The 66,945-nt window shown below is 42.3% G+C and overlaps 1 protein-coding gene across 1 annotated transcript; it reads right to left on the reverse strand.

Annotated features, from left to right (window-relative positions):
* Positions 1–12,774: 12,774 nt before the first annotated feature.
* On the reverse strand, positions 12,775–43,147 carry LOC126158635 (uncharacterized). The gene is made up of 3 exons (XM_049916458.1): positions 42,935–43,147; positions 14,271–14,861; positions 12,775–12,804 (listed from the first exon to the last, which is right to left on the reverse strand). The coding sequence occupies exons 1-3, from the start codon at positions 43,145–43,147 to the stop codon at positions 12,775–12,777; spliced, it is 834 nt and encodes a 277-aa protein (XP_049772415.1).
* Between the last annotated feature and the right edge of the window lie 23,798 nt (positions 43,148–66,945).

The raw sequence follows: 66,945 nt of genomic DNA on the forward strand, positions 1-66,945 counted from the left end.
ACAATTGTGCAATGGTATCACTGGTGCGGTTCCAGGCAGTCGTGGATGAAGGTGGTTGTCACACAGAGCAACGTTTGTAACCTGGAACGTGAGCATGGTACACTAACAAATGTTACCCCCCAAATTGAAATTAAAATGTTTCTTTGAATGGTTTATTCGTTGTTTCTCTTCCGCATGTCCTTAAAAATCTTTCCACAAAGTTTTACTGTCTTGCGATCACTGGTTTTTCATGGGAGCCTTCTCAAGTAGCGACAGTTTAAGTGTAACCATCCTGTGTTTTAACACTCTCGGTGACCAAGTACTACTCTTCCTTCGACATCTTCATGAAGAGTTTTCTTTGTACACGCCGGTTCTCCTAGATTAGAACACCCGTGTTCACTGGACTGCAAACACATGTTCCTGGCTCGAATAACTTTCCGACATGCTATCAAATTTGGACTGGCTTGTTAAATCACCCAATCTTCATCTTATTCATATCGGTGCAATTACATTGAGTTGTGAGTGAAAAATAGCATTTTTTTATTGTTATTTCATGCCCCCACGCTCCATATGGGCAAGACGTAGCCTTCCAGCGCTATAAGTAACCCGCTCTTTGGCCAACTTACATTAAAACTTAAATGAGATGAAAAAGAAACAAACAGGGGAGACATGTACATTGTATTTAAAACTATTTCGAAACGAAAAATAAAATGGAAGTTTTTAGATGTACGAGAGATATGAGCTCTTCCACTAGTAGTTGAAAACAATAATAATAAAAAGTAGAACGAAATGCAATAAGCGCAGATTCAAAAACATTTACAACTTGATGCCGAAACATTGATACCTAAAAGATGCACTTTTCTGTCACTAAGAACAGGAAGGACCTGCTCTGGGATAGGAAGTCTGTTGATGAAACACTGGTAGCAGTTACTTCTGTAAAATATCTGGGAGTATGTGTGCGGAACGATTTGAAGTGGAATGATCATATAAAATTAATTGTTGGTAAGGCGGGTACCAGGTTGAGATTCATTGGGAGAGTCCTTAGAAAATGTAGTCCATCAACAAAGGAGGTGGCTTACAAAACACTCGTTCGACCTATACTTGAGTATTGCTCATCAGTGTGGGATCCGTACCAGATCGGGTTGACGGAGGAGATAGAGAAGATCCAAAGAAGAGCGGCGCGTTTCGTCACAGGGTTATTTGGTAACCGTGATAGCGTTACGGAGATGTTTAACAAACTCAAGTGGCAGACTCTGCAAGAGAGGCGCTCTGCATCGCGGTGTAGCTTGCTCGCCAGGTTTCGAGAGGGTGCGTTTCTGGATGAGGTATCGAATATATCGCTTCCCCCTACTTATACCTCCCGAGGAGATCACGAATGTAAAATTAGAGAGATTAGAGCGCGCACAGAGGTTTTCAGACAGTCGTTCTTCCCGCGAACCATACGCGACTGGAACAGGAAAGGGAGATAATGACAGTGGCACGTAAAGTGCCCTCCGCCACACACCGTTGGGTGGCTTGCGGAGTATAAATGTAGATGTAGATGTAGATGAAGGGGGGAGATTGGCCGGTGGGGAAGATAGGATTGTGGTGGTATAAGGATGGGGGATGCTGCGTTGGGGTAGGAGTGAGAAGGAGCGTAGAAGTGGCAGGAACTGGTGACACTGACAGTTGTTGGAGAAAGGAGAATGGTGAGAGAAAGGCAGACGGGGAAAAAGTGGGCTAAGGAAATGTGGGGGGAGGGGGGAGAGGAAGCCTTCACGAGGTGCAATTGGTGACGTGGACTTATAGGTGGTAGGATAGGTAAACGTCAGGCTGGAGTTCATGATCTGTGAGGGGGAGATGGTTGAAATTTCTTTGGGAGAATATGTGGAGGGTGTGTAGGTGTACAGTTGGTAGAACGTGCTGGTAGAAGTGCAGTATATGAGGATTGGAAAGCAGAGGCGAAAACGATGGGACTATTGCAGTCGAGTTTGAGGATGGTAGAACGCAGCAATCAGCGTCCCCACAGTTTAGTATGTGTTTGGGATTAAATCACCAATGAGTGGCTACAGCTGAGTATGGCACACTTGAATAATATGTGTGGTGTCTGTTCTTTTGGACATGTCTGAAAGAACATGTTCCAAAGAACAGACACCACGCATTCATTAAACTGATTCACCGTGATGGGCAATGATTACACCACCTTCATTGCGGATGCACATTTACGTTGGATCTCCCTTGAGAATTTCAAAATTGCTAGCATGGAGGACACGGACAGGGATAGTGGGTAAGTGGTGCTGGGTGGAAATGTCAGTTAGCCACGGAGCGTGCCGAGTCTGCGCATTTGCGATAAACAATAAGTCTGGATGGCGCAATGGTTAACGCAACTGCCTAGAAAGCAGAATATCTTGGGTTCGCAGGCTAGCACACATTTTCATTCGTAGCTGTTGATTCCACATAAAGACCTGATGCAGCCGACATCCATAGTTCCCTCCCTTTCCTTTCAAAATGGTTCAAATGGCTCTGAGCACTATGGGACTTAACTTCTGTGGTCATCAGTTCCCTAGAACTTAGAACTACTTAAACCTAACTAACCTAAGGACATCACACACATCCATGCCCGAGGAAGGATTCGAACCTGCGACCGTAGCGGTCGCGCGGTTCCAGACTGTAGCGCCTAGAACTGCTCGGCCACTCTGGCCGGCCTCCTTTCCTTTCCTTTCGCCCTCTGTCTCCCAATTTACATAACCTGAGATATACTGATAGTAGCAAAAAAAGCCTCTTTGTACTTCAAAATACTTCCTCTACATATAGTAGTGTGTAAGTTCCTATCTTCGGGACATTAGGAAAGCTGAATATAAGTTTCGTCGTGAATCTTTTGTGCCAAATTAGAAGAAGAAAGAAGATTAGGAGTTTAACGTCCCGTCGACATCAATGCCATTACAGACGGAGCACAAGCTCGGATTGTTTGAGGAATGGGGAAGCGAACCGGCGGCGCCCTTTCAAAGGAAACAAGCATGTGCCTGCATCGATTTAGAGAAATCACGGAAAACATAAATGTAGAGGGCTGAACTTGGGTTCAAACCGTCATCCTTCCTTTGCAGATGACATGCTGTCAGGCTACAAAGGCACATCTTCACTACTACTGTACAGGTGAGCTATAAAAGAAGCAAGCATTATAGTTTTACGCCTAAAATATGAAATCAACTACGACCTCAGTATAATATTTTTACAGAAATAAATTCTAACCTGCTGAAGAGGACACAATGGTGTAGAAACGTGTTTTCATAGAGAACAGAAAAAATAAATACATTGTTTTTCGCAGAAGGCAGAGTTTTAAAAACTCAAAATCAAAAATAGCGTTTGCCTGATAAATTTTCCATATTCCATCCCCCGTCTCGTAGTTCACAAATTGTGTAGTATACCTGTCATACTGCTACTGCCATGGTATGCAAATACACAGCAGCACGTGTATTGGTGCTGAAGTCGGGAATATTTGTTCGGCATCCTGGTACTCTAAGAAATTATTATCAGTTTAATTTGGCAATAAGTAAAGGGTATATGACTGTAGTTCCTGACAGATGGCGCGCAGTTGTCTTGGGTTACATTCTAGACTTCTCTAGAAGGCCAAGGTCATGAGGCACATCTGATTGTGAACACCTCGCCACACAAGTGCGTAAAACGTGACCATCCCTCTGGTTTCGCTTAACAACAGAAGTACGCGCTATGCTACTGAGCGTCCTCTCTCTAGTCTCTCGCCAGCGATGGTAACACAATACTACGCTACAGATTCACTGTTTGCAAACATTTACACTGAAGAGTTACCCTGGATATAAAATTCATACCTCAAGGAAAAAAGATGTCAGTATGGTTAACAGAGAAAACTTTTTGCAGTGTGTGGCTAGGCCAATCTTTGGAATCACTCAGCCAATTGCACTACATAGTGTTACTTTCTAAGACAAGTATTTCCATGAGACATCACATGATGAAGAGTTATCTGGCGACAGCCTAAAGCAAATTTCAAAACTGTCTGTTTCACACTGTAAGGCAGCCAGTAATGGCTTGACAGACTGCAGATTTGCTTCAGACTTGGTGAGCTGTCTTCGAACTGCTCTGCTGGAAGTCGAAAGTATGGTACAACAAGAGAGACATAATATTTCAATGCAGGTTTAAAAACTGAAAACTCCTGTTAATAACCATTCTTTTGTTTTGCAGATTTATGCTGCCTAAATTTGTGTAAAATAAAAGAAAAAAATTTCATCACTTTATTCTCTAAGAACACAATATTCGCATTCACTTTAATACACAACCATGCACAGTTTATCTGAGTGTTAAGGATTTCATCAGACTTTACCAGGAAGTCGTTAGTCCTAAATAAGGACCAACCCGACAGTCATGTGAAACAATTTATAGGATCTGTTTTGCGCAGCTAGAAGTAAGTTTAAGCTAAGTGAATAAAGTCATATGTTTACGAGTATGAAGACAGCTTTATATAATGACCAAACCATTTGTAATACGAGGGTCACCCCAAAAGAAATGCACACTATTTTTTAAAAAATACAGTTTTCATTCTGCATGTGTGAAAGATTTACAGTCTGTAGATACATTCTTCCCGCTTGTTTTCAAACTTAGTTCAACCTGTTCCCGTGAGTGGCGCCGTCACAGCATGTCTTCAAGATGGCGCTACACTTGACGTTCGTCAGAAGTAACGTGCTGCCATAGAACTCCTGTACTGTGAAAAAGAGACAGTAGGAAACATACACAAGAAGTTGAAAAAGGTGTATGGAGATGCTGCTGTCGATCGCACTACAGTTAGTCGGTGGGCGCGCAGGTTATGTGATGAAAGCGAGCATGGCAATATTGAGGATTGTCCTCGCAGCGGCAGGCCTCATACTGCACACTCTCCAGACAATGTGCAGAGAGTTAACGAATTGGTGACGTCTGACAGATGCATTGTAGTGAACGAATTGTCACGCTACGTTGGGATAGGGGAAGGAAGTGTTTGCAGAATACTGAATGTGTTGGCGTTAAAAAAGGTTTGTGTCCGGTGGGTACCCAGGATGTTGACAGTGGCTCACGAAGAAACAAGAAAAACGGTATGCAGCGAACTTTTGGAACAGTGCGAGAATGGTGGAGACGAATTTCTTGGAAGAATTGTGACAGGTGATGAAACATAGCTCCATCATTTTTCACCAGATACGAAGAGGCAATCAATGGAGTGGCATCATGCAAATTCACCCAAGAAAAAAATTCAAAACCACACCTTCTGCTGGAAACGTTATGGCTACGGTGTTTTTTGTTTCCGAAGAACTCTTGCTTGTGGACATCATGCCAAGTGGAACCACCATAATTTCTGATGCATATGTGACGACACTGAAGAAACTTCAAGCTCAACTGAGTCGTGTTCGACCACATCCGCCAAAGCAGGATGTTTTGCTGTTGCACGACAATTCACGGCCACATGTCAGTCAAAAAACCATGGAAGCCATCACAAAACTCAGATGGACAACACTGAAACACCTGCCTTACAGCCGGCCGTAGTGACCGAGCGGTTAAAGGCGCTACAGTCTGGAACCGCACGACCGCTACAATCGCAGGTTCGAATCCTGCCTCGGGCATGGATGTGTGTGATGTCCTTAGGTTAGTTAGGTTTAAGTAGTTCTAAGTTCTAGGGGACTTATGACCACAGCAGTTGAGTCCCATAGTGCTCAGAGCCATTTGAACCATTTTTGAACCTGCCTTACAGTGCTGACCTGGCTACATGTGTCTATCATCTCTTTGGGGAACTGAAAGACTCTCTTTGTGGAACAAGGTTTGAAGATGATGACTCCCTTGTGTACACTGTCAAACAGTGGCTCCAACAGGTTGGTCCAGAATTTTACCGTGCACATATACAGGTGCTGGTTCCAAGATGGTTTAAGGCAGTGGAGAGGGATGGAAATTATGTGGAGAAATGAAAATATTGTTCCTAAACGATGTATCTACACACTGTAAATCTTTCAAACATGTAGAATAAAAGATGGATTAAAAAAATTGTACATTTCTTTAGGAGTGACCCTCGTAACAATAATATACACTCCTGGAAATGGAAAAAAGAACACATTGACACCGGTGTGTCAGACCCACCATACTTGCTCCAGACACTGCGAGAGGGCTGTACAAGCAATGATCACACGCACGGCACAGCGGACACACCAGGAACCGCGGTGTTGGCCGTCGAATGGCGCTAGCTGCGCAGCATTTGTGCACCGCCGCCGTCAGTGTCAGCCAGTTTGCCGTGGCATACGGAGCTCCATCGCAGTCTTTAACACTGGTAGCATGCCGCGACAGCGTGGACGTGAACCGTATGTGCAGTTGACGGACTTTGAGCGAGGGCGTATAGTAGGCATGCGGGAGGCCGGGTGGACGTACCGCCGAATTGCTCAACACGTGGGGCGTGAGGTCTCCACAGTACATCGATGTTGTCGCCAGTGGTCGGCGGAAGGTGCACGTGCCCGTCGACCTGGGACCGGACCGCAGCGACGCACGGATGCACGCCAAGACCGTAGGATCCTACGCAGTGCCGTAGGGGACCGCACCGCCACTTCCCAGCAAATTAGGGACACTGTTGCTCCTGGGGTATCGGCGAGGACCATTCGCAACCGTCTCCATGAAGCTGGGCTACGGTCCCGCACACCGTTAGGCCGTCTTCCGCTCACGCCCCATCATCGTGCAGCCCGCCTCCAGTGGTGTCGCGACAGGCGTGAATGGTGGGACGAATGGAGACGTGTCGTCTTCAGCGATGAGAGTCGCTTCTGCCTTGGTGCCAATGATGGTCGTATGCGTGTTTGGCGCCGTGCAGGTGAGCGCCACAATCAGGACTGCATACGACCGAGGCACACAGCGCCAACACCCGGCATCATGGTGTGGGGAGCGATCTCCTACACTGGCCGTACACCACCGGTGATCGTCGAGGGGACACTGAATAGTGCACGGTACATCCAAACCGTCATCGAACCCATCGTTCTACCATTCCTAGACCGGCAAGGGAACTTGCTGTTCCAACAGGACAATGCACGTCCGCATGTATCCCGTGCCACCCAACGTGCTCTAGAAGGTGTAAGTCAACTACCCTGGCCAGCAAGATCTCCGGATCTGTCCCCCATTGAGCATGTTTGGGACTGGATGAAGCGTCGTCTCACGCGGTCTGCACGTCCAGCACGAACGCTGGTCCAACTGAGGCGCCAGGTGGAAATGGCATGGCAAGCCGTTCCACAGGACTACATCCAGCATCTCTACGATCGTCTCCATGGGAGAATAGCAGCCTGCATTGCTGCGAAAGGTGGATATACACTGTACTAGTGCCGACATTGTGCATGCTCTGTTGCCTGTGTCTATGTGCCTGTGGTTCTGTCAGTGTGATCATGTGATGTATCTGACCCCAGGAATGTGTCAATAAAGTTTCCCCTTCCTGGGACAATGAATTCACGGTGTTCTTATTTCAATTTCCAGGAGTGTAGGTATTTATTTGAAGGTTTAGTGTAATCAAAATGTTGTATTCATTCATAATATCTATTGCATGAGAATCTTACTAATTTTGTAGCACAATTTAGCTTAACTGCATTAATAATGAACTGTAAGTAGACCTAAATTACATTAAAGTCATGTGTAAATTACAAAAATAAGAACTAGTAGTTGTTGCAAAGTTTTTTAAATATGTTAACCTTTTCCATTACATGAAAAGAGGAAAGAAGAGTGTGGTTTAATGTGCCAGCAAAAATGATGTTATTACAAATGGAGCAAGGACCAGGGCATCTAATGGACATGAAATCAGCCGTATATTCTTCAAAGGAATCATTCCAGCATTCACCTTAACCAGTCTAGAGAAATCACAGAAAACGTAAACCGTGACTTCAAGATGAATATGTGAAACCTCCTTCTCCTAAACGAGAGTCCAGTGAGCTCGGCGAGAGACTTTTCAACTATTGTAATGTAGTGTACATAATTATGTGAAAAACCTTATGATTGAAACTTATCTTATCATGATTATTTAACGACTTATAAATAATTGAACAACAGTGAAGTTGAACCTAACATCTGAGAAAGAGCGTGTCTGATGCTGATCATGTATGACAAGTTCAACTGTGTCCCAGGCTTGGATCGAACAAGAGTGTGTGCCTTAAGCATGTAGTACACCACCAATTACGAAAGAAATCTTTCGCAGCAGCAATCCTGATGTTGTTGATAAGATAGAGTTCCGAAGCGCATTCTTACTCTTAGGTTATAGTCCCACTGCGTCAGGGGGGAACCTCTGTAATACGAATGTTTATTTAATAACAGGTAGACTATAAAAATATTTCATTAATGTTAACACTAATCATGTATACATATCCTGTAAACTGACACGCTCCACACCATTTCGATAAAAGAATCGTTCAAATGATCTATAGAACATTAGAACATATAACTGACTAATTAACTAATATTTTCATTGCTGAACGTAATCGAGAAACAGATGCAGTATCTTTTATCAAGTGTGATATACACACATCAAAAAAAGTTTTGTATCGCCCCGGTTCCCAGAACTACTGAAGACAGACGTTGACTGTGGATATTGTATCACAGGCACAGTCCCTCTGACTGTTCAGAGATGTCACTAAACCCGCCCAAAGATATAAACAATCATGCATGAGCAGCGCCTTTTAGACGGAGGGGGTCAAACAGCCGATCGGTTCCAGTCATTCCACCAGGAAAGAGGTACATGGCTTGTGTTGTCTGTAGTTCAACCATGCCTAGACGGTAAATACCGCATCCGTATTGTTACTTTGTGCCAGGAAGGGCTCTCAACAAGGGAAGTGTCCAGGCGTCTCGGACTGAACGAAAGCGATAATATTAGGAAATGGAGGAGATACAGAGAGGCAGGAATTGCCTATGACATGCCTCGCTTAGGCCGCCCAATGGCTACTATTGCAGTGGATGACCGCTACCTACGGATTATGGCTCGGAGGAACCCTGACAGCAACGTCACCATGTTGAATTATGCTTTTCGTGCAGCCATAGGACGTTGTGTTACGACTGAGACAGTGCGCAATAGGCTGCATGATGCGCAATTTCACTCCTGACGTCCATGACGAGCTCCATCTTTCCAACCACGACACCACGCAGCGCGGTACAGATGGGCCCAACAACATGCCGAGTGGACTGCTCAGGATTGGCATCACGTTCTCTTCATCGATGAGTGTCGCATATGCCTTCAACCAGACAATGGCCGGAGACGTGTTTGGAGGCAACCCGGTCTGGCTTAGACACACTGTCCAGCGAGTGCAGCAAGGTGGAGGTTCCCTGCTGTTTTGGGGTGACATTATGTGGGTACGCTCCTGGTGGTCATGGAAGACGCCGTAACCGCTGTACGATACGTGAATGCCATCCTCCGACAGATAGTACAACCATATTGGCAGCATGTTGGCGAGGCATTCGTCTTCATGGTCGACAATTCGCGCCCCCCATCGTGCACGTCTTGTGAATGACCTCCTTCAGGTTAACGACATCGATCGACTAGAGTGGACAGCATGTTCTACAAACATGAACCCTATCGACACATGCCTGGGATGGATTGAAAAAGGATGTTTATGGACGACTTGATCCACCAACCTTTCTGAGGGATCTACGTCGAATCGCCGTTGAGGAGTGGGACAATCTGAACCAATAGTGCCTTGATGAACTTGTGTATAGTATGCGACAACAAATACAGGCATTCACACAATGCAAGAGGACGTGCTACTGGGCATTAGAGGTACCGGTGTGTACAGCAGTCTGGACCACCGCCTCTAAAGCTCTCGCTGTATGGTGGTACAACATGCAATGTGTGGTTTTCATGAGCAATAAAATGAGCGGAAATGATGTTTATGTTGATCTCTATTCCAGTTTTCTGTACAGGTTCCGGAACTCTCGGAACCGAGGTGATGCAAAACTTCTTTATGTGTGTATATGGGCACTTACAGCATTTCGTAACTACAGTTAAGATACGGCCACAAGTAGGAAAGAAGAACCAATAATGCAATCACGGACCAATCAGTGGGTCCACTCAAATGTGTAAAGTGACTATTGTTGTTCGTCTGGATAGATATCAAGCATAAAAATTATATATTGGTAAATATAGCTGTAGGAAGGGCAAGTAACAGACGGAGATACATTGGGAAATTACCAAGGAAGGGTAATTCATTCATTAAGGATGTTCCTTATCAGAACTTTTATTCAATCAGTTGTGTCTAGAATCCTTACTACGTAAAATTCGAACTAATAAGAGGGATACAAACTGCAAAGAAGAGTTTTCTAATGTGGTATAGGTGTTTAGTCACCACAAAAACACAGATTTGTTCAGTAATCATCAATGAAATATGCTGGAACGAGTGTGTTGCACTTCTTCTAAAGTTTTTTTCATGAAATTTCAAAAAATCATTCAAATGGCTCTGAGCACTATGGGACTCAACATCTGACGTCATCAGTCCCCTAGAACTTAGAACTACTTAAACGTCACTAACCTAAGGACATTACACACATCCATGCACGAGGAAGGATTCGAACCAGCGACCGTAGCGGTCGCGCGGTTCCAGACGGAAGAAATTTCAGAAATGTGCTTTCCAAGTTATGTTAAGAAACGTAATACTTTTTACCATACTCAGTTCTACAAGTTGACTTTTTGATGAGTATGCAAACGTCGCCTACAGAATGTACAGTTAATTTCCAGACGAAAAAATACTGTTCCTTTTTCTTTTTAAGTTCAGACATTAATTAACGTCAGAGTTTTTTCTTAATAGAAATGACCTTCAAAGGCCACCAGTACTGCAAGAGGCAACCATAGGCAGATTTTGGAACAAACAAGTGTGTGGCAGACATCTTGGTTCATTACTCATCTGACATTACTTTCTCAAGAGGCTGCAGTTACTGTGTAACTGCTATGGATCTGAAGAAGTTCCACATTTGAATAAAACCGGGAACCATTACAAAAACAAATGCGAAACAGACTGCAATGGAAGATATAGAGAAATAATCAGCTGTCACAGATATATCCCTACTTGACAGGAGAGTAATAAGATGAAAAACAGCCGACCAGTTGCAACTGGTCGGCTGTTTTTCATCTTATTACGTGGAACCGTTGCTGTTACGCAGCTATGTTTAAAATAATGACAGGAGAGTGTTTGACGTTCTGGTGGAACACTTGGGGACCACATTCTGGCTCTGTGGTACCCAGAGGGCACTGGCCTGGGTCTCGATTAGCAGCCATATTCTCTGGATCTGAACACACGCGACTCTTTTTTATGGGGCTATATTAAAGACAAGATGTACAGAAATGCCCCAAAACCATTGCTGAGTTGAAAACAGCCATTCAAGAGGTCGTCGACAGCATCAATGTCAGCAGGTCATGCAGAATTTCGCTATTCGTCTGCGCCACATCATCGACAAGGATGGCAGGCATATCGAACATGTCATAACCTAAATCCGAATATCTGTAGTGTCGTTTACATGTTGTGTGTACACGTCGTAGTTTTATGTTTTATTGCATGTAGTTCAATAATTGTCACCCTGTACAAACAAATTTGTGCCACATTTTGACCAGTACCTGTACCAAGTATCGTTGTTGGCCAAACTCTGAAGAAGTATAATTTTTCCAAAGTTATAACCATCCTCCATTTTGTTCTCTACTGGAAATTTTCATGCATTTTTGTGACCAATCTACTTCATTTAAACGGATAAATCGAATGAAATCTTTACAATATCATGACTTTGCGTATGAATCAGTTAGTTTTGTAACTGATAAAGTCATTTTTGGGAGGACTTTACTCCAAAATCTTAAGTTGTCCGAAACGAAGGAAAACATTCTTTGGGTGACTATGAAATGTAACACGACTGACTTTCCAATGTTTAAAGAACAGAATAAAATGGCGAGTTTGCCATTGCTGCAGTTGCTAAGTCTAAAAACTTGGAAGAAGGTCCTTTTCTTGAGAAAATAATTCACTTGCATGGCCAAGTTAAGCTTTTAGTTGTGTTTTAAGTTGTTTCTTTCTTAACTCTAATCAAAATACATACAAAATGGTTTCATTGATCACCATCTGCAGCAGCAGCAGCAGTGTTACATACAGACCATTTCATCAAATTATCATATAAATCCCTATATCCGTGCTGAGTATAACCAAATAAACGTTGCAGATTTCGCATTTTGTTGCTATTAATAGCCACTGGTCCAGTGTAAGCCTTTCAACTTAAAAACAACAGGACACTTCAAGAAATGAAAGGTCGAATTATGCCATAACTCATGGCTGTAAATGAGTATCTTCCTGGCATTTTGGAACATGCCTATGTTTGGATTCGTTGGACAACAGTCCTTTTTATAGTATGGTGACCACCACTTAGAGAAGTTGTGCGCATTTTTAGTATCTGTTAGCTTTATGGAGAGCTTACGATGTTTGGATGCCCTTGCAATGATTTCCCAATATTATTTCACCATGTTCATTTTATGAGCTCTTCTAGTTACCCATTTCACCATGGAACATTTCCCATCACATATGTTATATAAATGTCGACGAATAGGAAAACACTATTCCACTTTATCGAAAAGTTTAGCTTTCGCCAAAGATGGACATATTAGAATCTTACAATGATTCTTATTTTTCCCAACGCAATCGTCGGAAAACAAACCTAGTTCTTCGACATTTTCTGGTGCACGTTCTTTTATGTAATCAAATCAGAAGGAGTACACTTCATTTGCTCCTTTCTTTGCAATGCCTTCATGGTATACATGCATTACAGGCTCATCATTTTTCATGTTATGCATACGATTTAGCGATATCGTTCAACATATGACTTGAACTACGAAAAGCAAAAAGCATAGTGAATCAGGTTCTCAATTAGACGGTACGCGAAGATGATCACCATTGAACGAGTATTACTCCAGGAGAAAAGTCCTTTCAAAACTGACATCGCTGTAACGAAGTCGCGAAAACACATTTACAATATCTGGAATAAAGCCCTTTTCATGGAGAAAGGTTTATGTATGTGTATAGAATCTGGTAGTGTTCTTAACATATTTTCTTAATATTTGGATTAAGACTCATTCAAAAAAGACTATTAATTGCCTGGAAAAGGCAAAGTAGTGATAGCTTCATAAGTGTTAGATTTCATTTTCTTCTATTCCTTTGAACATTATCTGTACATTTCTAAATTTCAATGCACAGCTGCATAATTATCATACTGGTAATATTAGAGGAATTTGGGATTTTGTATCAAGAACTATTTTCCATGCACAGCATCTGTGAATGGAATAGAGAAGTCATAAGTCGTCAGATGTATGTCGTTGTTGTGGTCTTCAGCCCTCCATGCTACTCTATCCTGTGCAAGCTTCTTCATCTCCGAGTAACTACTGTAACCTACGTCCTTCCGAATCTACTTAGTGTATTCATCTCTTGGTCTCCCTCTACGATTTTTACCCTCCACTATTCCCTCCAGTACTAAATTGGTGATCCCTTGATGCCTTAGAATGTCTCCTACCAACCGATCCCATTTTCTAGTCAAGTTGCGCCACAAATTCCTCTTCTCCCCAGTTCTGTTCAGTACCTCCTCATTAGTTATGTGATCTACCCATGTAATCTTCAGCATTCTTCTGTAGCACCAAATTTCGAAAGCTTCTATTCTCTTCTTGTCTAAACTATTTATCGTCCATGTTTCACTTCCATACATGGCTACACTCCATACAAATACTTTCAGAAACGACTTCCTGACACTTAAATCTATACTCGATGTTAACAAATTCCTCTTCTTCAGAAACGCTTTCCTTGCCATAGCCAGTCTACATTTTCTATCCTCTCTTCCTCGATCACCATCAGTTATTTTGCTCTCGAAATGGCAAAACTCATCTCCTACTTTAAGTGTCTCATTTCCTAATATAATTCCCTCAGCATCACCTGATTTAATCCGACTACATTCCAACTACCTTGTTTTGCCTTTGTTGATATATGCTTTTACATCCTTGCATTTGTCCTGTAGCCATCCCTGCTTAGCCATTTTGCACTTCCTGTCGATCTCATTTCTGAGACATTTGTATTCCTCCTCGCCTGCTTCGTTTACTGCGTTTTTATACTTTCTCCTTTCATCAATTAAATTCAAGATGTATATGAAGATCTAAACAGAATGCATAATATGTATGTGTCACGTGAGGAATTGTTAACTTATGCAAAGAAAATTTTATGTATGTCTCGCATCTGGCATAGGTGAACAAGACATAAGGGAGACTATGAGCACACAGAATGGACATGTTACTGAATAGTCAACACACATACCTGAAAATCTACGAAGCGTACATCAACAACCTCCCCTGATGAGTACTTGAACATCATGTTGTTCTTCCAGCAGTCACCATGAACCAGCACCTTGAGTTTAGTATCTTGAACTTTCTTCTTCAATGCCTTTCTCATTAGTGGCAACAAGGTATCTGCGAGTCCCAAATACTTGGCGGCGTAGTGTTCATAGTTGGGAACTCTCGTCACGAAATCGGCGAGAGCAGAAAACATACACTGCGCAATCGACCGCAGCATAAACTCCGCGTTGTCGGCGGTGAAGTAATCCATATCGAGTTGGACGCCGTAGTCGGGGCGCTTGCTGAGCGCGTAGGCAGTGCCGGCGTGGAGGCGCGCGTACGCTCGCATCACCACCTCGCAGTGCTGGTAGTCGAGAGGTCGCTCGGAGTCCGCCAATCGATAGCCGGCAGCTACGAGGTCGTCCAGCACGAGGAAGGCCCTGGGTGTGGCGCCGTGGTGCAGGCACGTGGCCGTCAGTGGCCGGAAAGACGCGCCCTCCACCCGTTTCAGAGCCTCGTGCGCTGTGGGCATCACCTCGGCCAGCACCAGCGCCTCCGTCTTGAACACGTACCACTGTGCAACAATATTATTTTTGAATCTGTCGGAACTGTCTGAGGCTTTCGTATATATAGTCTACTCAAGCTAGTAGTATGACAGCTCAAGGACTGGTGCATTTTTTCTAATTTACGATCTCGATTCTTGACCCCAATAAGAAGTAGAACTTTTTTTAACAGTGTTCTTCTGTAACTGGGTTCTTACGTAATTGCTCTCTCTGTCTCAGCCCTCTCTGTAACTCCCTGTCTCCCCACCTCCTCAAATGCTTGTTGCTCATTGCGCTCTTCGGTTCATGGGTGCTTGAGTTTAGTACTCCAACGTCGCCAAGTGCAGTGCCTGATCCTACTGTCAATTGGGTGATCAGTATCAGCCCCAGTTGTCCTCCAGCAACAGCAACACTAGCACAATACGAGCAAAAACGGACATTCTGAGTAGCAGCAGGCAGCCAGTATGTATTTCCAAATGTTACCCTTTGTCACATGCCAATGGCCTTACCACAGTGGTAACACTGGTTCCCGTCAGATCACCAAAGTTAGCCACTGTCAGGCTTGGCTAGCACTTGGATCGGTCACTGTCCAGTCCACCAAGCGCTGCTGGGGTGCACTCAGCCCTTGTGACACCAATTGAGGAGCTACTTGACTGAGAAGTAGTGGCACCGGTCATGAAAACTGAAAACGGCAGGGAGAGTGGTAGGTTGACCACATGCCCCTCTGTATCCACTTCCGGTAACGCCTGACGGCTGAGGACGACACGGAGGCCGGTCGGTACCGTTGGGCCTTCAAGGTCTTCAAGGCAGCCAGTATGTATTTCCAAATGTTACCCTTTGTCACATGCCAATGGCCTTACCACAGTGGTAACACTGGTTCCCGTCAGATCACCAAAGTTAGCCACTGTCAGGCTTGGCTAGCACTTGGATCGGTCACTGTCCAGTCCACCAAGCGCTGCTGGGGTGCACTCAGCCCTTGTGACACCAATTGAGGAGCTACTTGACTGAGAAGTAGTGGCACCGGTCATGCAAACTGACCACGGCAGGGAGAGTGGTAGGTTGACCACATGCCCCTCTGTATCCACTTCCGGTAACGCCTGACGGCTGAGGACGACACGGAGGCCGGTCGGTACCGTTGGGCCTTCAAGGTCTGTTCGGACAGAGAGTGTTTTTTTTTTTTTCATTTTTTCAGTTTGTCTAATACTGATATTGGCAAGCATACAGTAAGTATTTGTCAATTACGTTTGTGATATTATTCCTATTATAATTCTTCTTAAGCAATGAAACACTGATAGTGTTGTTTTTAGACTTGTTTATAATTGCTTTTCAGCACCCACTTGCAATGTTGCTTCCAGTAGCGCAACATTAGAGTGTGAAGCAGCGGCAATATAACCGAGCTAGTACTGAGCAACATTGCCTGCTCACCAGGATATGTCGGATGTCTGTCAACTAACTTTTGTGCCAGCACGCAGTGGTATGGATAGGTATTTGAAAGTCTTAATTAATACCTCCATATGTCAGTCTACATCTTGTGATGTGGTGAGAGCAGCATAACCGTCAATACAAAATGGTGTGCACCTGTCGTGATGCAACGTTAACAGTAGCAGTGTCAATATGGTGTGGGTAGTTGAGAAAACAGTTCAAAGTCTGTGGTGAGGTAAAGGATTGATAACGAAACGCAACTGCAGTGGCAGCAGCATTATTACTCGTATTTGGTCTGCTCCACTGGAACTATGTCAGGTTGCATACTAGCCACGAATTAACAAGTGTTACTGTGTGGAGAGATATGGGCATTTCTTTAAGAACCTCAAATACCTCCTCCTCCATTCTTAGAAAGATCGATTAACCAGTACTGCAGCTCATTATTGTACCGAAATATGCCAATAAACGAGAGCCACAGCGTCAAAAAACAGTATATAAGCAATGTACCAAATATGCACTTGCTCTGTCCCCCCTGGACTACTAGGGAGTAACATCATGACAGCGGGTCACAGAATCATCTACAGATACTGGCTACCCCTAGCTGCCCCACACCACTGCTCTGGCTACCGCTACACCGGAGCGTGGCTGCAAGCCCTGCTGTACTCGTCAGTGCACCACTGCCTCTCCTCGCCATACTATAAAGTAGGAAATGCACTTAACTTATCTAAAAAATACATGTGTCACAGTCCTCAGCGTCTGCACACGCCCGACTGGCAGGCTAGCTGGACAAAGAAAGACTGGCGCGCCAGAGGTGCAGTCTTCGGTCGATAATCCCCCACTCTCCACAACCCCAACAGTGGAATGATAAGCAGGCGGACGGTTTCATGAAGCAACGAGCATGCGTGCTAATCTCTTTTTACAAAAAAAGTCCCCATTTATTAAGCATGTTTCCACAAAATGAAACAGTAATAACACTTTACTGCTGATAGCAAAGCCGTCCCATATTGTAAAGTAGTTGAAATTCGAAGGCATCCGCTGAAGCGTATCACAGAATATGCATCAACCTTCTTGATTTGGAAACGTAAATTGCTAATCATAATAAGCACACTTGTGTCCGGCCAGAAATTTGATCTGTGATTTCTAATTACAGACCACAGAAGCTTCTTGTTGACCGTCCCGTAATCCTCAGGATAGCGGATAAGTACTCGGTAAAGAATGATCTGTCTAATAAATGTTTCGTAAGCCACTTCTCTCCCCTATAACGAACTGCATTCCTCCAAGTGAATCTGAATCTGTAAGATGCATCATACAAACCACATTACAGTAGAAATAAAACATATAGAGGTAAGTGGACACAGCACATGTCAGAGAGTTATTATTATTCCCCGTAAACCCCCATGTTCAGAAGTGGCAGTGTAGCCAGCGACTGGTTGTCCACCAGCATAGGTCCCCATAGTTATTTATACTTGGGAACAGAATGCGCTGTGAGTTCGACCCTGTCCGAGACTGTTCAAATGAATTAGACACTGAAAGTACTATTTACAACGTACGGAACAGCTGCTGTGCGTTAAGAACTAGTCAGAGTGCTGCTATATTAGTTGTTTAGAGTATAAAAGGAGACTAGACAGCCACAACTGAATAGTCTTTTGCGGTAGTGGAAAGTGTTAACACGGATTCCTCACAAATACTGAACATCCCTCAGCTATTAGGAGGAAGACAAGACCAATGGACGAACGCTTTGGCTTGTAATTATTACTGGAGAACCTGGACAATCGTGTTGCTAACATTAAGGACGTAAATTGTTGGGATTTTAATCAAAATGGAGATGTGTCACTACGTTACATCAAACAACGGCTTCTGGGTGGAAGGAATTAGTCAGGGACATATCAGTGGGACTATGGACAATGATAAAATAGTTGAGGCTGATAGTTTGATGGGGTTAAGCCCCAACTATAGAGGTAAGATACAACAGACTCATAGGTCTTTTTGGCAGTTGCATCCATGTCATGTCAGTTAACGAATATTTTACAGAAAAGCTGCTGCATGGTGTTTAACAACGTTCTGCAGTACAAGTGGGATAAAAAGAATGCACGAAAACTGACTGGCATACAAACAAGTCTGCCAGACAATCAAGCCACAGAGAAGTTTATAAACTATGTTCTGTCTTCATACAGTTTTAATAATATATCTGTAAACTATTTGGAGATACTTCACATCTCCTCCAACAAAGACAATATATGTTTTACACGGAAGTGCTATATTAAAGTGGGGGGGGGGGGAGGCACATCTCTTTCAATCCAGGACATAATACCATAAATATAAACATTGGAAGATTAGGCCTGGTCCCCACAAACAGTGTTATTCTACAACTACTAAGAAAAAGAACCAGTATGACGAACAGACTTAAGCCATTCCACATTAAAGGTATTAGCATGAACTGTAGATAGCAATGGAAAGTGACAGTATGTTGGCGTCCGGGCCGTAAATGAGGGTTGGAGCATGTTTACAGTGTTAAAGCACACATTCTTTATAAAACTCCATTCCCAACCTGTGTCTGCTTAAAAAGGATATTATATTATACAGAAATGCGATGGAGTTAATGTCGTACATCTCACGAGAGAACAACCATTTGCAGAGCTTAAAAGCAGCGTAATAAGAACCTCTAATGGTAATTTGTATCCAAAAATTCTAAACTTAAAGTTGTATACGGAATTTGCGCAAGAATTTGCAGTAGAATAGTTGTTAGCTTGCATCCAGGCAGATGTGGAGTGTTATAACAATATCGCTATGCAGGAAATAAGGGGAAATATTAAACTCCCAGAATGCTCTTGGCTAGAAGATTTGTGGGAAGGAACGGGACTAATTATTAAAGCCATAACACAGGTAACTTACATGGAAAAAATTACATACGTCTTGGATTCGAGAATACACCTTCTTTGTACTTGTCAACTACTAGCTCAAGAAAGAATTGAAAGGTTCCAATGTGGATTTAAATTATAAGTTAAAAATTAAGCTGGATGTTATTAAAACTACACAGAGTACAAATAGAGAAAATGTGTACATTGAATTTAATAAACATCCTCTGCTAGCTTATATATTTTTCGTAATCTCCAGCCCTGCCAAAAATATTAAAAAGATATCCTATTCATGTTCATGACGATCTACATGTATGAGAAGGACGGAGCTACAGAATAAAACTGCACAGGCAAAGTTTAAATATTGCTTTGAACAGAGGGAGGTATTGACATTTGTACTGTAAATAGCAATCAGTGGTTTGTAGCCATACGATGGAGCACTAGTGGTAAATGTTAGAACTGAGACTTTTTACCACATTAATGGAATTATAATGCCCCAGTCACATCTGGACGTGCTTAGATGCTGTACACCTAACAACAAACAAGTTTTTGTAGAGTTTAAAACCAATTCCGAATGCTGTGGTGATCTTTAGACAGATACTCTTTGCATTCCTCGAATTATTTATTTGTCCTCAGTCTAAACACTAGCCGCACGGTCTAGGGCGTCTTGTCACGGTCCGTGCGGTTCCCCCCGTCGGAGGTTCGAGTCCTCCCTCGGGCATGTGTGTGTGTGTGTGTGTGTGTGTGTGTGTGTGTGTGTGTGTGTGTTGTCCCTAGCGTAAGTTTGTTTAAGTTAGATTAAGTAGTGCGTAAGCTTAGGGACCGATGACCTCAGCAGTTTGGTCCCATAAGACCTTACCAAAAATTTCGAATTTTTCTTCTTAACACTAACGAAGAAATCTGCTGTTTAGGTGATACCATTGTCAACCTTAGTAACCTCAAATAGCTGTACATCGGAGTACTGGTCAAAAATTTTGGAATCGACGTTGTTTACTGGATTAAGATAACACGAAAAAAAAGGTTTTATAAAGTTCCATTCACAAATTTACCTGCTTTAAAAAGTCATGGTCACATTGGGTCTAAGATGTGGCGCACTAGGTGTTGTCTTACACGCCTAGGCCTATGTATAGATGCAGTGGTTTTACCAAACGAATGGATCCATACCAGCTTACGCCAAAATAGAATCTTATAGCTGGGAAGAGAATGGATCGTGTGTTTGACCATGTAAAAAGATCAGCAACCAGTATTTACAATTGTACTCTCGATTTTGTCCCTATTCTTAACACTGGTAAAGGAAACCCTCTGAGAAGATGGTGCTTTTGCGTCTTCTTAACAGCAAATAGCCATCAATGGAGACCTGTTCGGAAAAATATCGGAATAGAGATCGTCTACTGCATTAAGGGATACGCTGGGAAAAATGACTATGCATCTAAATGTGACGATAATCTTATAGCGGGGAGCAGAATCGATCGACTGTTTGGCCCGTATGCAAAGACCAACAACCAGTATTTATAACTGTACTGTTTGGTAGTCACTTCCACGTCCGAGGAGCGTTCAGTAAGTAGTACAACATATTTTTTTCTGAAATCAAGTTGGTTTTATTCTGGAATTCCAGTACACCAGCCTATTCCGCACTCTTTGGCTACAAAACGCTATTTTTGTACATAGTCTCTGTTCAATGCGACGGCCTTACGCCATCTCACTGGGAGGGCCTGTATTCGCACATGGTACTAGTCTACAGGTCGACATCGGAGCCAGCTTCTAGCTGCATCAGTAACGCCTCCATCATCCATGTACTGCGTCCCGCAATATGAATCCTTCGTTGGGCCAAACAGATGGAAGTAAGAAGGAGCTTGATTCGGGCTGTACGGTGGTTCAGGAAGAAATGTGTAACGAAGCTTTGTGAGCTCCTCTCGGGTGCTCTGATTTGGGTGAGGCCCTGTGAGCTCGTGGAAAAGGAGAAGTTCGTTTGCGACAGCTTGCACAAGTCGTCTGCAAACTCCAGCACTGCAGGAGTCACATTTCATTGCAGACGCCGCTTTGAAGGCTACGAATAGCGCCGCCACCTATCGGAACTCCATGAAACTATGGGGTCTGAACAGGGAATATTTCACGATATCCCTACATCAAATTCCGCATTTTTTTTTTCAACGAAAATTAGCCGAAAACGTGTTGCATTTCTTATTGAACGCCCCTCGTCGTAATGATTAAAGAATAACTTGCGGAACGGCTACTACGTGGTGTTTAACAGTGTTCTGCAGTGTATCCACTGAGGTAATAAGCTCGTATTACGCCAAAAGTATTCCAGTTGAGAACAAAGTGGATCTTGTGATCGACCCTGTGGTAAGACCAACAAAGGCCGTTTACTGCCTTAAGGGATACACGTGAAAAAAATTTGTGCATCTAAATCTGACGAAAATCTTATACCTGGGAGCGGGTTGCTACCCCTGTTTAAAGACCAACAAACAGTAGTTATAACTGTACTCCGTGCCAGTCACTTCCACGCGGTTTCAGTTATGGAATAACTCAACAGCACAGCTATTGTGTGGTGTTTTAACAATGCTCTGCACTTTGTCTACTGAGGTAATAAGCCCTAAGCACGGTTAATGTGTCATATATACGAACACAAAGTTAAAGAAAACTGGCCAAGGAGGACATCGAAGTTAAGAAATTAATAAACTAGGGTCTATGATTTAGACAGCTGCCATAAAGGAAGAATATAAAAACTACAATTGGACGGAAAAGAAGAAGCTGCTGCAAAATATGTGCAAGCAAGGTTTACATACTGCTTTAAGCGCAGGGAGATTTAGAGTAAAATAGCAATAGCATGCAGACATACATCGGTATATTGGCAGAAAAAATGAAGGGATCGAGACGTCGCACACCTAGCAAGGTAACGACTTAACTAAGTAGGCTCCTGCGGCCGGTGTCATGATGACGCACCGCATCATTATATAAAATACTTTAATTGTAAACTTAAAAACAACGTTCCGACCGTATTACAATGGCCAATTTGAGAGCAAAACTGGTTTTGCTGGACGAAAGATGGCTCTATTTATTGTAGACGATATGTGTTAATATATCTTGTTTTTTAAAACTTTGTTCGCCCCAGTATACGCGGGTTGGGACTTAAATAGTGGAAACTACTTATTTACAACCGATACAAAAGAGTTACATGTTTGCACCTGTTACTGACCTTCAGAGTAGTCACCAGCGTTGTGTAGAACCCGTTGTCAGTGATGTGGAAGGCGTAGTATACCTTTAACAGAGCCTGTTCTGTTGATGGTGCAAATGGAGCGGTCTACTGCCTGTCGAATCTCTGGAACAGTTCTGAAACGAATGCCACGAAGTGGTTCCTTCATCTTCGGAATCAAATCAAAGTCACAATGACTTACGTCCAGGGAATATGGTGGATGGTACAGTACTTCCCAGTCCCATCGACCGAACAGAGCAGCCACAGCTTGCGCATTGTCGTGCAAAATGATGGGTGGGTTGCTCAGAAAGTGTCGCCGCTTCTTTCGCAAAGCTGGTCGGAGGTGGTGCTACAAAAACGAACAGTAATACGACATAAGTCCTTGTGACTTTGATTTGAATCCGAAGATGACGGAACCACTTCGTGGCATTCGCTTCAGAACTGTTCCAGATATTCGACAGGCAGTAGACCGCTCCATTCGCACCATCAACAGAACAGGCTCTGTTAAAGGTATACTACGCCTTCCACATCACTGACAACGGGTTCTATACAACGCTGGTGACTACTTTGAAGGACAGTAACAGGTGCAAACATTTAACTCTTGAATAAATAGTTGCCACTATTTAAGTTCCAACCCTCGTATAACAAGCTAGTAATGACGGACGGGGGAGAGTAGGAAAGAAGCTACGGACGCGACAGCCTAAACAAACCACTGTAGGGAAACTGCCATTGCATTTTCGCGCACACCAGGATGAAAACGTGTCCACCAGAAGCCAAGATCTCATTTACAGACTGTCGTCAGTAACTGACAATCCGGCTAGCTCACGAATAGCTTCCTTCGTATCCTCCCCCGTCCGTCATGAATAGTCTATTACATTCTAGTGACAAAGTTTCAAAAATACGACGTATTGACACTGATCGTCTGCAATAAATAGAGCCAACTTTCCTCCAAGAAAACCAGTCTTGTCCTGAGGAAGGCCTTTATAATACGGTCGAAAAATTGGTTTGAAGTTTAAAATTAAAATATTTTATACAATGAGGCACTACAACACCCAGAAGAATTTTAATCATCAAGACAACGTTCGTTTTGCAGAGTATAAAGCAGCTCTTAAAGGTAATGCGTTTGTAATAATTGTTAACTTAAGGTTCTACAAGCAGGCTCTTTACGACGTGAGTGAGCAGAGCAGTCAACTGTGTAGACTCATATTGATGTCTATATAGTTTTGAGCACAGCGCAGAATATATGAAAGTTAATTATGAGCTCTGTACGGAAAGAGATTGTCGAATGACTGTCCGCGCTGGTGTAAAGCACTGCGGCAGCCCTGACCGACTGCCGGATGAGAGTTGCCGAGTCGTCTCCGTACATTAAGTAACGGAGACATTAATTGATACTTGAGAACTTTTAAAATTGCAGCGCGTCAGCAATCGTTAATAATTTAATGATTATAAAGAATCCGCCTCGATTGCAAATAGAAACCGGATGTTGACCTAGGTTTCAGCGCGGATAACCACGCCTTCTTCGGAACACACTAAAACTACAAACTGCCTAAAGAGGCATGGTCCAGCATTAATACAGAATGCCCAAAAGGGCAAAAGACTCGCATAAAATGTAAAATAAACGGTACGTGTGTACCATGCCAATAGCTGTACTTAGTTCAAACGTCAGAAGCGTGCTACCACACTCCAGCCAACGTTCGGTGGGCCACGGGCTCTCAGGTAAACTTAGGGGCGCCAGCAGCTAGGTTGTGATCATGTCGGAAAGGAAGGCGCAGAAATCGTCTTCTTCCATGTGATTGGCATAAAATGTGTTACGGAATTGATCCGATGACCGGGTAGGAGGCTCAGGAAGTTAATGCGTGTATATGTATAATGTCCTAGCTCGAGGACGATTTTATAGAACTATAGAACGTGGATAGGCTGAACTATATATGTGGGATAGCAAATTCCACGGATGGTCAAAACGCATGCATGCAGGCCATACAAAATACCATCAGCTAGAAGCAGGCTAAAAATATGGAGGATGAATAACCCATTTTTCAATTACTTGGGGTCGGCGACAGAATTTGATGACTACGCTTGGATAAGCGTGTAAAGTTACTATATTAAATTCTAAGCGCTATTGACCAGAAAAGGGTCAAATTAAGAAATGGAGATTTTTAAACATCTATGGTATGACAAAGAGTGCTGAAGATTAGGTGGTTAGATCAAGTAACTAATAAAGAGGTACTGAACGTAGTTAGGGAGAAAAGAAATTTTTTGCACAGCTTGACTGGAAGAAGAGTCTAGGTGGTTAGATCAAGTAACTAATAAAGAGGTACTGAACGTAGTTAGGGAGAAAAGAAATTTTTTGCACAGCTTGACTGGAAGAAGAGTCTAGGTGGTTAGATCAAGTAACTAATAAAGAGGTACTGAACGGAGTTAGGGAGAAAAGAAATTTTTTGTGCAACCTGACTGGAAGAAGAGTCGGTTGCTACGACACATTCTGAGACATCAAGGGATCACCGTTTATTATTGGAGGGAAGTATGAGGAGCAAATATCGTAGAGGGAGACCAAGAGATGAATACAGTAAGCAGATACATATGAGGAGCAAATATCGTAGAGGGAGACCAAGAGATGAATACAGTAAGCAGATACAGAAGGATGTAGGTTGCAGTAGTTATTCGAAAGTCAAGAGGCTTGCACAGGATGGAGCAGCATTGAGAGCTGCATCAAAATAGTCTGCAGAATGAAGACTACAACAACAGCAACAGCATTAGAGAAACATCTAACACAAATCGAAAACATCACGAAACAACCAAGCACGATGTACAGCTTTTTTAATCCATAGTGTCAATACGTATTCCAATTTCTTTTTAGGAGTCATAAGCTGAAGTGACGTCATGATCACGTGACGAACTAATATATACATACCGGTTTGTAAGGCTACATATAGAGTTATAAGCACCAATCAATAATCTTCCAACTGAGTCGTCATCTTGTCCTTAAACTGTTTGAACTCTCTCTCTCCCTATTGATTTTTTCACCATACGAGAGACTCACGAAATCCTTCCCTTCCCTCCATAGAGAAATTACACTTTTAATTGGTAAATGGTTATTTGTTGCACGTTCTTGATCAAAGCACTTGAAAATTCTAATTATTTCTCGAACCGTTGCGTGCAAATGAAAAGTAATTAAGGATTAGATCGACAAAGATAGGTAACAAAAAAAATGGTTCAAATGGTTATGAGCACTATGCGACTTAACTTCTGAGGTCATCAGTCGCCTAGAACTTAGAACTAATGAAACCTAACTAGCCTAAGGACGTCACACACATCCATGCCAGAGGCAGGATTCGAACCTGCGACCGTAGCGGTCGCTCGGCTCCAGACTGTAGATAGGTAACATATTCTTATGGTGGTTTATTATCAATAGTAGTGTAGTGGGATTGGAGCACATACTGTTATGTGTTTTCAGGTAAGCAATTTGTAACAATAAGTCAACTGTCTAGATATGTATCTTTGCTCGTCTTCGCATTCCACATCCTTTGCCTGTACTACAATAAAATTATCAGGTTTAAAGCGCCGGACAGCAACATTTACAGTGTATCCTCTTTTCCTGTTTCTCGTCTTTCTTGTTAGCATCGTTAGAGCAGTAACAATACTGACGTACGTTTTAAAGATGTCACCACGAACCAACCAGCCAATTATGTAACGTATTTTTCTGTCGGTAGTGCAATATATATATTAATTTTAGGAGTCACGAAAGGAAGCGGTGTCATGATCAAGTGATCAACTTACAAGAATGTATTACTTCCCAATAGACAAATTGCGAACTACATACATATGATTTAACAGGCAGTAACGTAAGTCTGCTCGACAGATTGGTTCCCTTAGATATGAGGAAGACGAAATTTGTTCCATATTTTTGCCAGCATGACTGTCGGGGCTCCTCTTTATTACAGATAATCTCCTATTTACTAGCATGAAGACAATGACTCTCACTAACTTTTTTTCAAATTCTTAGCATTAGCAGAAACCGCTGGGAAGGTGGAGCTTTTGCAGACATATTTGTGAGTGCTTAACCGCAAATAATAAACATGTTTCCCAGTATCATCATCTTACCCGATCTTGATTCTATAGCAAATATCCGAACCCAGTAACTAGGCTGACGAATGGATTTCAATGGAGACAAATAGCCAGTTATCCACTCCATCTAGCCATTAATGAATGTCCTATTAAATCTAAATTCTTGCAATGCGTCCCTTACTGATTTTGAAATGGAATTTGATTACGACGAATAGACGCTTATCCACATGTACAACACAGAATTCCACCAACATACAGTCTACAACACAAGTGTCAGGATCGTTATTTGACAGTTTGTGTAATCGAGTTCTACGTTACATAGCTAAAACTATAGACACACGGAGCATATTTTTATAACCCATCATCGCTGCTGATTACGTGGAGCTTTGTACTTCCACACAAATCATCTTCAACCTGTAAGTGTTTGCTTTAATTCTCCAAAAGGTACTGGTTCCCACGCCTGTCTTAGTGTAAGTGTATGTGTAGGACAAACACTGGAATGCGTTTTAGATACCAATATGATCAACCTTTGCTAACATCAAATGATTTTTGTTGATGATGATTCTTCATAACAGGAGCAAAAACCTGTGCATAAAGACTAAGATGACAACACTTCATGTCACGTGACCTTCCGGTCACAACTTCTAAATCCACTTGTAAACTCCTAGCCCAATTACACTATGTTGTGTGGGCTGTAACGTGGATACCTCATGGGTAAGGTGCTGGAGTGGATTAATGGAAGAATACTTAGCCATAGGGGAGCAGGCCACTTACTAGGAAGGCTGACTACCAGGAATGACTAGAAAGAAGCACCAGTATAATCTTTTATCGAAAGTAACAGCAGCGAGAAACACAGAAAATAACTAAGGTACAATGTTTATCCAGGTAATGCAGATCTGTTGCTTAATGAAATACATACAGCAATTTATGTTGTGTTAAGTGCTTGTACATGGAATAAGAGCTACTGATGATGATCTCTACTCAACGTCAAAGACATATGGTAACTGTAGAATCACCCTACGGTAATAAGGAAAGTCATGTACAGCATAGTGTATCGTAAGTGGATTAAATTTCGAAGGGTAAGTAGCAAACTCTGTGTAAAGGCGTGGTATATTTATGAGATTTAATTTTGGTAGCAAAGAATGTAAAGAAGGTTGGTTATTAAATATTGTTTACACTGAAGGACTGTTTAGGATAAAATGGTTCATGGTCATAAGTGGCCGAAGTTAGGGAAAATATTACCCGAGAAATATGTCCTCAGCAAGCATTTTTATCTAGCATTACTATCGACTGAGATGCATGCAAGGATGGCTAATGCTGACCGACCAACTTCAGAGTGTAGTACTTTTTAGGGGTGATGTAGCAGCACTGTTGTAATGTAAAAGGCACAAGAATATGCTGCTTGCGAATAATTATGTATCTTAAACGTAAAAAAAAAAGACTTCAGTTCTAGGCTATAATGAGCACACGTCAGAATTATAGCCGACGAAAGCAGATGGTCTCGAAATTTGTTTAACCGTGATTAGGTTTCTTCCTGGACGTTAGTAGAGACTGTTTTAGTGCCGACCTACTTTAATGTGTAAGTGGAGGACACAAGTTCTGTTTATTGTACTATCTGTAATACTAGATCGCTTATATAAGAAACAGAGGGAATGACCTCAATGTTACACTGGTTGAGGCCATGGGTCCTCTTCCTATGTAAGTAACAGTACGAGAATTATAAGGGAAAAATAATGATCTAATCGCAATGTTCATTGAAAACATGAGTGCTGTTTCTATCCAAAGACTATAATATAAAACAAATGCAAAATTATGAGCTTTTGCTCATCAGTGTTGGTAATAAATCGAATACTGTTGCTGCTACTAATTAGTGGATAATCAAAAGCTAGTTAAGTAACATGGGCAAGTGAGTAGTGCAACATGTAATGATGGTAACTGTAAGGTTGTTATGAAAAAAAACATAGTGATTTTCAATTTAAAGAATGTGCCATAAAACAACTGACACACTTATGCTGAGTCGGTTAAGTTCAGAGACAGAACTTGATGAGTGAATACATTGGTGATACCACTTGGATGGTGTCCAGGGGTAATTTACTTAGAAGAAAGGTAGTGACTAATAGCAAGCATAAAATTGTGCCACAACCATATATCGAACCGCTGGAGGGGGAAGGAGATTATGTGTTGATATTCATGAGGAAATATAGCACATCCTGGATGTCATCACTATCGTCCTTCAGTGCCGCAGTTCCATGAACAGTTTGTAACAAGTAAACTGCGTATATGGTACCTACGTTAAAGATAGTATAGTTAAGTTATGTTGGTCATGAATAAACAAACGCCTGTTTGTAATGTGTACGGTATGTTGAAAATTGTTTATACTGTGCGCTGTTGTTCATTGTGTTACACTGATTCGGGGACGCTGGAGCAACGGTGACGGACTTGCTACAGTAAGGTATGTCGTCGTTAGAAGCTGGTTACCGTACTCGTCAAACTGATGGTCATGCCAAGTTGGAAGATGTCGTCGTTGATACACCGGCCTTTCATCATCATTAAAACGATGTTGATGTGTACTGTAAAAAAACGGAAACGTTTTGTACTATTTCAAATCTGTATCAGTTAATTGCCTGATTGTCGCCATTGCATTAATTTGAAACTAATACTGTAAGAGGTCCATGACTAAGGAATTTATTGCTAACGCACTCGAGCAGATGTAATTTCGATGCATTGCTCACGCGCTGCCTGCGATATGTAAGCTATAAGAGAATCTCAAACCAGAGAGCAGTAGTAGTTGTAGCTCCGTCAGTAGGAGTAAGTAGTAGCTAGCAGTTGGGTGTATGGAGTTGGCGGGGCCAGTCGTGGGGACAGATGGCGGTGCCTGAGCAATGTATTGAAAGGTTGTATGTGAGCCACAATTTTATTGAGAGATTAGTCACATTGTATTATTGGTAGGTTACGGAATTTATCTGCGGCGAGGTTACACTAAAATGTGAATGTTATAACTATTTCTACTGTTGTGACATTACACTTGGCGACACTGCCAGGATCGTAATTGTTTTTATGAATTTCTGAGAAGTAGTCAGTCATATATCTGCTCTTATTTACCTAATAATAAACGTAGTTTGTAGCTGGCGCAATGCATTTATTAATTTGTCACTCCTTCGTTCACAGATCATCGGCAATTTATTGTGTTGTGTTTGGAATCTTATGGGACTTAACTGCTAAGGTCACCGCACAGTCCATGACTGTAGCACCTTAGACCGCTTGGCTAATCCCGTGCAGCTGGCAATTTATTGCTCTTTGTTGTTATTGTGTTTGTTCCATTTTTGCTTTGTCTTTGATTTTGTGCCAACCATTGACTTGTGAAAATGCCGCAAAAAACTGCCAACAGTACATCGTGATGCATAATCAGTGAAAAAGCCGACTTGAATAACTTGACTGATAATATTAGCGACACTCAGTTTCATAATGATAATCCTCGAATTACAGATAATAAGTGTGGGCCGACCACCAGTAATTATTCTAATCTACATGATGAGCAAACAAATTTATTTATGTCCACAGTAAATTTAACGACAATTGATGACGCGCACGTTCCGTTACAATGAACGCTGCCCAAATTGACACACCTGACTTGCAAAATTTACACAGTGAACAGATAAATGTTTCTAACGAAGATGAACAATGTAGTCAAAATATGTCAGATTTATTTGATTCCGATGTAGTGACCAACAGTGCACATCCAATTATCAAACCTTTTCGTGAATCAGGGAATGACCAAATGATTACACAAAACGTGACAAATGCAGATACGCCATCACACAGCATAGAAAATTAGAGTCGCTCATTTTGGTATGGATCAAGTTGTGGCAGTATTGCTACAACTTAATGAAAATCTCAAACAGTAGAATGAAAAACAAGACGACAATTATAAACAACTTAATGAAAATCTCAAACAGTTGAATAAAAATACGACAACCTTAATGAATCGAACAAAAAACTTAATGAAAGTTTGAAACAGTTGATTGAAAAACACGACAGGTCGTTTAAACAAATTAATGAAAAACTTCACACCTCTATTGAACAGCTTACAGATTACAGCCGTTGCGGATCAATGTAATGAAACTAAAAAACAATTGCGTGAGAAAATAAAGGCCAGTGTCAGGAATAGTAGTGAAGAGATACGCAATACACATGCAGCCACAACAAAATTACTTAGAGATGAAATTAGTGCAGTTGCTAAACTATGTTCAGAAAACGCAACAAAGTTACGCGACGAGTTTAAATTAATGTCAGGAGACCTTTCACGCAGTCTGGATGCGAAAGTCGACAGGAAATTTGAACAACAAAACAGCCAAATTGACGAACGTTTTAATCACCACCTACAAAACAGTGAAATGCGTTACCGTAAATTGATACAGGAACAGAACAAAGTAAAGAAACAAGTCATGGAAACAATTACTGCACAGAGAGAGGAAGACAAGTGTAAGTTGTTTACGAAAGCAAAAACATACGTAGACAACAACATGGCTACAGTATCAGACGAAATCAATACTATCAAACAGTTGAACACTGAATTGCACGATAAAATATCCGATCTTGAAACAAAAATAGACTTTTAGACAGTGACCAGCAGACTTGAACAACTGGAATTAATACAGGATCCCGATGTCATTAAAGCAGACGTTAAGAAATTAAACAAAACCACACGTAGAATGCATAAACAAATTAATGCTTGTGACACTAAAAATGACGATCAGATAAAAGCACTGACTGAAAAATATGATGAATTGGCCAGTCGTATTGACGTTATCGAAAATAACAATGACACCATATCAGACGATACGTCACCAATTTCGTTCAATCAAACACCTTAACTCCAAAATTTACAGCAGACAATCAGTGAGATAGGTTCATCCAACAATACACTGCGTAGATAATTGTCATCTTTACAGCAAGAAGTGACAGAAATGAAAAATGTTTCAGCCTCTAACACGTCACAGCATATGCCACATCCTGAACATTTGTCACACTCACACAGCCAGTATAATTTAGGTAATTTACAGAGAGTACGTGACTTAGATTCCAAACAGACACAGACAAATAGATTCTCATGCGATCATGAATCTGCTCAGACATTCAGAGACGATAATTTTGATTACAAGCACTTTCTATCACTTAGAAAATTTAAGGTATTTAAGAATGACAGAACACAGATTCACCCTTTGGATTGTATGCAACAATTTAGCTTTGCTTTTCCACCAACTTGGCCCGTAACACACAAACTTGAATTTATTTGCAGTTTTTTGGAAGGCGAACCGGCAACTCGTGTGAGACCGATTGCGAGGCAATGTTATTCGGTAGAAGAATTTCAGAATGTTTTTCTGCCAGCGTATTGGTCGAAGATGACACAGCGCAGAATCATGGATCAGTTAATTAGCTTACCGAATTACGAGAGCTCAAATTTTCCCATGGACCACAATTTCGATCTGCGATATGGACACGTATGTTACGAGCTAGAAACATTTCTCCGATCTATATATCCAGGTATCATGCTTCTTCGAACCCTTCTGAACGACTGATGAAAGAAATTGGTAAACTATGTAGAATATACTGCCGTAAAAGACATATTGGTTGGGACACACACATACTCTCATTCCAGGATGTAATTAACTCCATACCAAATGAATCTACTATGCTATCTCCGACTGTTATATTGAAAAATGTTGAACTACCCAACAAAACTAAAGAGTTAGTATCTTTTCCTACATCTCGTCGACTACGCCACCGTGAAATAATTGACATTGCGCTCAACAACATCAAACGTGCCGCAGAGCGCCGGAGAAGACAGCAAAAACAGGTTTGTACACGCCGTGACTTTCACATAGGACAGATGATATTAGTACGCACACATTATTTATCCAACAGAGGAAAGAGTAGATGCAGTAAATTTGAGCTTCTATATGCAGGTTCATATAGAATTCGCTGCGTTCAGCACCCCAGTGTAGTACATGTCGAAACTTTGAGAACCAGAAAATGCAAGGGAAATCACCATATTTCCAATATTAAACCCTTTATTGAATGAACATACTTTATGATTTATCACACTGTAACGCCATTTCCTGATATATATATGACCACTTATGCAATTATATCTATGTGACTACTTACTGATGATGATCTTAGTTTTTCTTGGCAAGAGCCCGGCAAGGTAAGGTTAGCAGGTCGCTTTTCTTGTCGTTATATATCAGACCGTGCACGTTTTCCATTTTTTTATGTATATATGATGGGTTTCCTAACGAAAGTAGAATTTTCTCTGTATGCACTATGAAATCTTTAAGATATAACAAACACCAGTCGACTTTGACATTTTGCCTTATGATATCCCAATATCTTGACTATTCTACATTTTTTACTACTACATTATGATATTGTGTGTACATTTTCCCACTTGAAAACTGTCTATGTTTTGGTCTAATACGTGTTCTGTCATGCTATGCTGTATGCTTAGCCATACCACTAGAAACAAGTTTTCATTTAATGGGTATATGATTTAAGTGCAAGATATTAATCCATATTCATTATTTTCAGAAAGCAATACCGTGTAAAAGAAATAAATTAAACAACCACAGTGGTTTACTATGAAATGGAAATTTTACCATCGGAATGTACGAAAGAAAACGCAATACCTTGTCATGAAAAGTAAATGGATCAGAATTAACAAGCATTAACAAGAATATACTATACACATTGTGTGATAGCAGTCTTGACTTATTATTTTTCTTTCAGAATACGAGGCGATTATTGCAGGATGTCAGACAGATCGACACATGTTAATTTTAGTGATGAAATGTGCTAGAAGTAATAAACTCTATAATATATGAAATAATGTATTAATAATGAATAGTTGTATGAGGAAAATGGTAATATGAATATGAATAATGAATAATGAAGTGTGTATTTTTTGCAGATGATAATAAATGATGATGAACAGTTGTATGAAGAATATAGTAATATGAATAATGAAGTTTTTCTTAGCAGATGGTGATAATGATGAAGTTTATATATTTTCTATTAGTTAAGAAATGCTATGTAGTTATTTAAGTATTTGTTGCAGCTCTTTTTGACAATATGTCATATGTCGCATAGTATAATGACTGAATGTTTTGGGAAAGACAGTTAGAGTACATACATATTAAGTACACGTTTCTTACCTGTTAATTCGAAGTTTACTACTCTTCAGCATAATATGAATACATTTCTTCTTTCAGCTCAATAATCCACTTTATATTTTTTCCAGGAGAATCTTTTCATGATATTAATATGCTGCAAGCACTTAGTTATTAAACCTGTTCTAGACTTGCATTTTCTTTTTACCAGCTATGTGTATCATTAATGAATGCGATCACATATACTCTACTTGTTTCATAACCTTGATACAGCTCACTCATGCTGAATGACGTTATTAATCCTTATTTCCAGCAATAAGTCAAAAGCAAATATTTTCATGCCCCAGCAATTGACTATCGACCCCAACGCAATGCATTGTTAGCACAAAAAAAATTATTAGCATTCCCAACTATTACCAGTATACAACTAAATAATGCTACCAGTTTAAGATATATTTCTAGTCCTAAATATAATGCAAATTTTTCTGATGTATTAATTCCATTATGTCTATGTATTATTGGACTACAGACCTTGAGTACTAGTTACAATGTCTTACATTTTAAATATGTCTTAAGTCACTTGCATGATATCATATATAAACACTAGCAGCTTGATGCTACACGCAATAACTCCTGTTTTGAATGATGACTTCTGAATAATGCATAATAAATGCTTTGTAACTGGCCAATGAGTGCCAATAATTACTGTAACGAGATGACTTATGATGCCAATGATTGCTGCAATGAGATGACTTATGAATGATGTTATGTAATATTTCATACATACTACATAAATGCTTTGTAATTGGCCAATGAGTGGCAATAATTTCTGCAATGACATGACTTCTTAATAATATTTTGTTATATTCTATAAATGCTATGCCAATGATTATTGCAATGAGATGACTTATGAATGATGTTATGTAATACTCCATACATACTACATAAATGCTTCGTAACTAGCCAATGTGTGCTAATAATTATTCAAATCGGTTGCTACACTAGTGTAATTCTGAATGATGACTAGCATAAGACTTAATGTATCCTTCACCTTCTTACCTAATTACCACCAATTACTCTGATATCCTTATGCCCTGTCCATCCTCATGATCATGAAGCACTCTATTTGGTTTTTGCAATAATTCTACGTTGATGTAAGTGTATGGATTCTACCAGAATGTGGTGTTGACATCAAAATACTTCAAGGAAGAGAACTTCAGATTGTCTCACGTGGTGTGCTTCTGTAGAAAGATATGGACTTTTAGTGCAGCTATGTGCAACTCACTGTGCTACAACCATAATGCTATCCTTCCCATTCCTTTCCTAGTTCTTATAAAATGCTAAGGACTTTTACAGATTGTATGCACTTTATCTCATCTCTTAATGTGATCAGTTCATGTAAAGATGCTGAAGACTTCTACAGTGGGTATGCACTTTATTTCATTTCCCAATACGTTTAAATTCTTGGAAAATGGTAAATAATTGTACAGTGCGTGTACACTTTGTCATTTCTTAATATGTTCTGTACTTATATTATTTATCAATAATGTTATATGTATGTATATACTCTGTGACTGTAGTCTTAGTAAACTGAATAGATTATAGAAAAATCTGTTGCTCATAGCAAGTCCAATTGACTCACCATCGCTGCCAAATTTTAACCCCCCCCCCTTCCCCCAAAGGAGGGTTGGAGGGTTATGTAAGAGGTTCATGACTAAGGAATTTATTGCTAGTGCACTCGAGCAGATGTAATTTCCATGGATTACTCAAGCGCTGCCTGCGATAAGTAAGCTATAAGAGAATCTCAGACCAGAGAGCAGTGTCGGCTGCAGTAAGAGCAGTGTCAGTAGGAGTGAGTAGTAGCTAGCAGTCGGGTGTATGGAATTGGGGGGGGGGGGGGCGGTCGTGGGGAGAGATGGAGGTGCCTGAGCGATGTAGTATAAAGTAAAAGCAGCCGCGCGCGTATGTAGTTTGTTACAACTGAATTTGTACTATTGTTATATCAAGTCCCATGTAAATATTTTTAAAAATCTTTTAATAATAATATTTCTTATAAAATTAACTTTTGACAATCATTCATCTGAATTTAAAGATTTTACTAATTTCTCCTATCGATGGTCATCCCGATTATCGTAAAAACAAATCAGTTGTTTCTTTATATACATGACAAATCTAGCGGCCAGAATTACACTGGGCTGTGCCAGAAAAATTTCTTGTAGGAGCAGATATATACGCGTTATCCGGCGACTTCATTGAGGTAAGAATTTTCAATTTATTCAGAATGTTCTTTCAGGGCCATGACGCAGCATTGCTGACGTCCAAATTTACCAGTTTAGATTCACAGTCAGTTAATTATTGAAAGGTTATACGTGAGCCACAGTTTTATTGAGAGATTAGTCACATTGTATTATTGGTAGGCTACGGAATTTATCTGTGGAGAGGTTACACTAAAATGTGAATGTTATAACTATTTTTACTGTTGGGAGGTTACAATATGTTCGAGCAATCAGAGTTACTGTTACTAGGTTAATGATGTGAAAATGTAGCTAGTATGAAGGCAAATAAAACTGCACAGAATATATTATTTGTGAAAATTTAAAATCTGTGTCGAGAAATTCTTTGCTTCAAGAGTGTTTGTGTTTGATATGTCATGACAAATGCAGTGAAGATAATTGTACTGAAAAGGAGGAGAGCTGTTAGCTGAGTGAGTCTGAGTAAAAGGAAGTGGAATATCTTTTTAAAAGGCAGTTAAATTCTCTCTATGTGTTCTCGTGTTTGCAAAAGTAGAAAGATGGTTTTTTTTTTTTTTTTTTTTTTTTTTTTTTTACATTTTCTTGGCGCTAGTTCAGAGATGTGAGGTGTATAATTGCGCTTATGATTGATTATATGCGCTCATATCGCTGGTTGTCTTGGCAAAGGACGATAACAACAGCATATTGAGGTACGAAAAATCTAGTAATGCTTGAAATTCCGATGAGATTTATTTACTATGGTGACGTAATTAGTGCCCGCTAGTCTTGTTAAACAAGAACCTGCTGGGATAAATGATTTCTTCGGAAGTGGCGATGGTGATATCGACAAATTCAGTCCTAGCAGATGATCTCATGAGTCACTTTAAAGATTAACTAGGTCATAAGGACATTGGTACAGCACCAGAGCTGTGAAAATCGTCGCAAACCTACTCCTACTAACTAATTACAAGGTCGTGGCGATCGACGAACGCGGTGAATTGTATAGTAAGAACTCGCCTCACGTTGCAACCTCACGTCGAAATTGTTTAAATTCGGTCTCCAGGTACATGAGGCAATAACAAAACGGAAATTCCGTCATTGCAGTGACAGGAGGGTGACATGGGAAAAGAAACAGAGGTACCCATGGATGACCTCGGAGCCACTGGAGCAAAAATGATTTAATGGAATTACTGTTAGAATAGAAGAAGAGCACCAGTAGACGAATATTGTATTCGGTAATTACCGTTTTGACAGGGAAAATAAAACTAGAAGTAATTCTGAACAGTGGTGGAATTAAATCGAGGAAATGTTACAGTGTGCATCACCTCACTAACATTAAACCTTTTATTGATTGGAGCTTTTGAGAGAGTGCCACAACGAATACGAAATTTTAGAATGAGTAATGTTTGTTATTTAGAGCTTCTTCCTTTTTCCGAAAATTTTTCTTTGTAATCAGTTTGTGACTGTAAGAATCTCTGTGACAAGTAATATGAAATAGTATTAAGTGTGGTGTTTGATTACTGAAGGATGGATTTTTGTTTGCTGCATTTTCTGTCCTGTGCATCTTCGTGATGTTCTCTAGTAAATTTATGTCGTCTGTTTACGTAAACTGGCACGGCACGATGTTTGAATGTTTTAATATTTTTCCTCTTATCTCGGTAAGGCTGGAAGGCGAATCAATCGTCAAGAGACGAGAAGTAGAGTGGACGACGCGCAACATGTTTATTTGTGGCGGATTTGGTGTCAAGTGGATAATTTATTGACGGACTTCACGAGAGAAGCAAATATCCGCTGTGATTTTGCAGAAACAGTCTGGTGGAGAGGAGGGATTGTTCTATCAAGTCACCGCGGACGTGGTGTAGGTTTCCTTCAATAGTTTAGAGAATACCAATATTTTTAATTATGTTCTTAGATGGAAACGACAGTCGCTGTTACGGCATCACTGTTGTGTTATACTAAAATCCACACCTAATGCGCGTTTAGAATCTGCAGTCGGATGTGTCAACTTTGGGAGAATTTTGATTTACACTGTGCAACACAATTAAACGATCACTTTTTCAAAACCCCATAATTGTCTGCCATTAAAATGTAGAAGCTTGAAATTTGTCTCAAAGATGCATACAATTTCCCTCTGAACTGGAGCAAAAGCGTAGCGCCCTGAGACGTCACTTTCGACCTCGATAGCGCTTCAAACAGCGAGGTGTCGACACGTGCGAAGAAAAGGCCACAGCTCAGAAGTTGACTTCTAATGTGGCTAATGAAGTCACATTGGTGCCAGATTTCACCACAATTCGACCGAAAGCCACCGTGGAAGTGCCACACGATGGGAAGGTTGTCACATCCCCTCTTACACACATTTCAACCCCTTCTTTTGATGCCTCTGCGTTGGGGGTCAGAACACCGACACACTGTGTTGAATTCAGGTCATTTTCTTGTGGATAGCCGAGGAAGACAGTTCACACACACTGACGCTCAGTATTGACACGCAAAGGCTTAGGGGTTCCCATAAAGTGCGTCAATGAAACCACCCCTTCCCTTGGTGCGTTGACTCCCACACACTTCGCAGTCGCAAACGACAGTTCGCAACGCGACCAGCAACAGGACGACTTTCTTGACAGCCTTTGACGCTGCTGACATCCCTGGACGTTTCAATTTCTCTCTGACGATACTGTGTGGCTGCATCCCCATTTAACGAACATGTTGGAACTACTAGGGTCGGCTCAAACCCATTCGACGAAATTTGAACGTGCACCGAAGCATCGAAGGGTGCTCATGATTTATCAGCTCTCCTGTGACGTGATCACGGGCGAGGGCGACTTTGAGACACGCGTGAATAAAACGGCAAAGGGTCCCTCTAAAACCACCAGCTCGGCAACACCCACGGTTGCATCTGCCCACTTTAAATGAGAATTTTTTAAACATGTATTTTTACAGAGACAAACTCTGAAGTAGTACTAGGCGCGTGAAAGCAGAAACCTGGAACCAGAGCGGTGTCAAGGGGTTGCCTCCGGTTAATAATCCTTAATGTCTCGTAACATCCGACACCTAGAGTTCAGTTACGAGGGCCTTTCCTTTCTCTTCCACGAGACTCAGAGGGCCATAGACACGGGTTCACAGGTAGATGCCGTGTTTCTTGACTTCCGCAAGGCGTTCGATACAGTTCCCCACAGTCGTTTAATGAACAAAGTAAGAGCATATGGACTATCAGACCAATTGTGTGACTGGATTGAGGAGTTCCTAGATAACAGGACGCAGCATGTCATTCTCAATGGAGAGAAGTCTTCCGAAGTAAGAGTGATTTCAGGTGTGCCGCAGGGGAGTGTCATAGGACCGTTGCTATTCACAATATACATAAATGACCTGGTGGATGACATCGGAAGTTCACTGAGGCTTTTTGAAGATGATGCTGTGGTGTATCGAGAGGTTGTAACAATGGAAAATTGTACTGAAATGCAGGAGGATCTGCAGCAAATTGACGCATGCTGCAGGGAATGGCAATTGAATCTCAATATAGACAAGTGTAATGTGCTGCGAATACACAGAAAGATAGATCCTTTATCATTTAGCTACAAAATAGCAGGTCAGCAACTGGAAGCGGTTAATACCATAAATTATCTGGGAGTACGCATTAGGAGTGATTTAAAATGGAATGATCATATAATGTTGATCGTCGGTAAAGCAGATGCCAGACTGAAATTCATTGGAAGAAGCCGAAGGAAATGCAATCCGAAAACAAAGGAAGTAGGTTACAGTACGCTTGTTCGCCCACTGCTTGAATACTGCTCAGCAGTGTGGGATCCGTACCAGATAGGGTTGATAGAAGATATAGAGAAGATCCAACGGAGAGCAGCGCGCTTCGTTACAGGATCATTTAGTAATCGCGAAAGCGTTACGGAGATGATAGATAAACTCCAGTGGAAGACTCTACAGGAGAGACGCTCAGTAGCTCGGTACGGGCTTTTGTCAAAGTTTCGAGAACATACCTTCACCGAAGAGTCAAGCAGTATATTGCTCCCTCCTACGTATATCTCGCGAAGAGACCATGAGGATAAAATCAGAGAGATTAGAGCCCACACAGAGGCATACCGACAATCCTTCTTTCCACGAACAACACGAGACTGGAATAGAAGGGAGAACCGATAGAGGTAGTCAAGGTACCCTCCGCCACACACCGTCAGGTGGCTTGCGGAGTATGGATGTAGATGTAGATGTAGATGTTCTTATGCAGTTCGCTGCCCAATAATTTTTGCTACGTAAATGAGTTCATGGTAAGAAATCCGTCCCAGTCGGTCCAGCCGGAACAGATCACAAAAGCCGGCCCTGATGGCCGTGCGGTTCTAGGCGCTACAGTCCGGAACCGCGGGACTGCTACGGTCGCAGGTTCGAATCCTGCCTCGGGCATGGATGTGTGTGATGTCCTTAGGTTAGTTAGGTTTAAGTAGTTCTAAGTTCTATGGGACTGATGACCTAAGATGTTAAGTCCCATAGTGCTCAGAGCCATTTGAACCAAGATCCCAAAAACGACCGAAACGTTCGTCAGGTCGGCTCTTGCGAACTGATCTGTTTATTGTTCCATATATTCCATGAAATTAAGTGATACAGATTTTCGTCTATATCATTATCACAAACGTAACTCGGTTCACAACCAAGATATTTAAAATGTGACTCCCGTTCAAGTAATTTGTAGTTAATGATTGTCTTCGACTTTATTAACTTATGTCTTACGTAATAAAACTTTAAGATCGTATTCTATGAATATTTAATTCAGTCGAGATACTCCTAACTGGAAGTCATCTTTTTTCTTGTATTATTACTCTATGCACTTATGTTAGTGTATTTGTCCACTTTAATTCCTGGATAATTATCTGATTTACTATTGTGGAGGACACTAAATGTAAATACTGAAAAAAAACAGCTCAAAAAGACCACTCCTGTCTCTCTCCTTCATTGATTTTTATCTCATGTGTCCTTTCTCTCTTGTATTTATTACTATTTTGTTTCACGATATATACTTTTGATGCCTTTTATGAGGTGTGGCGAGTAGCCATTGTCATTCATTATTTTCCACAAGTGCTAGATGAATAGATACATTTTTTGTAATTAGTTCTATTTGCCACCATAACACGCAGAATGTGCTAATTATTAACGATTGTTCAAAGTAGATTGTCACAGCTTCAATGACGTGATATTCTCACAAAGTTTTCCATTGTACCCGTTAGTGGAACTTCCTGTCAAAATGCAAACCTGAAAGTTGATTCGGTTTACCTACCCCCAAATATTTAACAACTACGAGCGCAATAAGTCAATTTTTACGTTTTATAGATAGAATTATTCGTTGACATGTTTGGCTACGTAACTTTCGGGACAATCGTTTCTAGACCATGTTTCCTTATCTCAAATTGATTCCTCCGTAATACCTGGCCGTTTGTATTATCAACAACACGCTAACACCCTGTGTAGCATCTATACTGCTCCACTGATTTTATACAAGAGCAAAATAATCTTCGAACCTAAAAATAATACAAAATTTATAAAAATTTCTCTTTCTACAATAGTCAGAATGTGCATCAGGATAAATTAGGTGACCCTGCCCTTTGGCATCACCGCTATATTTCTGTTTTGTCCGTCCATGGAATCAACGCATCATTCACAACGAAATATGTGCACTAATCTAATCTGACAAGCAGGAAATGGAATTGTTCCTGTGATCAGATACTGTCTTGTTGCATACAGCACCGTCCGACTCTGGTTGGGCTTAATTCTTGCCACACAGTAAATGGGAGGATTCATTATTCGACTAAAATTCATCTTAATTTTACTAGGTTGTGAGAGTTACCTCCAACTGGTGCCGTAATATTTCTCTGAGCTAACCATTTAGTGATGAAATAAAAGTATGATCAGACTTATAAGTTTGTCTGTAGTGTCATAAACTTATAGTTTTCACGTGAAAAAAATTAAGTTACGCGATTAATTTTTTCTTTATTTGCAGGTGTGGTACATGACTGGAGTATGTACTGAAATCCCCACGCCACAGTGGCGTAGAACGCCGCTAGAAGAACCAAAACAAAATGGCGTTACACAATGTTAGATTGTAGTATCGTGCGGTAATTCGATTTCTGCATTTGAATGGGATCCAGGCACAAATAATCCATTCCTAGTTGGATTAGATGTGCAACAACCCTGCACCATCATACGACACAGTGGTTAGCTGCCTCAGAGACTTACAATGTGGTTAAAGAAAATCTGCATGACGAACAACAAAGTGGCAGGCCAACTCTCTGTGAAAAACGGGAATTGTAAAAGACGTGGAGGCCCTGGTGCACCCAACGCCGACGTATTACAATCGGAGTGATAGTGGAAAAAGTTAAAGCAGTCATAGATCAGTTTCCAATATCTTGCGCGGCAGTTTAAACATACAGTCGCTGCCCGCTAGACGGCGCGACTGCTCACATCCCTTGAAAAAGCTCCCCGAACCGAGACAACAACAGAAATATTGCAGCTGTGTTTGGCCAGCCCAGATGACTGCTTTGGCCACCTGACCACCATGGATGAGGCCCCGAGATAAAGGAGCAAGGTAAACAGGGAAAACATGAACATTCACCGCAGCCTAAAAAGGCGGAGGTGTTGGGAACGTGGTGTTCAGTTTGCTAGGAACTGCCGTGATGTGGCGCTAACAGTTTGCTAGGAACTGCCGTGATGTGGCGCTAACAGATTATGTTCGTAACGAGCAAACTGTCACTGGAACATGCTACCATAATATGTTGGTGAGATTACTGAAGGCCGATGACAGAAAGCATTACAGGAAGCTGTCGAAGCGAGTGCCTATTCTGCAGGCTAACATCCTAGCTAATACTGCTTAGAACATTGACACACATGCTGCTTTTCACTCACCCCTCCCCCTCTTGAGACGGCACGCAGTGACTTCTTCTTGTTTCCTCGTATGAAGAAACTCTTGCATAGCATGCACTTTCAGAAGATAATGAGATGATTCTAAAGTAAAACTCTTTTCTGAGCTGACAAAACGCAGACTTCAACAGGAAGGTCTTTGCCAAGCCGTTCATTGCTCAGAAAAATACATTGAATTGAAGATTTAATATGTACAAACAAGACGAACGCCATCCCTTCTTACGTGGTTTGCTCCCTGACCACCACCAGCTTGACGTTGCTTCTCACCTGCCCCATATGCTCCGACGCCGCCGCGCTAAGTGTGGCCTTCACGATCAAAGGCAGCTGCTGAGCCGCCTCTCCTTCACCCTTCCTGAAGGCGACCCTCACCCTGGACATATGGCTGCCGTAGCCGGCTCCAGCCTTGTTCGCCGGTTCCACCACGATGGACTCCACCGTGATGGTGTCACACGACAAATACCTCATCAGGGCCGCCTCCATCATGGAGTGGTCGATATAGTCAGTCACTTCCGGACCTTTGTTTCCTTGTGCATCCATAATACTGTGAACATGTAGAGAAGCCGCAAAGTAGCAGTATCGTTCTGCTCGTGCGAGGGTCACTATAAATGTGCTAAGAAACACGGAAAGGAAAGAACTTTTACGGTTACAGTTTCTAAAAGTATTCAGCACAAAACTCAGTTTAACTTTCCAGTCTTGTGAACTACTTTTAAACACAGTAGGTATTAAGAGATTCATCATACTTAGTGAATGTCTTCCGCAAAAGCTATTTTTACCTGTACCGTTTTTTTATTTACTGTTATTTCCTCTCTCTCGCCCCATAAGGGCGCGAGATGTGTCGCCAGCGCGCCAATACCTCGCTCTTCAGCCTAGAGCATTTACAGAAAATAAACGAAGACATGAAAAATCTTATTTACGAATGCAAGCCGTTGGGTACTATCTGTGGAAAGAGGGAAAGTGCAAGTGTGGAAATTGGCAGAGACGTAAGAAAGGGCAGTGGAATCAAGAGAGGAAGGGATGGAATGAAATGGAGAGGGAGGACATAGGATGGAGCCCTGATGTGGAGAGTAAATAGGTGGGAAAGCAGTAGCTGGTAGAATGGATGAATGTTGTAACAGATTTCATTGTCTGGGAAAGATTGTCAGTTGCAATTACTTTTGGATAGGACATGGAGTGTGTGTAGATGTAGGAATTGTGGGATGTGTTTGTAAAGGCGTGACAGCATATCTGCATTGGAGACCACAAGGAAAACAATGGGGTTACTGGACAAGCAACCTGTATCGCCTTCAGCCACTGGCTGCCGTTCTACTGCAGATTAGCAGAATCCTGGGAGTGGAGCATCCAGAGAGTCCCCTTTCTGGTGAGAGACGCCAGAGGATGTTGTTGCTTTCCATCTCGGGTTTGAGGATCGATGTGGGAATTCAGTGCTCCGAAGGGGAAGCAGTAGGAGGGGGGCCACAAACCTTCAGTGGAGCCAGTGTAGTCGAGGAGCCCTGAGGGCCTGACGTAGAAGGCACAAAGGGCGAGGGTACTTTTGCTAGAGAGGATGACATTGTTGTAACCTGTATTCTTGGATTTTCTTTTCTCTTTGGAAGTGGTGCAATCCAGTCAACAGGAGGAAAAGTGCTCTCTGCAGTTGACACAGATGGGGGAGAGGGACAATCCTTACAGATGGGGCTTGCATTACATTCCGAAGACATACTTCAAATCTCACGCATTTGAAGCACTGCAAGGGACAGGGAACATACAGCGTCAAATTGACCTTTTTGCACAATGAGTCGCCTTCACAGGCCAAGATGAAGACCCCAGTATGAACCCTATTGTCCTTTGTACTCTACTGGATATGACAGACAAAACGTGCATCCTGTCATTGCGAACTGGCGTGTAACTCGTCGTTGGTCTGCGAAAGGAGGTCGCGATAGAAACTGATAGATACCCTGACCATAATGAGACTGTTATGGAGGGTATGATTACAGGAATGTCACCTAGCTCGTCACAGGCGACCGAACAGGGGATGTCGTTTTAATCAGAACTGAACTACTTTTCATTTTCGACATGTGTTCAATTAAGAATAATAGTTTTGTGGTTATAAACGAATCCCTAAAGGTCCTAAAGCAAACTAAGTACTGTGGAGAATCTCTCCCCTAGCCTCTGAATCCTACGAACCTTCCATGGTGCAACCAGGAAACAAAATATTTTGGAGTCATATCTCTCTGCATTGCAGTAATTCTTCCCTTCAGAAGAGACTGCAGGGGATGTGGAACCACCAGCGGAATAAAGTTTGTACCACGTTTTTTTTATAGTCAACTGCCATGTTGGCGGCCATTCCGAACAGGGACTCACCCTACAGCAGCCACCCAGCCACAGCAGTGGCAACCTGACAAGTTAACCCTTGTCTGGAGTCCCCATCCTCCAGCCACGACGAGCACATACTCCTTGGCATGCACAGGGAGTTTCCAGCTCAGGGGCCAATAGTGTAATCCCTGCATGGTCAGGGGGCTGTCATTGTGAAATGGGGAAGGCACAAAGATACAAACTCACAAGAGGTGGAATGTTCTTCTGTAAACTTTGGAAGAGGAATGGTAGGTTACCCAAAAATGTGAACCATGTAGTGAAGGATGAAAGGTTGCATGAAGTGCCAGAAGAGAAAAAAAGTGTCCAAAATCATAAACTAAATCCAACCATGATCGGTACGAAGAAGACCAACCAGTCGAAAGGCAGATGGGAAAAAAGAATAGTAGGATGGACTTCCACCACGAAAAGGGAAGTGGTGGTTCAAGGGTAGGGGACCTGTTGTGGTCAAGCTGTTCTCACAAAAGAGATGTGTTTCGGGTTCATGATACAAAGTAAAAACTAATTTGTGATAATTTTTTGGAGATGTGATTTCTTTTTGTGCCATCGTGTGTAATGGAGAGTTGGAGTGTCTCAATGGCAGTGTCTGGGACGAAAGGTTTGCTGGAGCCGGAGGCAGTACAGGCATCGTTAGAAATGTTACCGCAGCTGTCAATGGATAATATGCAGTTGCATGAGCAGGATGTGGCCCGCCACAAATTCCTCTTTTGCGCTAACCTCTTTATCTCAGTGTAGCACTCATCCTCAGTTATCTATTAGATGTATTCAAATCCCTAGCTTGCCCTTACAGTTTTTATCCTCTACAGTTCCCCCAGTACATACACGTTATTCCTTGATGCCTTAAAACATGTCTTATCATAATGAGATTTTCACTCTGCAGCGGAGTGTGCGCTGATATGAAACTTCCTGGCAGATTAAAACTGTGTGCCGGCCGCGGTGGTCTAGGGGTTCTGGTGCTGCAGTCCGGAACCACGGGACTGCTACGGTCGCAGGTTCGAATCCTGCCTCGGGCATGGGTGTGTGTGATGTCCTTAGGTTAGTTAGGTTTAAGTAGTTCTAAGTTCTAGGTGACTTATGACCTAAGATGTTGAGTCCCATAGTGCTCAGAGCCATTTGAACCATTTTTGAAAACTGTGTGCCGGACTGAGACTGAACTCGGGACCTTTGCCTTTCGCGAGCAAGTGCTCTTACAACTGAGCTATCCAAGCACGACACGCCCCGTCCTCACAGCTTTACTTCTGCCAGTACCTTGTCTCCTACTTTCCAAACTTTACGGAAGCTCTCCTGTGAACCTTGTAGAATTAGCACTCCTGAAAGAAAGGAAAAGTTTGGAAAATAGGAGACGATGTACTGGCAAAAGTAAAGCTGTGAGGACGGGCCGTGAGTCATGCTTCGGTAGCTCAGTTGGTAGAGCACTTGCCCGCGAAAGGTATGGGTCCCGAGTTCGAGTCTCGGTCCGGCACACAGTTTTAATCTGCCAGGAAGTTTCATATCAGCGCACACACCGCTGCAGAGTGAAAATCTCATTCTGGAAACATCCCCCAGGCTGTGGCTAAGCCATGTATCCGCAATATCCTTCCTTTCAGGAGTGCTAGTTCTGCAAGGTTCGCAGGAGAGCTTCTGTAAAGTGTGGAAAGTAGGAGACGAGGTACTGGCAAAAGTAAAGCTGTGAGGACGGAGCGTGAGTCGTGCTTGAGTAGCTCAGTTGGTGCCGGCACGGTAGCTCAGCGTGTTCGGACAGAGGGTTACGCACCCTCTGTAATAAAAAAAAAAACTGAGTTAATCGATCATCAACGAACTTAATCGGAGATCTTACGACCTCAGCCCCGAGCAGATACAACGAACAAACGCGGACAAAATGAGAATAAAAAAATAAAATTAAAAAAAGTTGGTAGAGCACTTGCCCGCGAAAGGCAACGGTCCCGAGTTCGAGTCTCGGTCCGGCACACAGTTTTAATCTGGCAGGAAGTTTCATGTCTTATCATTCTGTCTGTTCTTCTCGTCAGCATTTTCCGTATGTTCCTTCCTTTGCCGATTCTGGTAAACACGTGCTCTTCCTTATCTTATCAGTAGACCTGCTTTTCAACATTTTTCTGTAGCAAAACATCTGAAAATATTTGACTGTCTTCTGTTCTCGTTTTCCCACTGCCCATGTTTCTCTACCATACAATGCTGTGCTCCAAACGTACATTCTCAGAATTTTCTTTCCTAAATTAAGGTCAATGTTCGATACCAGTAGACTTTTCTGGGCTAGGTATGCTCACTTTGACTGTACTAGTCTTGCTTCGTCCGTCATGGGTAATTTTGCTTTCAAGTTAGCAAAATTCCTTAACTTCGTCTATTTAGTGATCCCCATTTTGATAAGTTTGTTACCATTTTCATTTCTACTACATCTCATTACTTTTGTCTTTTTTCGGTTTAATCTATATCCATATTCTGCAGTCATTAGACTGTTCATGCCATCCAGTAGATCCTGTAATTCTTCTTCACATTCATTGAGGACAGCAACGTCATCAGTGAATCTTATCATTAATTCCCTTTCCTCTGAATTTTTAATCCCACTCTTGAACCTTTCTTTTATTTCCGATGTTGCTTCTTTGTTGTACAGATTCAATAGTAGGGGCGAAAGACTGTATCCCTGTCTTAAACTATTTCTTATTCGAGTACTTCGTTCTTTGTCTTAGAATCTTGTTGTTCCCTCTTGGTTCGTGTAAATATTGTATACTACCCGACTTTCCCAATGATTACTCCTACTTTTCTCAGACCTTCGAACATCTTGCACGGTTTTACATTGTCGAATGCTTTTCTAGGTCGACGAATGCTATGGGCGTGTCATCCTTTTTCTTCAACCTTGCTTCCACTGTCAACAGTAAAATGAGAACTGCGTCTCTGCTGCCTTTACCTTACCTAAAGGCAAACTGATCGTCATCTAACAGATCCTCGATTCCCTTTTCCATTCTTCTATTTATTATTCTTGGCAGCAACTTGCATATATGAACTACTAAGGTGACTGCGGTATAGTTTTCGCACTTATCTGTCCTTGCTATCGTCCAAATTATGTAGATGATATTTTTCAGAAAGTTGATGGTACGTCACCAGTCTCATAGGCTGTATACACCAACTTGAACAGTCGTTTGGTTGTCACTTCCCCCAGCGATCTTAGAAACTCTGAAGGAATGCTATCTATCCCTTCTGCCTTTTTTGATCCCTAGTCTTCCAGAGCTCTTTTAAATTCTGACTCTAATACTGTATCCCCCATGTCATTCCTATCGACTCTAATTTCTTCTAACACGTTACTAGAAAAGTCCATTCCCTCATACAGGCCTTCTGGATTAAGAAGGCAATGAAAATCACTGCATTAAAGGAACATAATGTGCATCCACGAGACATGTCATCTGCCATTGAAAAGTGTTATTATGATCTCTCCACTAGCAAAAGATTTCGGAATAGTCCCCATTCGGATCTCTGGGACAGGGTTGCCAAGGGGGAGGTGACTATGAGAAACAGATTGAATACCCAACGAAAGAATACTATCCTACGAGTCGGGCCGTGGAATGTCAGAATAGGATTCGTTATGAATAGGAAAGTATGGCAGGGAGTGAGTTGCTGTGAACATTTCAGTGACAGGGTTTTTCTCATAAGAATCGACAGCAAATCAACACCGGCACCGATAGTACACGTTTACATGCTAACATCGCAAGATGAAGGAATAAAGAAAGTGTATGAGGATATTGAACAGGTAGTTCAGTACGAAAAGGCAGATCTTACAGTCGTGGGGGACTGAAATGCGGTTGTAGGGGAGCGGTTGGAAGAAGTGGTTAGAGGAGAATAGGGGTTTGGTCATAGGTATGAGACAGGAGGAAGACTAATTGAGTTCTGCAATAAATTTCAGCTAGTAATAACGAATACTCTGTTGAAGAATCACAAAAGAAAGAGGTACTTGGCAAAGGCCAGGAGATATGGGAATACACTCCTGGAAATTGAAATAAGAACACCGTGAATTCATTGTCCCAGGAAGGGGAAACTTTATTGACACATTCCTGGGGTCAGATACATCACCTGATCACACTGACAGAACCACAGGCACATAGACACAGGCAACAGAGCATGCACAATGTCGGCACTAGTACAGTGTAAATCCACCTTTCGCAGCAATGCAGGCTGCTATTCTCCCATGGAGACGATCGTAGAGATGCTGGATGTAGTCCTGTGGAACGGCTTGCCATGCCATTTCCACCTGGCGCCTCAGTTGGACCAGCGTTCGTGCTGGACGTGCAGACCGCGTGAGACGACGCTTCATCCAGTCCCAAACATGCTCAATGGGGGACAGATCCGGAGATCTTGCTGGCCAGGGTAGTTGACTTACACCTTCTAGAGCACGTTGGGTGGCACGGGATACATGCAGACGTGCATTGTCCTGTTGGAACAGCAAGTTCCCTTGCCGGTCTAGGAATGGTAGAACGATGGGTTCGATGACGGTTTGGATGTACCGTGCACTATTCAGTGTCCCCTCGACGATCACCAGTGGTGTACGGCCAGTGTAGGAGATCGCTCCCCACACCATGATGCCGGGTGTTGGCCCTGTGTGCCTCGGTCGTATGCAGTCCTGATTGTGGCGCTCTCCTGCACGGCGCCAAACACGCATACGACCATCATTGGCACCAAGGCAGAAGCGACTCTCATCGCTGAAGACGACACGTCTCCATTCGTCCCTCCATTCACGCCTGTCGCGACACCACTGGAAGCGGGCTGCACGATGTTGGGTCGTGAGCGGAAGACGGCCTAACGGTGTGCGGGACCGTAGCCCAGCTTCATGGAGACGGTTGCGAATGGTCCTCGCCGATACCCCAGGAGCAACAGTGTCCCTAATTTGCTGGGAAGTGGCGGTGCGGTCCCCTACGGCACTGCGTAGGATCCTACGGTCTTGGCGTGCATCCGTGCGTCGCTGCGGTCCGGTCCCAGGTCGACGGGCACGTGCACCTTCCGCCGACCACTGGCGACAACATCGATGTACTGTGGAGACCTCACGCCCCACGTGTTGAGCAATTCGGCGGTACGTCCACCCGGCCTCCCGCATGCCCACTATACGCCCTCGCTCAAAGTCCGTCAACTGCACATACGGTTCACGTCCACGCTGTCGCGGCATGCTACCAGTGTTAAAGACTGCGATGGAGCTCCGTATGCCACGGCAAACTGGCTGACACTGACGGCGGCGGTGCACAAATGCTGCGCAGCTAGCGCCATTCGACGGCCAACACCGCGGTTCCTGGTGTGTCCGCTGTGCCGTGCGTGTGACCATTGCTTGTACAGCCCTCTCGCAGTGTCCGGAGCAAGTATGGTGGGTCTGACACACCGGTGTCAATGTGTTCTTTTTTCCATTTCCAGGAGTGTATTTCAGTTAGGTTACATCACGGTCGGGCAGAGATTCCGGAAGCAGACACTGGATTGGACAGGAGCAGATATACCTTCAGATCACAATTTAGTGGTGTTGAAGAGTAGGCTGAAGTTAAATAGACTAGTCAGGATGAATCAATACGCAAGGAAGTGGAATGTGGAAGTACTGAGGAATGAAGAGACACTGTTGAAGTTATCTAAGATTATAGATACTGCGATATGGAATAGACCAGTAGACAGTTCGGCTGAAGAGGAATGGATATCTCTTAAGGTAATCACAGAAGTTGATAAGAAAAACATAGGTACAAAAGCTGATCGACGAAAGAAGGAAGAACAAAAACATTCAGGGAAATTCAGGAATACAGAAATACAAGTCGTTTAACAACGAAATAAATGGGAAGTGCAGGGAAGACAAGGCAAAATGGCTGCATGAAAAATGTGAGGAAATGGAAAAAGAATTGATTGTTGCACGGACTGACTAAGCATATAGAAAAGTCAAAAGAGTCTTCGCTAAAATTGAAAGCAAATGTGCTAACTGTAAGAATGCAATGGGAATTCCGCTGTTAGATGCAGATGAGAGAGCGGATAGGTTGAAAGAGTACCTTGAAGGCCTTAATGAGGGGAAAGACTTATCGGATGTGATAGAAGGAGAAACATCCAAGCTGCTGACAAGAATAACATACAAAAGAATGGAAAAGAGAATTGAGGATGTGTTAGATGACGGTCACTTCGGCTTTAGTAAAGGTAAAGGCATCAGAGAGGCAGTTCTCACGTTGCTTCTGATAATAGAAGCAATACTGAAGAAAAATCAAGACAAATGCATAGGATTTTTGACCTCGAAAAAGCGTTCGACAATGTCAAGTGGTGCAAGATATTCGAAATTCTGAGGAAAGTAGGGGTAAGCTATAGGGAGAGACGGGTAATACACAACATGTACAAGAGTGAAGAGAGAATTACAAGAGTGGAAGATCAAGATCGAAGTGGTCTGATTAAAAAGGGTGTAAGACAGGGATGTAGTCCTTCGCCCCTATTGTTCGGTCTATACATGGACGAACCAATGACGGAAATAAAGGAAAAGGTTCAAGACTGGAATTAAAATTCAAGGTGAAAGGATGTTAATGATATTACTTGCTGATGACATTGATATCCTCAGTGAAAGTGAAGAAGAACCACAGGATCTGCTGAGTGGAATGAACAGTCTAATGAGCACAGAATATGGACTGAGAGTAAATGGAAGAACGACAAAAGTAATGAGAAGTAGCAGAAATGAGAACTGCGAGAAACGTAACATCAAGATTGATGGCCATAAAGTGGAGGTAGTAGACACGGACGACTCCAAAAGCCAACTTCTTCTCCTTTTTCGCGAATGGATCACTTAGGACCACACGTAATGAACATTTGTTGGCCTTCCTTTTCGCCCAGTATTCCTTCATACGCAACGAATGGGCTAGCTTTGATTGCGTAGTCGGTTAGTTTTTCTATCTGTTTGTGATTTTTCTGATTTCATTTCTGTCATGTAGATTTGGAGACCCTAATTCTCTCAGGTCTTTTTCCGTATGTTTGTACCAGTTCGGTCTTGTAGTTTTGTTCTTTAAAAATGTATGGATTTTGTGCGTTGACCTGTTTGAGTCCATTCTTTCTAAATGCCTCATGAATTAGATTCTTCTCATGCGCATTGTGTCTGTTATTTTGAAGATATTTTTATACAGTATATTTCTGCATTGGGTTTTAGATAATGCACACCATCTTTAGTTCTTGGTCCTAGGATTTTCCTCATTATTTTACGTTCTTTCACTTCTAATCCCCTTTTTAGTGTTCTGTGTTGAAGATTTAGTGTCTCAGATGCGTAGAGAGCTTCGGGTTTAATTACTGTTGTGTAATGTCGTATTTTGCAGTTCCACGAGAGACTCTTTTTGTTGTAAACGTTTTTTTCTAACTGGAACGCCGTCTCCATTTTCTGGACTCTTGATCTGACAGATTTTTTTTCATTACAATTTTCTGCAATCTGTTCACGTAAATATTGAAATTCTTTTATTCGAGAGATATATTTATAACCAATTTTGAGATCGGAAGATGCATCTTTGATCTCAGTCATAAATTTTGTTTTTTCAAATGAAATTTCTAATCCTATTCTTGCTGCCTGCTCTTGTAATAATTCTAGCTGTTTCTATGCGTTGGTCATGTCTTGGGCGATCGGTGCCATGTCGTTAGAAAATACTAAACTGTCTAATTCTATGCTCTTACGTTTTGGTCCCTGTCTGTGTTCTGGTGCACCTGCTTTTATTCATTCTCGAACAACTTTTTCAAGAGAACAATTGAAGAGCACTGGGGACAGTCCATCCCCTTGTTGTACTCCTGTGTCTACTTCAAATTCTGTGCTCAATTCTTCGATAAATTTTACTTTGGATTTGGTCTCCGTGAGTGTTTCTTTTATGACGTTTGTTGTCTTTTGATCTAGTCCAAATTCTGCTAACACTTCAAAAAGGGATGCTTTTTAAAGTCGACAAACGTGATGACATAACTTTTGTTTGAAGTGCTATGCAAATATTTCATCGAGTTTTTCAATGATTTGTTCTACGCATGATCGACCTTTCCTGAATCCACCTTGCCGACTAGTATTGGCAAAAATGGCATTCCTGGCCAAGAGAAGTCTACTAGTATCAAACACAGGTCTTAATTTGAGGTAGAAATTTCTGAGATTGTATGATGGTGAAACACGGACTGTGCGAAAATCAGAACAGAAGAGAATCAAAGCATGCTACAGGCGAATGTTGAAAATTTGGTGGGCTGATAAGGTTAGGAATGGGGAGGTTCTGCGTAGAATCAGAGAGGAAAGGAATATATGGAAAACACTGACAAGAATAAGGGACAGGAAGCTTTAGATGGTAAAAACTGTAGAGGAAGACAGAGATTGGAATGCATCCAGCTAATAATTAAGGACACAGGTCGCGAGCGAGGTGGCGCAGTGGGTAGCACTCGCATTCGTGAGGAGGACGGTTGAAACCCGCATCCGGCCACCTGTTCGCTGAATCACTCCAGGCAAATGACGAGATGGTTCCTTTGAAATGGCAAGGCCGATTCCCTGCCTCATCCTTCTCTAATCCGATGGGACCGAAGACCTCGCTGTTTGGTTCCCTCCCTGAAACCAACCAACTCAAAACATTGTTTTCCACTCGTGGTAGGTGACGCGGTAGTCGACAAATATCACATGAGCCTGTTTTTGAAATTAAGAACCGACGCATTTGATTTCATACTTCATTAATGATGTAAATGTAAATCTTTATGTTCTAACTGTTGATATTTATGCTCCAGATTTACTCAGTGTTGCAAATTTGACTCTACAGTACAACATGGTAAGCCGTTTCAGTGCCTGACTAGGAGTTACGTTTCGCGTGATCCAGGATGAGGCAGGTTTATCTGTTTAGCAAGAGTAATAGAAGGCAGATTTCAGACTACCTAACAGATCAAAACGAAAATTTCTGTTCCGACACTGACAATGTTGAGTGTTTATGGAAAAAGTTCAAGGCAATCGTAAAACGCGTTTTAGACAGGTACGTGCCGAGTAAAACTGTGAGGGACGGGAAAAACCCACCGTGGTTCAACAACAAAGTTAGGAAACTACGGCGACGCAAAGAGAGCTTCACTCCAAGTTTAAACGCAGCCAAAACCTCTCAGGCAAACAGAAGCTAAACGAAGTCAAAGTTAGCGTAAGTAGGGCTATGCGTGAAGCGTTCAGTGAATTCGAAAGTAAAATTCTATGTACCGACTTGACAGAAAATCCTAGGAAGTTCTGGTCTTACGTTAAATCAGTAAGTGGCTCGAAACAGCATATCCAGACACTCCGGGATGATGATGGCATTGAAACAGAGGATGACACGTGTAAAGCTGAAATACTAAACACGTTTTTCCAAAGTTGTTTCACAGAGGAAGACCGCACTGCACTTCCTTCTCTAAATCCTCGCACAAATGAAAAAATGGCTGTTATTGAAATAAGTGTCCAAGGAATAGAAAAGCAACTGAAATCACTCAACAGAGGAAAGCCCACTGGACCCGACGGGATACCAATTCGATTCTACACAGAGAACGCGAAAGAACTTGCGCCCCTTCTAACAGCCGTGTACGGCAAGTCTCTACAGGAACGGAAGATTCCAAATGATTGGAAAAGAGCACAGGTAGTCCCAGTCTTCAAGAAGGGTCATCGAGCAGATGCGCAAAACTATAGACCTATATCTGTGACGTCGATCTGTTGTAGAATTTTAGAACATGTTTTTTGCTCGAGTATCCTGTCGTTTTTGGAAACCCAGAATCTACTCTGTAGGAACCAACATGGATTCCGGAAACAGCGATCGTGTGAGACCGAACTCGCTTTATTTGTTCATGAGACCCAGAAAATATTAGATACAGGCTCACAGGTAGATGCTGTTTTCCTTGACTTCCGGAAGGCGCTCGATACAGTTCCGCACTGTCGCCTGATAAACAAAGAAAGAGCCTACGGAATATCAGACCAGCTGTGTGGCTGGATTGAAGAGTTTTTAGCAAACAGAACACAGCATGTTGTCATCAATGGAGAGACGTCTACAGACGTTAAAGTAACCTCTGGCGTGCCACAGGGGAGTGTTATGGGACCATTGCTTTTCACAGTATATATAAATGACCTAGTAGATAGTATCGGAATTTCCATGCGGCTTTTCGCGGATGATGCTGTAGTATACAGAGAAGTTGCAGCATTAGAAAATTGTAGCGAAATGCAGGAAGATCTGCAGCGGATAGGCACTTGGGGCAGGGAGTGGCAACTGACCCTTAACATAGACAAATGTAATGTATTGCGAATACATAGAAAGAAGAATCCTTTACTGTATGATTATATGATAGCGGAACAAACACTGGTAGCAGTTACTTCTGTAAAATATCTGGGAGTATGCGGAACGATTTGAAGTGGAATGATCATATAAAATTAATTGTTGGTAAGGCGGGTACCAGGTTGAGATTCATTGAGAGAGTCATTAGAAAATGTAGTCCATCAACAAAGGAGGTGGCTTACAAAACACTCGTTCGACCTATACTTGAGTATTGCTCATCAGTGTGGGATCCGTAACAGATTGGGTTGACGGAGGAGATAGAGAAGATCCAAAGAAGAGCGGCGCGTTTCGTCACAGGGTTATTTGGTAACCGTGATAGCGTTACGGAGATGTTTAGCAAACTCAAGTGGCAGACTCTGCAAGAGAGGCGCTCTGCATCGCGGTGTAGCTTGCTGTCCAGGTTTCGAGAGGGTGCGTTTCTGGATGAGGTATCGAATATATTGCTTCCCCATAGTTATACCTCCCGAGGAGATCACGAATGTAAAATTAGAGAGATTCGAGCGCGCACGGAGGCTTTCAGACAGTCGTTCTTCCCGCGAACCATACGTGCCTGGAACAGAAAAGGGAGGTAATGACAGTGGCACGTAAAGTTCCCTCCGCCACACACCGATGGGTGGCTTGCGGAGTATAAATGTAGATGTAGAACAATGACGTTAATTTGATAGTTTTCTTTTCCCATCGGGATGCTTGATATGGGCAAGACCCCTCGCCTTTCACTATTGTTGTTGTTGTTGTTGTCTTCAGTCCTGAGGCTGGTTTGATGCAGTTCTATATGCTACTCTATCCTGTGCAAGCTTCTTCATCTCCCAGTACTTACTGCAACATACATCCTTCTTAATCTGCTTAGTGTATTCATCTCTTGGTCTCCCTCTACGATTTGTACCCTCCACACTGCCCTCCAATGCTAAATTTGTGATCCCGTGATGCCTCAGAACATGTCCTACCAACCGGCCCCTTCTTCTAGTCAAGTTGTGCCACAAACTCCTCTTCTCCCCGATTCTATTCAATACCTCCTCATTAGTTATGTGATCTACCCATCTAATCTTCAGCATTGTTCTGTAGCACCACATTTCAAAAGCTTCTATTCTCTTCTTGTCCAAACTATTTATCGTCCATGTTTCACTTCCATACATGGCTACACTCCATACAAATACTTTCGGAAACGACTTCCTGACACTTAAATCTATACTTGATGTTAACAAATTTCTCTTCTTCAGAAACGCTTTCCTTGCCATTGCCAGTCTACATTTAATATCCTCTCTACTTCGACCATCATCAGTTATTTTGCTCCCCAAATAACAAAACTCCTTTACTACTTTAAGTGTCTCATTTCCTAATATAATTCCCTCAATATCGGCCGACTGAATTCGACTACATTCCATTATCCTCGTTTTGCTTTTGTTGATGTTCATCTTATATCCTCCTTTCAAGACACTGTCCATTCCGTTCAACTGCTCTTCCAAGTCCTTTGCTGTCTCTGACAGAATTACAATGTCATCGGCGAACCTCAACGTTTTTATTTCTTCTCCATGGACTTCTTTTCTTTTGTTTCCTTTACTTCTTGCTCAATATACAGATTGAATAACATCGGGGACAGGCTACAACCCTGTCTCACTCCCTTCCCAACTGCTGCTTCCCTTTCATGCCCCTCGACTCTTATAACTGCCATCAGGTTTCTGTACAAATTGTAAATAGCCTTTCACTCCCTGTATTTTACCCCTGCCACCATTAGAATTTGAAATAGAGTATTCCAGTCAACATTGTCAAAAGCTTTCTCTAAGTCTACAAATGCTAGAAACGTAGGTTTGCCTTTCCTTAATCTGTTTTCTAAGACAAGTCGTAGGGTCAGTATAGCCTCGCGTGTTCCAACTTTTCTGCGGAATCCAAACTGATCTTCGCCGAGGTCGGCTTCTACCAGTTTTTCCATTCGCCTGTAAAGAATTCGCGTTAGTATTTTGTAGCTGTGACTTATTAAACTGATAGTTCGGTAATTTTCACATCTGTCAACACCTGCTTTCTTTAGGATTGGAATTATTATATTTTTCTTGAAGTCTGAGGGTATTTCGCCTGTCTCATACATCTTGCTCACCAGATGCTAGAGTTTTGTCAGGACTGGCTCTCCCAAGGCCGTCAGTAGTTTCAATGGAATGTTGTCTACTCCCGGGGCCTTGTTTCGACTCAGATCTTTCAGTGTTCTGTCAAACTCTTCCCGCAGTATCGTATCTCCCATTTCATCTTCATCTACATCCTCTTCCATTTCCATAATATTGTCCTCAAGTCCATCGCTCTTGTATAGACCCTCTATATACTCTTTCCACCTTTCTGCTTTCCCTTCTCTTCTTAGAACTGGGTTTCCATCTGAGCTCTTGTTATTCATACAAGTGGTTCTCTTCCCTCCAAAGGTCTCTTTAATTTTCCTGTAGGCCGTATCTGTCTTACCCCTAGTGAGATAAGCCTCTACATCCTTACATTTGTCCTCTAGCCATGCCTGCTTAGCCATTTTGCACTTCTTGTGGATCTCATTTTTGAGACGTTTGTATTCCTTTTTGCCTGCTTCATTTACTCCGTTTTTATATTTTCTCCTGTCATCAATTAAATTCAATATTTCTTCTGTTACCCAATGATTTCTACTAGCCCTCGTCTTTTTACCTACTTGATCCTCTGCTGCCTTCACTACTTCATCCCTCAAAACTACCCATTCTTCTTCTACTGTATTTCTTTCCCCCATTCCTGTCAACTGTTCCTTTATGCTCTCCCTGAAACTCTGTACAACCTCTGGTTTAGTCAGTTTATCCAGGTCCCATCTCCTTAAATTCCCACCTTTTTGCAGTTTCTTCAGTTTTAATCTATCGTTCATAAACAATAGATTGTGGTCAGAGTCCACATCTGCCCCTGGAAATGTCTTACAATTTAAAACCTGGTTCCTAAATTTCTGTCTTACCATTATATAATCTATTTGATACCTTCTAGTATCTCCAGGATTCTTCCGTGTGTATAACCTTCTTTTATGATTCTTGAACCAAGTGTTAACTATGATTAAGTTATGCTCTGTGCAAAATTCTACCAGGCGGCTTCCTCTTTCATTTCTCTACCCCAATCCATATTCACCCGCTATGTTTCCTTCTCTCCCTTTTCCTACTCTCGAATTCCAGTCACCCACGACTATAAAATTTTCGTCTGCCTTCACTATCTGAATAATTTCTTTTATTTCATCATACATTTCTTCAACTTCTTCGTCATCTGCAGAGCTAGTTGGCATATAAACTTGTACTACTGTAGTAGGCGTCGGCTTTGTGTATATCTTGGCCACAATAATGCGTTCACTATGCTGTTTGTAGTAGCTTACCCGCATTCCTATTTTTTTATTCATTATTAAACCTACTCCTGCATTACCCCTATTTGACTTTGTATTTATAACCCTGTATTCACCTGACCAAAAGTCTTGTTCCTCCTGCCACCGAACTTCACTAATTCACACTATATGTAACTTTAACCTTTCCATTTCCCTTTTTAAATTTTCTAACCTACCTGCCCGATTAAGGGATCTGACATTCCTCGCTCCGATCCGTAGAATGCTAGTTTTCTTTCTCCTGATTACGACGTCCTCTTGAGTAGTCCCCCCCGGAGATCCGAATGGGGGACTATTTTACCTCCGGAATATTTTACCCAAGAGGACGCCATCATCATTTAACTATACAGTAAAGCTGCATGCCCTCGGGAAAAATTACGGCTGTGGTTTCCCCTTGCTTTCAACCGTTCGCAGTACCAGCACAAAAAAAAATGGCTCTGAGCACTATGGGACTCAACTACTGTGCTCATAAGTCCCCTAGAACTTAGAACTACTTAAACCTAACTAACCTAAGGACATCACACACATCCACGCCCGAGGCAGGATTCGAACCTGCGACCGTAGCGGTCGTGTGGTTCCAGACTGTAGCGCCCGGCCACTCCGGCCGGCAGTACCAGCACAGCAGGGCCGTTTTGGTTTGTGTTACAAGGCCAGATCAGTCAATCATCCAGACTGTTGCCCCTGCAACTACTGAAAAGGCTGCTGCCCCTCTTCAGGAACCACACGTTTGCCTGGCCTCTCAACGGATACCCCTCCGTTGTGGTTGCTCCTACGGTACGGCCATCTGTATCGCTGAGGCACGCAAGCCTCACCACCAACGGCAAGGTCCATGGTTCATGGGGGTAGCTTTCACTATTAGCGTGTTCTATTTCGATGAGCTCTCTTTCCTCTCACCATTAGGGTGTTTGATTTCGGTGAGTAACGATGGACAGATGCGCCTATCACTATCACTTCGCGGACTTTCTACCTTCTTACAATGGGTATGGTTTCACCGGCAGCCGCGTAGCGGCTAGCGCGGGAGTTACGGCGGTTGAATGCAAACGCACATCGAAATCAGCCACCACGATGGCGACGTTCGAGGGCGGCCACCAAAATCAAGTATTTCTATGGTCTAAGGATTCATCACAATCACCCTCATAGCGAACAGAAAACTATATTACTACACAAGTAGCTTATTTGGCGGAAATGTTTATGTCTAGCCATATTATTTGTACTGTACAATTATACTTGCAGTATTCAAGTAACATTTTAACATCGATGTCAACTGTTAGAACACAAATGTTTACATTTCATTGTGAATGAAATGTAGAATCAAATGCGTCGGTCCTTAATTTAAAAAACAGACACACTTGGTATTTGTCGATTACAGCGCCACTTAGAACGAATGGGTAACAATGGTTTGAGTAACCCGCCCTTTTTTTTAATACGCAGCAAAAGTAGGGATGGCTCCAGTTTGAAAATACTAAGTTCACCCCTCCCAAGCAAGTGGGGTGATTAGGAGGTGAACAAATGTAGCACACACAGATTTCCGCTTTACTAAGACTAACTTTTCACCTCGAAAAATTTTTCGCGCGATGCGTTGTTATCGAGACAAATGTGTCAAGTTAAAATAAACATCCAGTATATACATATATAGGCAAATATATATGTTGCCGACAGACCGCGCGAGATAATGCTGTTTCCATAGTGTCATATTTCGGGTTCTACTTATCACAAAGATAAGGACTTAAGTACAATATTGCACTGCCTGTGTTATTCTGAATTACGATGCCAAAGTTCCTTTGGAAATGCATGCATGTACATACGAGGGTGAGTCAAATGAAAACCTTAAATATTTTTTTAAATATTATTCATTCTGCAGAAGTGGTACAAAGCTGTATCACTTTTCAACATAATCTCCCCCACGCTCAATGCAAGTCCTCCAGCGCTTACAAAATGCATAAATCCCTTTAGAACCCTTTTGGTAGTTCGCGCAACCACTCATACACCACGTGGCGTACCTCCTCATCAGAACGGAACTTCTTTCCTCCCATTGCGTCTTTGAGTGGTCCGGATATATGAAAATCACTTGGGGTAAGGTCTGGTGAGTATGGTGGAAGAGAAAGACACTCAAAATGCAGGTCTGTGATTGTTGCAACTGTTGTACGGGCAGTGTGTGGCCTTGCATTGTCATGTTGCAAAAGGAAACCTGTTGACAGCAATCCACGTCGCTTTGATTTGGTTGCAGGCCGCAGATGATTTTTTAGGAGAACTGTGTATGATGCACTGGTGACAATGGTCCCTCTAGGCATGTAATGCTCCAAAATGACGCATTTTTCTTCCCAAAAGAGAGTCAACATAACCTTCCTTGCTAATGGTTCTGTTCGAAACTTCTTTGGTTTTGGTGATGAGGAATGGCGCCATTCCTTGGTCGTTCTCTTCATTCCCGGTTGGTGGAAGTGAACCCAGGTTTCGTCCCCAGTAAAGATTCTTGCAAGGAAGCCATCACCTTCTCGTTCAAAGCGCCGAAGAAATTCTTCACAAGCATCAACACGTCGTTCTCTCAATTCAGGAATCAGGTGCCGTGGCACCCATCTTGCAGACACTTTGCGAAACTGGAGCACATCATGCGCAATGTGGTGTGCTGACCCATGACTAATCTGTATCAGGCTGCAACGTCATTCAGTGTCACTCTGCGGTTTTCCTTCACTATGACTTGAACTGCTGCAATGTTCTGTGGACTCACAATTCGTTGTGCCTGACCTGGACGAGGAGCATCATCCACTGAACTCACACCATTTGCGGACTTCCTACTCCATTCGTAGACTTGCTGCTGTGACAGACATGCATCACCGTACTGAACCTTCATTCGTCGATGAATTTCAATAGCTTTCACACCTTCACTACGCAAAAACCGAATAACAAAAAAATGGTTCAAATGGCTATGAGCACTATAGGACTTAACACTACTACTTAAACATAACTAACCTAAGGACATGCCCGAGGCAGGATTCGAACCTGCGACCGTAGCGGTCGCTCGGTTCCAGACTCTAGCGCCTAGAACCGCACGGCCGCTCCGGCCGGCCAAACCGAATAACAGAAATCTGTTCTTCCCTGGTGCAAGTCGCAAGTGGGACGGTCATCTTTATACTGATACTGCAATGGTATGTGTGCATCTGTACTATGCTGCCACCTACAGGCCATTCTGCACGCTGTTTGTGGCACGCTTACCAACTTACAGGATAACGACGCGAAATTTCGATTTGTTATTACAAATTTAAGGTTTTCATTTGACTCACCCTCGTACATATACACAAGCATATTCGCAGAGGGTGCAGGAACAGCCACTACGGCGTTGTGAAATGTATGAAATGTATTTGCAATTGCGAATATGGACAAGTGGAATGACGGCAGTGAAAATTTGTGCTGGGCTGGGACTCGAACGCGTATTTCCCGCTTATCGCGAGCGATTGGCGTACTGTTAGGCTATTCAAGCACGACTGACGGCCACACCCAAAGTTCCATATGTCGTCAACCATATATTTACAGCCTGTACTCGCACATCCGTCATGTATATTCTTGTACAGGCGAGACATTTTACTTGAAAATAGCTTGCCCCGTATTGGCAGATAAATACAATATTTCAGTGCCTGTGTTATTCTGAATTACGATATAATTTCCCTTTGGACACGCATGCATGTCCATTATACAGCTGATGGTTGTCCATATTCGCAATTGCGAATACATTTAACATAATTCATAACGGCTGTAGTCGCCACAGTGCCTGTTCCGTTGGACATGCATGCACGTCCAAAGGAAGGTCGCATCGTAATGCAGAGTAACACAGGCACTGCTATATCGTATTTATCTACCGACACCGGGCAAACTACTTTCAAGTAAAATGTCTCGCCTGTACAGAAATACATATAACTGACGTACTAGCCGCGCGGGGTGGCCGCGCTGTTTGAGGCGTTTATCATGGGCTGGGTGGCCACTCCTGCCGGAGGTTCGAGTTCTCCCTCGGGCTTGGGTGTGCGTGTTGTTCTTAGCACAAGTTAGTTTAACTTAGTTTAAGAAGTGTGTAAGTCTAGAGACCGATGACCTATGCAGTTTGGTCCCTTAGGAATTCACACGCATTTGAACATTTTGCACGTACGAATATAGGTTTAGACATATGTTTGACGACATACGGAAGTTTGGGTCTGGCCATGAGTTGTGGTCGGATAGCCTAGCAGTAAGGTCACCACTCGAAGAAGCGAGAAATGCGCTTTCGAGTCCCGGGTCGGCACCAATTTTCATTGTCGTCATTCCATTACACAGCTGATGGTTGTCCACATTCTCAACTGCGAATACGTTCAACGTATTTGAATCCCTATCGGAAGAAGTGGCGTAATGCAGGTATCCTGCGGTATAAGATCCAAACAGGAGCTAAACTGTCGCTCTACAGTAGGCGCTTCGCGGCTCTACCGATATGCCGAAAGTGGTACTTCAGTGATCACAAATGAGCTAAAAAGGCCTTAAGGTCTTAACATGCCCGAAAATAACTTGAAATGACTTCCAAAAATTATGTAAAACCTTAAAGACTGCGAAATGTTTCTAACAGCATTTTTACTGTTTTAAAATACGAATCATAAACTGGGCCTTTTCCATAGATTGCGATCGATAAGCAAAATATCCAGAGAAAATTTAAAGCAAACTATTTTTCCTTATCCTTAGATTATGCGTACTTATTTGTTGTTTGCATATGTCAAAGTATATAAATGTGTCGAAGTATACAAATAAACCGACAAAACTTTAATGGCATATAGAATTCATCCTACATACGCAGCGCACCCTGGCTGTAGAAGGGAAAAGAAGGGAACCAGTGGAAAAATACTCCAGTCGGAGTACAAGAAAGGCTAATATATCCCTCTTTAAAACACTCTGACAGAAAAGTGGGGTACCAGTTGCCTCAACCCACATTCTACCTTCCTCACCACGCATGCAAATATATTCGCGATTTTTTGTGCTCAAAAGGAGTAGCACAGAGGCAGTGAAGGTGTAACTGAGAGAAAACAGTACCTTTGGGAGAGAAAGAGAATGGATACAGTGGTGGTGGGAGAGAGAAAGTGGCACTGAAAGAGAAAGAGAGACGGATGAAGTAAATAGCAGTGGGACACAAAGAGAGAGGAGATGGTGATGGTCAGTGAGAGACAGTGACAGTAAAAGACAAGAGAGGTGGCTGGAGGCAGAAGTGGTGGGAGCAAAAGAGAGAGGGGACAGTGGAAATGAAAACTACATAAAAGTGGAAACCATACATAGGCTTGAGATGTCTGGGCCCTCCAAGACCAGCGAACTTCAACAAGTAGGCACAGGGGAGGGCGCATTTTGGATCGAAATTTTAAATGTGTGGGTATAGAGGAAAACCCTCCCATAATTTTTGAGCTGCAAACGTACGATGGAGATAGTGACAGCTGCAAAGAAAGACAGAAAGAGAGAGTATAAGCGACAGAAGACACAGCGACAGTGGGGTAAGTGTAAATCAGTGCGAGAAAAGAGACAGTCGGAGAGAGACATGGGGGTATATGCACAGTGGCAGTGAGAGGAGGATGTTGAGTTTGAAGGCTTACCACAAAGAAAGACCGGGTAAGAGGGTGTAGAATGGTCTGTGTTAAAGGAAGGCGAATTGTTCATGTGCCAAAATTTTTTCTAGGAAGGCAGAATGATTGAGGCAGCTGGTTCCCGACTTTTCTGTCAGGGTCTTTTCTGCTCCAACAGGAACGCTTTTCCGCTGGTTACAATACGTTCCATATTATTCATTTAAAATTACACAAGATAGAAAATCGTGAATTGTGTATGAATAAATATGAAACCGTGGAACGACGCTAACGAGCATGATGGAAACCAAAAGGCAGTTTATTGCTGTAACAAGATTTCATGACGCCTTGCTTATCAGATGGTGTTGCACGTGAGCCGGAACTGTGAGAAAGATACTGCTAGGGACAGATTAACTCAACTCAGTCTCATAAACACTTAGAGAAATTACGTCGTAGATTGTGAAATTGTTTTACCGGTGATTATCGACAGATAACTGTTGCTGGCACACATCCTGGTTATGTAGCCTACTCTGTAATTGTCTCTGTTTGATATCAGACTGAGAATAAAGATAATCGGCCACAATCTGCAGGCATTTTTAGATTCTGTGAAAGAGAGATATACGACGGATGCTGACATTCCTATGAGACACATTTGTGTATACTCCGACATTTCACGACTGTTGGAAAATGGCTCCCTTATCTAGGGAAGGACTACCCTCATTCTCAGCACAGCTTTGTAAACATATAATAAAAACTGATGTAAGACATCTCCTATTGGTGCATTAGAATGACCAGTAAAGGGAAAATGTTAAACAACATCGATATGTGCTTATCTTCATTTTCTTTCATATATACAGCTACAAGGTCCATTCCCAAAGTGAAGGGAAGCATTTGTGTTGATGCAAGAAATAAGAGAATGGAAAGTGTAATTGTGACGTGTCTATCACCATTTTTATGCATAGCCCTAATTTCCTCCCGTTGTTGTTATGGTCTTCAGTCCGAAGCCTGATTTGGTGCAACGTTCCGTGTTACTCATCCTGTGGAAGCCTCTTCATCTCTGAATAACTACTGCAACCTACATCGTATTTAATCTGCTTACTGCACTCATATCTTGGTTTCCTTCTACTATTTTAGCCCCCACACTTCCCTTCAGTACTAAACTGGCGATACCTTGACGTCTCAAAACGTGTCCTACCAACCAGTCCCTTCTTTAATGAAGTTGTGCCACAAATTTTTCTCCCCAATTCTATTCAGTATCTCCTCATCAGTACATGATCTACTCACCTAATCTTCAGCATTTTTCCGTAGCATGACATTTCAAAAACTTCTACTCTCTTCTTGTATATTTGATGTTAACAAATTTCTCTTCTGCAGAAAAGCTGTTCTTGCCACTGCCAGTCTGCATTTTATATCCTTTGAACATCGGCCATTATCAGCTATTTTACTGCACAAATAGCAACACTCATCTACTACTTTTAGTTTGTCGTTTCCTAATTTAATTCCCTCGACATCGCCTGATGTAATTCGACTACATGCCAGTATCCTTGTCTTGCTTTTGTTGATATTCGTCTTATATCCTCCTTTCAAGACACTGTCCATTCCGCTCAACTGTTCTTTCAAGCCCTTTACAATTTTGTCGGCAAACCTTAAAGCTTTTGTTTCCTCTTCCTGAACTATAATTCCTTCACCACATTTTTCTTTGGTTTCCTCTACCGGGTGCTCAATGTACAGATTGGATGACATCGGGAATAGGCTGCAGACCTGTCGCTCTCCCTTTTCAACCACTGGTTTCCTCTCACGCCCTCTACGCTTATAACTGCCGTCTCCTTTCTGGACAAGTTGTAAATAGTCCCTCGCTCCTGTATTTTACACCTGCTGCCTTCAGAATTTCAGGCAACGCGTTGGAGTCAACAGTGTCAAACGCTTTCTTTAAGTCTACAAATGCTGAAGGGGTTGCACAAAAACGTGGCAACACCAAAAACACAACACATTACCATGTCCGATACAGTGTAGTAAATCTGTTGGCACTCAAAACAGCTTCCAGTCGTCTCGAAGAGATAAACACAGGTCCTGTACGGTTTTCAAAGAAATCTTCGCGCATTCTTCCAGCAAAATATTGGCGGGTACAGGTAAAGATGATGCAGGTGGATAGTGATCACGCATCCTTCTCTCCAAAGTAGACCACAAAGGCTTAATAATAAAGAGGTCTGCTGGCTTTGGTGGTAAAGGGAGATGCGAGACAATTCATCCTCGTACTCACAAAACCAGTCCTGGACAATCCTAGCTGTGAGAACAGGGGCCCTGTCGTCTTGGCACATAGCATCATCAGTGGGCAACATACACTGTACCATCGGATGGACCTGATCGCTCAAAATGATCACATAATCGTTGGCAGTAATAGAAACAATGGGAGCCAAGGAATACCACGATATTGCTGCACAGATCATAACCGAATCCCATCTATGTTTCACTCTCGGGATGTAAAGTCTGCCAGAAATTGGAAGCTGGGAGCAACAAGACTCATTCGACAAAATGATGTTCTTCCGTTGCTCCATATTCCAGGTTTTATGGTTTCGTCATACCTGATGAGTGGCTTAGGAATTCCAACACGTTCTGCAATTCCCTGTTGATGGATTTCCCTTCGTATTGCTTTGGTGCTGATACGTATTGCGAAAGCGACATTCAGTTCTGCAGTAACTTTTGTAGCTGTCGTCCTCTTATTTTTCGTCACAGTCCTCTTCGATGATTGGTAAACGTTTCAGCCCCCTTTCT

This window comes from Schistocerca cancellata, chromosome 2 (genome assembly GCF_023864275.1).
Source record: "Schistocerca cancellata isolate TAMUIC-IGC-003103 chromosome 2, iqSchCanc2.1, whole genome shotgun sequence".
NCBI classification, from domain to species: Eukaryota; Metazoa; Arthropoda; class Insecta; order Orthoptera; family Acrididae; genus Schistocerca; species Schistocerca cancellata.

What these genes read in the sequence shown, in the direction of transcription:
- LOC126158635 (XM_049916458.1), bottom strand. Translation starts at nt 43,147, where the DNA reads ATGGAGGCGGCCCTGATGAGGTATTTGTCGTGTGACACCATCACGGTG. An exon ending in CGTCGGAGCATATGGGGCAG is followed by an intron (nt 14,862 to 42,934) that starts GTGAGAAGCAAC and finishes ATTGTTGCACAG; the next exon opens with TGGTACGTGTTCAAGACGGA. An exon ending in TACGCTTCGTAGATTTTCAG is followed by an intron (nt 12,805 to 14,270) that starts GTATGTGTGTTG and finishes TGCTTTTCGTAG; the next exon opens with TTCAAGTCATATGTTGAACG.